We start from the raw sequence: 71,899 nt of genomic DNA on the forward strand, positions 1-71,899 counted from the left end.
CTTGTGTTGTTCCTGATTTGAATGGAAATGCTTTTAGTATCTCTCAATTTAGGTAGATGTTGGCTGTTGGTTTGCTGTAAATCACCTTTATTATGTTGAGGTATGTCACTTGTATCCCTAGTCTCTCCAAGACTTTTATCATGAAGGGATGAAGATCGTTCCTACATCTAATGATGGTTCCTGTCCATAAGTCTTTTTTATATGGTGAATTATATTTATTGATTCACATATGTCAAACCATCCTTGCATCTCTGGGATGAAACTACTTTGATCGGAGTGAATATTATTTTTTCATTAGAATATAATTGTATCATTTCCCTGCTTCTATTTTCTTTCTCCAGTTCCTTCCACGTACTCCTCTGCCCCCTTTCAAATTCATGGACCCTTTTTCGTTAACTGTTATTGTCACATATATGTATAAATGTATAAATACGACTTGATGAGTCCATTTTATGTTGATCATATTTATATGATTTCAGGTCTGACCATTTGTTACTGCCAGCCAACTGGTATGATTGTCCCTAGAGAAGACCACTGTCTCTTGCTCTCAACATTTTTTAGTTACCTATAGTTCTTCCTTTAGGAATGAAGTCCTGTGAGATTTCCCCTTTCCACATTAACATGTCTACTGGTGTCCTCATTGTTCCATTTCTGTTTAAGAGAGCTAACTTTTTAGTCATAAATTTCTTTAATCTGTTTTTATCATGGAAAGTTTTTATTTCTCCTTCAAGTTTAATAGATATTTTATCTGGGGTTAATAGCCTAGTTTGATACTTGTAGTCTCTAGGATCTTGGAGTGTATCTTTCCAGAACCTTCTGACTTTAACGATTTCTGTTGAATCATCAGGTATTATTCTGGCAGGCCACATTTATAAACAACTTGACCTTTCTGCCGTGCAGCTTTCAATACTTTTTTCTTTATTCATGTTTTTAATGTTTTAACTATGACATGTTGTTGAGAATTTCTTCTTTGATTTGTTTGACCACAGTTATAATCATTCTTTTGAATTCTTTGTAAGTTCCTCCAGATCATTTTCCTTTGGGGGCATTACTATTAGATTGGTAGGTTTTGCTTTTTCATTTTTTTCCTTCAGCATAGGTGTTTACAGTGTTTAGGGTAGAGCTAATTCACAAATTTATAGCAGGGTTGGGATATCAATTTTCTGTTTTTCTAGTATTTGTGGATATTGCTTTCTGTTTCTCTGCTAAAATTGGATGTCTTCAGCAGTTTGATTAAAGATCCTAGAGCCAGTTTCCCCTGGCAGCACTGACTTAAGGCCTCATAGGGCAACTGGAGTGTCTCAGTCAGGATATAGCATGGTTCTGGGAGTCTAGGTAACATGATGTCTGAAAGGTCCTTGGTGGACATCAAAGGTGGGATCTGGTGAGTCTTAGAGGAAGGGAGACAGGCTGAGAAGAGGAGGCTGGCTGTCCCTGGCTAGAGGCTGAGGGACTTGGGTGACCCAAATGGTCACCCAAAAGAGGGAGAGCATAGGAAGCATACATGGGTCCTCCTTATGAGCTGTGGCTACAAGCACCACATTGCCCCCCTACCACAATAGCAAATGTGTGGGAATCAGATGAGTCTGGAAGGAAGAGAGATGGGCAGAGAGGAGGTAGCTATCCCTGGCAAGCACCCCAAATACTTGTGCAACCTTAATGGAAGATAGTGAGGAGAGGGTATAGCCAACTTGGGTCCATATCACATTTGGTGGCTATAGTTGAAAACAGTTCATTATTTTTATCTATTTATAGAGATAGTATTTACTTCTTTTGAGACAAAAATGTCACCATATAGTTCAGACTAGACTGAGTCACAATCCTCTTGCTTCAATGGTATCTTGAGAATTCTTTATTTGTATTGTTTCTTTTTATTTTTTTCTTTTATTTTTCCTTGGCTTTTTTTCAAGACAGGGTTTCTCTGTATAGCCCTGGCTGTCCTGGAACTCACTCTGTAGATCAGGCTGGCCTCGAACTCAGAATTCCACCTGCCTCTACCTCCCAAGTGCTGGGATTAAAGGCATGCGCCACAGCTGCCCAGCTCTTTTTATTTCTTTTACTTGTTTATTTTCATGAAGGAAGGCAGACACACACCCTGTTGCTACCTCTAGTTTCCATGATTTTTAAAATTGAAAAAGTTGACACCAAAGGCAGTTAGTTAACTTAAAAACAAAACAAAACAAAACAAAAAAACCCTCACATGAATTGTTAGCAAACTCAAGAAAGTAGCTGGAATTGCTCATTTCTAGTTTGAAATTGAAACAAGAGTCTTCCTTTTTTTAAAAAAAAAGGCAATAATTTATTACATTTGTTTTCATGTGTGCTTGTGCATGCATGTACATATAGTGGGAGAGGCAGGTTGTTATCACATGCCACTGTCCACACGTGGAAGTCAGATGACATCTTACAGGAGCAAGTTCTTCCCTCTCGCTCTGTGGGGTTCTAGGGATCGAAGCTCAGGCCATCAGGATTGGTGGCAAGTGGCTTTACTAGCTGAGCCACCTCTCGGGCTCACACATTACTTCTTATCTTGATAGCATCTTCTGGGGTAAATTGGTTGCAGAAAGGTTAAGTCAACCAGGATTACACTAAGTAAGTGCCTTTGACTTGAGAGTTCCCGAAAGTTTCTGATATCAGTTCCCTTAGCATCTCAATCTGCTCACCTATGTGGCAGTGCCTCGTTCCTGAGTAGGTGGTACCATCTATGGCAGCCAGGACCTTTGAGTCTATTTGGGAGAAAACTATGTGTGAAACCTTATCTGTGACTCAAATGTCTGGAGCATATATGCCATGAGTCACTCAGCTGTGCAGCTGAGGGCACCAGAAGGGGTCACTGCCTGTGGGCTTTTCTCAGGAATGGCTCCTCAGAGTCGAAGCCACTGTGGTTTGAAAGGAAAGGCAGTGTTCCTTGAGGGGGCAGTAAGGCAGAAGCCCATCTCTGCAGGCCCATGGTAAGATACACGCAGATCCTCCCAGGGTCCTTGCTTGTAGGGGAGAGATGAAGATGTTTTCCTGACTAAAAAGCAAACAGAGCATTTGATGGGAGTTTTGTGGTAGTGAAAACAAGTGAAGAATGGGGAACCTTCTTAACCTACCACACAGTTGGCTCCTCCTTGGGATATTGCTCTCGCTATATATAGAAAGCAAGATTCTCTGCAGGTCAGCAAAAGCTTGATCGTCCACTTAAAGCAGTGGGCCAGATGTTTCAGACACTAGCAATTCAATCATGTGGTGAACACGCGTTGAGTACTTACTGTATGCCTGGAGTTTTGCTGTGGACTGAGTCACTGGTACCAAAGACTTACACCTTTCTTTAGTTTACAGTCTCAACAGACAAGGCAACACACACACAGTTCCTTAGGGACGGATCTTCTTTCCCACCCCACTCCCTCTGCCACTCACAGAAGTGGTCAGATATAGACCTACTTTCAGGCCAGGGGAGAGCAGGGGAGAGACCCCAGAGCATACACCCCAGAGAACTTTTTATTTTGAGCTGTGGAACCAAGTCTTATTAGGAAATGGCAGTCCAGAGCAGTGGTAGAGCCTCCCCCAACCCCACTCCACCCCCACACCCATATCCTCTCTGTAGCAGCTGCCTCTAGTCCATCCCCATCCATGACCTTGCTTCCTTCAGTCTATCCTTGAGGCTACATCCCCACAGGTTCTTGCTCATTCCCTAGGGTCACTTGAAGGCTTCTGAGTGGCAGTTCAGGGCCTGAGAACAGGCTGTCACAGCTCCCATCACAGGGCCCAGCTCCCAGGTCTCAATCTGGCTTCGGAATCGCTGCAGGAAGCAGTCAGGATGCCATCGGACCTGTTGGACTCTCAAGTACCTCTTCAGAGCCCTCTGTTCCTCCAGAGTGGGGGAGTCCCTGGCCACCAAGGCTGCAGCCATGGCCTCTGGGTCCCCTCCACCAGGGCGGTGGCCAGGGCACATTGCCAAAGCACCAGAGGCTGCCCCTCGCAGGTACTCTGCCCTGGGCCCTGGCCCTGGGAGGCTCGGGCCCTTTGTCCCACTGAGCCTCTTGAGAACTCTCACACAGTTCCTTCTCCTTGGCCTGGGGCTAGCTCGCTGCTGCTCCTCCTCTAGCAGCTGCCAGCTGTGACTGGAGCTCTTAGCCCTTGGGGGTCGGCAGAATCCCTGTGCCTCCATCTGCTGCTGCTGCTGCTTCTGGGCATGCTCTGGAGCCAGGTGCTCTGACCAGGTGAGAAAGATTGGGCTCCTGTGTGTCCCAGGAGGCATCATCTTCAAACCTCCTGATGACCTCCTGCCACTCACCCTCCAGCTAGCTTTGAAACTTCTGCCACCACTCCTGCTCCTTGGAAACCTCCTCATCCTCTTCCTTTTCAGCAGAATCCCAGGGGGGCTTCCCAGCCCAGAATCTCCAGAGAACTTTTGATATAGTGTCAGACAGACAGGGAAGACTACTGGAAGACCATTTTAGACCTTTTTAGCCTGCCTGAAAACTGGCCATGTTTGGCGGACTCCCTTTTATGTACATGCTCACTTCTCGATGTTTTGTCGAACTAAGAAAAATGTGCTTAAATCAATGTTTAGCTTCTCTGGGAAGGCGCAGCCCTTTGAAGAGTCATGTCCAAGGCTTTGTCAAGGCTTTGTTATCACCTGTGGCACCTACTATGTTACTCTGCACAGGGTGAGTATTTGAAAAATGTGCTGTGAATAAATCTATCACTCTTACTGCGCTTTCTCTTCCAGCTGCATAGGGCCTTTCCCATGCCATTTATTTCTTTAGATGCCGTGCAGGGAGTCAGATGAAATGACTGCCCTTGCCCTCGTGGATAGGGATGATTGCCCTAGGATGCTGAGATGATGAGAGGGTATCATGAATGTTGCATGGTCCTGCCTCCACTCTACACACATGGCAGCAAGTCACTCGGCCTTTTGCTGACTTCCTAGTTGCCACCCTGCAGTGAAAGAGTGCTGTCGACGCTCTTTAAACCAAAACACCTGTACAGGGGTGCCTCTTGCATAAAAGGGGAGTAAAAGAGCCCAGGTTTCGCAAACACAGCCTCTCCTGCTGCTCAGGCAAGCCTTGGAAAGGCAGCAGATCATAAGAAACACTGACCTCTTACAAGATTCAACTTTGACTCTCATAGTTCAAGGACATCCATCACCTTCGAAGGCTCTGTGACCTATACATTGCAGCTGCTGGGAGTATAGTTGCATTAGACTGCTTCACCCTTCCTACCAAGTAGGAATTGCTACCCCAGCGGTTTGTAGCCCTATGTGGTTTGTATCACCAAAATCTCCTCGCTTACAGACTCTCCTAGCTCTGAAAGACTAATGCGGCCATCATCGCCCTCTGCCATTCACTCAGACAGCATTCCATCATCTTGATACCTCAGGTTAGGTACATTAGGTGGATGTTCTGTAAGCTGGAGCTTTTGCTTCCTTGTTCATTTTTCTTTTCTCAGTGAGTTTTCCATCCTCAACAAAATGAAAATCTTCTTAATACAAGTGTCCTAGATAGAAACATACCTATGTATCTTGGTTGACAGTTTGGGTTTGATAACACCATGCTCAGCACTTCCAGGACGGGGACATATTCCCAAGTGAGGAAACAAGAGTTTCGGAGAAAATCCCTATCAACTCCAAGGGCATTAGATCAAGAAACCTATTTGCCGAACAGACTGATAGGCAAGTGTTTACTCAGTTTGAAAGCACATTTATTTTTAAGACACATTCATAAACTTATTGAATTTCAGCTTATTTTTTGTCTATTCTCCCTTGGTTTTCAGATAGGAATTTATGAGACAAATATGACTAGCTATATCTCACAGCTATTTGTGGCTGATGCTGACTTTTTTAATATAAATTTTTCATTATCACTTCTTGGCCTTTTGGATATAATCAAGTGATCTTTTGTGTTAGAATCTATTTATTGTACATAGTGATAAATTTCATAAAGACTTTTTCATACTTTGACTATATTCTCCTCTCCCCCTTTCCTTTCCCCTTTCCTTCTTATTATTCTTATTAATTTCCTTTAAGCAATCTCATTTCTGTTCTAGGGTTCTATATACATGGTGTTTGTATGTATCTATCTAAAAATCCAGAATATACAAATTGGTGAAAACATTCAATGTTTGTCTATGTCTGATTCACTTAATATAATTATATTCACTTAATGTAATTGTTTCTAGTTGTATCTATCTTCCTTCAGATGACATTATTTCATTCTTTCTGGCTTTCCCCAGTCTGTTTATCTGAGCCTCCCTGAGCCTCATATTGTAGGTTTCCTACTCACTTAACACTCAGTTGGATGGAAGGTAAAAGAATGTTCTGAAGGTTAAGGATTCAAAGCCACAGTTTTGATGGGCCATCCAAATCTCTGATAAATCACTTCTAAAATGATATTGTTGCACAGGAATCACAAGGGAAATGGGGCTTAGGGGCCTTAAAGGGGACTTTCACAAGCAGATCGAAGGACTTGTGTATCAGCTTCATCTCATGAAGTGAGAGGTGTCGCCATGGGATGCCAGACTCCTATCTAAACAAACTACTTAACCTTCCTCCAACCCAACTGCTAATCTTGAATGAGACTGTGAGAAGTATCTAACTCCAAAGTGTCAACCGAGGCCAGCCACTCAGTCCCCAGCTCTGCTCCTTTTTTTATTTTGAAGTGTTTCTTAAATACTGTGCTTCTTTTCTCAGCTATATTCTAGTCTCTCCACTGTGACCAATGTGATCTTTTTTAAAAAAGAAAATAGAACATATCACTCCTTTTCTCTAGTCCCTGGCTAATTCTTGGTTATCTCCAAGAGAAAGATTCCAACTCCCAAAGCTAAATGTAATAGCTCTTAGAGGATGGCCACAAGTTGGAGGGCCAGCCTGAGCTACATAGTGTTTTAAATCATGTTTTAAAGTAAAAGAAAATATTGCAACCCGTTACTCTGATCTAAAATAACTTTTCATGAATGACAAGTGCTTTACTTTTTAGGGTCTCCCACACCATTCTGCTTAATTTTTAGACTGCAGTCATAGCAAACTAATAGTTCTTTCCCACAGCAGCTTCTTTTACCTCTAGCCTTTGTGCTGGTTTTTTGCTGTACCTAGAACACTCAGTCCTTCCAAGTTGCCCTTCCTTTCCTTTAGCTATTGAATTGTGCAGAATTCTGTGCCCTTATTATCCTCCCAGGAGGTCCTCCCCCAATCTGAACTGATTTTCCTCTGTACTTCCTTCCCTTCGTGCTTCTGTCTTCTTAGCACTCATCAACCTGATTGAAACTGCCCTTTTCCTGGTTTCTTTCTCCCACTCAGTTCTGCAGAACTGTGCCTTACTCATGATTATGTTCTCAGAAGAGTCTGTTGAATGAATGATGCCTGTTTAAGTGTTTTTAAAAGTGCAGCCTGCTATACTAGTATTAAGCATTACATAATATTATCCTGTTCAACTTGGTTGTTTAATATTTCTTATGTTAACTATTATCACAGTTATAGTCATTTTACTCCTTCCTTAAAAGCTGTTACTAAATAAGGTCTTCAAGTTATTGAACATTTAAAGTGGACTAGACTGAGGTAAGATTTGATGTGGTGATGTCATTTATAAACTAGGCTCTCCTATAAGTATTATCCCAATTTTTTCAGATGGAAAAAAAACTAAGCTCACAAATGTAGGTTCAACCTCATTGAGAATCTTACTGAGTGTCTAGCTATATTTGTTGTTGTTGTCCTTGTTGCTTTTGAAAAAAGGCCTAACCCTGCAAGTTAGGCTACCCTGGAACTTACCCCAGGCTGGTTTTAAACTGGCAGTGGTCCTTGTGCCCAATCTCTCAGATTCGGCTTACAGACACATTCCACCATGCCTAACTTCATAGTCAGATTTTGGATCTACATTATTCAAAATCCTAGCCCTGACAAAGTTTCCAAATAAGGAAATTATCAACAGAGGAAAATGATAATTCACAGGACCAGAAAAATATGTCAATCGTGAATTTGCTGATGTATTAATGAGCTGCAGAACTTCTGGAATTCAATAATTTGAAACAATTCCAACATATTAAAAATCAATACAGAATCCCAAATATATATTTCTGCAAAGAAGATACATAAATGTCCAAAAAGTGTATGAACCCAGATGTCCCTCAACGGAGGAATGGATACAGAAAATGTGGTATATATATACACAATGGAGTACTATTCAGCCATTAGAAACAATGAATTCATGAAATTCTTAGGCAAATGGATGGAGCTAGAGAACATCATACTAAGTGAGGTAACCCAGTCTCAAAAGATGAATCATGGTATGTACTCACTGATAAGTGGATATTAGCCTAGAAGCTCTGAATACCCAAGACATAATCCACATATCAAATAAGGCCCAAGAAGAAGGAAGGAGTGGCCCCTGGTCCTGCAAAGGCTCAGTGCAACAGTGTAGGGGATTACCAGGACAGGGAAGTGGGAAGGGGTGGATGGAGGGACAGGGGGAGGGAAAAGGGCTTATGGGACTTTTGGAGAGGGGGATTCAGGAAAAGGAAAATCAATTGAAATGTAAATAAAGAATATATCGAATGAAGAAAAAGATCAGGCTGTAGGCAAGTCTGTAGGCATTTTCTTAGTTAGCGATTGAGGTGGGAGGGCCCAGCCCACTGTGAGTAGGATCACCTCTAGGTTCTATAACAGACTGAGCAAGCTAGGAGGAGCAGGCCAGTAAGCAGCACCCTTCCATAGCCTCTGCATCTGTCCTGATTCTAGATTCCTGCCTGACTTTCTTCAATGGTGAACTATAATGTGGAAGTATAAGTCCAATAAACTCTTTCATCCCCCCCCCCAAAATGCTAATTTAAACTACAATGAGATAACTCCTCACATGCTCCTGGGCAGCTTCTACTTTTAAAATATGTTGACAAGGAAGTAGAGAAGTTAGGACCCTTGTGTATTGCTACTGTGGATATTAAATGGCTCAGTCGTTGTGGAAAATGGCTAACTCTAACCATGTCCTAGTCTTGCCAATGTCAGGAAAGTCACTCCTGAATAATCTTTTTTTGTTTATTTTATTTTATTTTTTAAATGGTGAAATAAGTTTAATGTACAATTATTTTTTAATTTTAATTTTTATTTATTTACATTCTAGCCATTGCCCTACTTCCAGTCCCCCTTCCCACAGTTCTTCTCCCCATTCCCCCTTCCCTTTGCCTCTAAGAGCGTGCTCTCCCCCACCAGACCTCCCCCTTCCCTGAGGCCTTAAATCTCTTGAGGATTAGTTGCATCTTCTCCCACTGAGGCCAGCCAGGCAGACCTCTGCTATCTGTGTGTGTGTGGGGGGGGGGGGGGTCTCGGACTGCTGTGTGTATTCTCCTGATTGGTGGCTCATCTGGGAGTTCCCTGGGGTCTGGGTTAGTTGAGACTGCTGGTTTTCCTATGAGGTGGCCCTCCCCTTCAGCATCTTCAGTCCTTCCCCTAATTCAACCATAGGGGTGTAAGTATCTGTGTATGTCTCAGTCAGCAGCTGGTAGGGTCTTTCAGAGGACAGCCATGCTAGGCTCCTGTCTTCAGTCTCTTCTCCATTTTTGTCCCTGCAGTTCTTTTAGACAGGAATGATTCTGGGTCAGAGTTTTGACTGTGGGATGGCAACTCCATCTCTCCACTTGATATCTGGTCTTTCTCCTGGAGATGGACTCTACAAGTTCCCTCTCCCCACTGTTGGGCAGTTTCATTTAAGGTCCCTCCTTTGAGTCCTGGGAGTCTCTCACCTCCCAGATCTCTGGTACATTCTAGAAGTTCCCCACCTCCCACATCCCCCCCCCCCCGGGTTGCATATTTCCATTCATTCTGCTTGCCCTCAGGGCTTCTTTCCTGTCCCCCCAATACATGACTCTGTTACTTTTATTAAATTATTTCATTTATTTACATTCAAAATGTTGCCCCCACATTTCACAGTCATCCTTCCTAGAATTCTTCAATCTATCTCCCTTCCTCTTTGCCTCTGAGAGGGTGCTACCCTTCACCCCCACACACCCGAACCCACCTCCTAGCATCCCCCTTCCCTGGGGCATCAAGTCCTTACAGGATTAGACACATCCTCTCCCACTGAGGCCAGACAAGGCAATTCTCTGCTATATATGTGCCTATGCCAGGGGCAATCTTTTAATCCATCTTTTATTTCTTCTCTCCTACAATGCTCCCAGCCAGAGCCTCTAGAGCTTCCACATTGTTCACTGTTCCACTCTGTCCTAAGTCAGGATCCAGAATAGTTTATTCTTCTCCTGGAGAGAAGATGCTTATTGTGAAGATGGCACATACACATTTTCCTCATAACCATTGGCTGTGGATCCCTTCTGTTCCCAGGAATGATACCAGGGCTGTGCCTTTCCCATCACTAGGAGCTAATCATGACAGTGACATTGGACATCATTATTAATAGGTGAATAACATACATCTTTCAGCTGGGCGGTGGTGGCACACGCCTGTAATCCCAGCACTCTGGGAGGCAGAGGCAGGCGGATTTCTGAGTCCGAGGCCAGCCTGGTCTCCAGAGTGAGTTCCAGGACAGCCAGGGCTACACAGAGAAATGCTGTCAAAAAAAAAAAAAAAAAAACAAAAAAAAAACAAAAAAAAAAAAAACAAAAAAAAAACAAATCCAAAAATCAAAAAACAAAACAAAACAAAAAAACCCATACATCTTTCTCTTTAGAAGGGGAAAGTGATTTGGGCCAAGTCACACAGTGAAGTCAAAACAGCTACACTAAGTGCAGGGTCCCCAATGGAGGAGTTACAGAAAGGACTGAAGGAGCTGAAGGGGTTTGTAACCCCATAGGAAGAACAATATCAACCAACCAGATTCCCCCACCCCCACCCCTGTGCTTCCAGGGACTAAGCCATCAACCAAGAAGTACAGATGGCTCCAGCTGCATATGTAGCAGAGGATCGCCTTATCAGGCATCAGCGGGAGGAGAAGCCCTTGGTCCTGTGAAGGTTTGATAGATGCCCCAGTGTAGGGGAACTGAGGGTGGGGAATGGGTGGATGGGTAGGTGGGTGGGTGGAAGAACACCCTCATAGAAGCTGGGGGAGCAGGAGGGGATAGGGGGTTTCCCGGAGGGAGGAAGCTGGGTAAGGGGATAACACTGGAAGTGTAAATAAATTTAAATGAATAAATAAATAAATAAATAAAAACTAAAAAAAAAATATAGCAGCATGCTCCCAGCACATCCCTTGCTGTGGTTTTCCTATGTGTGCCAGCTCCACAACCTTGCTCCTCTTTTGGGCTTTCGACAACGGATTCACTGGCTGTGGAAGCAGGTCTGAATTATCTTGGTGATAAAGAAAACCATCCTTAGCTTAGTAATTTGTGACCTTCCTTTGTTTCCTGCTTGGCAGGACACCTCACCATTGAACATCTCTAGCCCTTTAGTTTGCTCTCCACTCAAATGTAGCAAAGAACTCCTGATATCCCTGGGGTCTTTTGGGGATACCAAGTATAAAGTAGGGAAAGTAAGATTTGCTCCATCCTTTCCACAGGTGCACACTAGACCACGTGGAGCATCACATTTCCCTGGGAAGTTTTAAAACTACAAATGCTTGGGCTAGGAGGGCAGTGCGATGGTAGAGCACCTGCTGAACCTGTGTGAAGCCCTGGGTTCAACCCTCAGCACCACACAAAGGCACCCTGGGGCTCGACCAGCTCAACTTTGAATGTTATTCCTTTCTCAGGGAACCCAGCCCTAATGTCAAGTCCCCTTTGAGTTGAGAAGCTGTTCGCATCCTCTGCCACCTAGCTCATGGGCACCTTCTGTTGTCTGTGTCCCATGGACACACTGGTCCCCCAGCCTTGACCCTTCTTACATACTGCCTAGTGTCTTCACCTAACTGTTGCAGAGCTTCACTTCTCATTTCTTCAGGGAGCTGCTGGCGAGTAGGGAGTGTGTAAATCACATCCTTGTATTATTGCCCCCCCCAAATGCCAACTTCATTAGCACCCAGCACATATTCGGTGCACATTGGTTGAATTGATGGAAGTCTTATAGATGGGAAAGCTGACATAATTTCTTATCTGGATAGATGTTTTTTATCCTTTGGAAGCAAAATGATCACATGAAAAAACTCACATAGAGACAGAAGCCCTGGCTTCCGATTGTAACTGTGTCCAGAACTCCCATTGTGACCTGGAGTAAGTCACTACTGTTCTCTGACACATAGTTTTCTCATCTGTAAAATCAGGGCTGATAAATACGCTTCAGGATACTACTAGGCTTGGGCTATTCTGCATAGCATGAGCATTCCTCATGTCAAGGTGTGACGGTTTTTAAAGAGTATAAATGGACCCTGGGTTCTGAAGTGAGAAACTTGGCCAAAGTCTGTAAGTTGGCCAAGCTCCTGTGCATTGTGTGAGTGGAGGAGAATGCTGCTTACTTCTCACCCATTTGCTTGACTCTGAACTCTTCCATCCCAGGACTGTCAAATAGTCATTATCTACATACCTGTTCTCTTCTTTATATGACAGACAAACCGGGGCAGAGGTACATTGCAGCTGGATTTCTGCTTGGCCCTCTGAATGTTTCCAGTTTGTACTAAGATTTTCATTATTATGAGTAATAAAACCTGTTCAAGTAATGCATTGTGAACAGGACTGATGTTGCTTTTTTTTTTTCTTCATGGGCTTCTAGTTTACTCAGAAAGTCAATACACAGACATGGGAGACAAGATGTACTACTATCCAAAAAGAAAACACCTGACAGCTAAGGGTTGCTTAACAACCCTTACCTGGAATACAGTCTGCTTCCACAGGCAATACTCAATGGAAATATCTGACAATGGATGAAAATTGCCGGGACTCTCAAACTTTTATTTTAAAGAGAAATCTTTAATGAATTTGTATCTCAAATGTGGTGGGTATGCAGCTGTCTTGGTTGAGAGGAGGAGCTAGGAGGGCCAGTTCTCCTTAGACTCCTCGCTGGGACCAATGGAGGTTCTCCAGAGCCCAACTGAAAATCTTTTCTTGTAACTGGTAAAAATGAGAAGTGTTTCCATGTTTTCTCTCTCCCCAATTCACTTTGGCTATGTGCAATCTTAATCAAAATAAAAACAATAGGATCTTTCAGTGGGGGGAATATGTGTATCTGAAAAGAAAAGGTTGCCAACTCCCTCCACCTACCCTCACTCCAGGAATCCCCCAGTTATTACTAGCGAAGCATGGAAGAGGTGATTTTCAGTAGGAGATTTCCACCTTGATTCACAAACATATAGGAAACTAGTGTTTGTTTAACTTACATGAAGAAGGAAAGAAAAACACTGTGGTGGTCTCCCTGGCATTCAGTAGAATGCTCTTTGGGTGTAGTCCACTGCAGTGGTTCACAGTATAAAGCTCTTCCGTGGAATCCGGTCTGGTCAGCAGCCAGCTAGGTGCAACTGCGTTTTGCACCAGAGCCCCCTCTATTACCATAATAATCAGAACAATTCCTAACCAAATTCATGGTCAACATCCTGTACAGGCAGGTGTCCAGAAGGAGCTTGGAAAGCACATCCTTCCCCCTTCCCCGTGCATGCAGGACTGTGACTCTCTGCCCAGCCTGACCTGACAGCCTTGTTTTCCCATCACCAATAGGTTACAGAGGGATAAATTCAAGGAGCTTCCTAGACAGAGTGGTTTAAGAAGCAAGGCACAGCCTCACCACTGCATTTGGAAGACAATTTGGGATAATGTTTTGGAGATGTCAAAAGGATAATGCAATGCTTTTAAATTAAGAGGTTTCTTGTTACTAGTGTCATGGCCCTTTCAAATGAATCTTTTCATGCCCTACAGATTGTCCTTCCTTATAGGTGTCAGAAGTGGTAGGCATGTAACTAGTTCTGGGAATTCCCTTTGACAGCAGAGTAAACTAAGGAGTGAAATGAGTGTCCCAGCCCCAGAGAGCAAGCCACCAGAAACTGCAGCATCTTCTCTACTGACTTTTCTCCACCTCCTCCATCTCCTGGTCAGTCTCCTGATGGCCTCCCTCGCTTCAGAATCCTGATTGAGGACAGCCTTTGAGCCCTGTGCTCCTCCACAGCTGCTGCTGAATTCAGTCTTCAGTCCCAAGCATACCCCACCTCCCCAAACCTGCCATGGAATATGGAATAGTTATTTGAGATTCAGCTGTTAATGCCTGAAATCTGGTTTTAGGATCAAGAACGCACAAGATTAGGGCTGGAGGAAACTTTAGGAACCCCCAAGGATTTGTTCAGTGTCTGTCTGATAGTAAACTGCTGCTGCAAAGCCAAAACTAGACCAAGTTTTCCTGCCTTCCCGATTGGGTCCTGAGTCTACTTTCTTTTCTTTTTTTCTTCTTTTTCTTCTGCTTCCATACACTTTTTTAAAATTTATATATTTTTTTTAATTTTTTATTCGATATATTTTTTATTTACATTTCAAACGATTTCCCCTTTTCTAGACCCCCACTCTCTGAAAGTCCCATCAGCCCCCTTCCCTCCCCCTGTTTTCCCACCCAACCCTTCCCACTTCCCTGATCTGGTTTTGCCCTATACTGCTGCACTGAGTCTTTCCAGAACAAGGGGCCACTCCTCTGTTCTTCTTGTACCTCATTTGATGTGTGGATTATGTCTTGGGTATTCCAGTTTTCCAGGCTAATATCCACTTATCAGTAAGTGCATACCATGATTGATCTTTTGAGACTGGGTTGCTTGACTTAGGATGATGTTCTCCAGCTCCATCCATTTGCCTAAGAATTTCATGAATTCATTGTTTCTAATGACTGAATAGTAGTACTCCATTGTGTATACACACACACACACACACACACACACACACACACACACACACACACGGCATTTTTTGCATCCACTCTTCAACTTTCTTTTCTTGCTCTCTTTCTAACCTATGAACTGCCTCCCTTCTCCACTCTGTCCCTCGGGGTCCTGTCTGACCAGAGTGGGACTGCTCTGAAGTGTGCAGCACATTGTCTCTACTTATTCTCCAGGATCTCCTTTGTTGGCTTAAGGCTGGATTAAGGACCTCAACGCTGGGAAAGAGTCTATCATCCCAGCTCTGAAACAAGACTTAATCCCAGCTAAAACCATCCCAGACATTTGTTTAGAAATGAAAACAGCAGGGTTAGATGCTATTGCCCAAGACCCCCCCAGCTAAATGGCCACAGCAGGTGACAACTTGGTGGCTTTCTGCTTGGAATCTTAATTTGAGCACTCCCTGTGGGCGCGTGAGGGAGGAGGAAGACAATTGAGAGAAAGCCTGGCTGAACTCAGCCTTCCTTCTGGGAGCCTTGGACCCGTCCTGAAGTACGGTATTCTGGAACCCTGCCTGTTCCTTTTGTTCATGGCTCTTGTCTGAAATGCAAAGGCCAGCTGTGAACAAACCCCTGTGTAGTTTGTGACCACTCTGACATTTTTAGGGGTGCCTGGTTGAGAACTTCCCGCCCTGCCCCTGGCCCAAGCCAGGCACTACAACTTGTGCGCAACCTAGTGCAAGGGTGCAAACCCTAAGGCGAGGCGCAGCTGCCAAACACCAGCTCTTGTGGACCTGGAGGCTGTTTGGCAGCTGGGCCGTGACTTAATTCTCTGACTTTTTTTTTTCTTTCTGGATTCGCGTTGTCTTGGGCCATATCTTCCCTCTGCTTCCCTCATGCCCCCGAGTTTACAGCGAACTCAGCAAACTCAGCTCTCAAGGTGGTGCCCATCTGGTCTCTGGGTCCTGGAGCCAGTGAATCTCAAGCGGGGTGCACCGCTGCCCGCTCCAGCACTGGTCTCTGAGTTGGGGGGGGGGGGGGAGGAGGAAAGCTGGAGGGCGCCTCCCTGGGTTCCCAGCGAGCAATCCGATATAGGTTCTTTCCTTGCTGCCCAGCACGGACCGCTTAATTTATTTTATCCGCTGGACCCTTTTCTCAGGATTCGCTGCTTCAGTAAAAAACAAAGAACTCTCCCGAAACTGCCCTAAGTCTCTTTGGGGGGAATCCCCCAGGAAACCCAGGACCTTCAGTACGGGCACTTCTAGGGAACACATGAGGGCTTCTTGGGTGTCCCTCGGTGCCTATGCAGACAGCAGTCATCGCCCCCTACAGGGGAGCCTGGCACTCCAGCAACTTCTGTGACTGGAGGGACCAGCTTCTCGGGCTGGGCTGGGGACTCCAGCAAGCGGCTGGCAGAGCGGACTTGTTTGCAGACTACTTTGGAGGTGGGATGGTAAAGAGTTTAGAGATGGAAAAGCGGGGAAGAAGAAGTTGTGTACCTCTCTCCCCAGTCCAGAAAGGATCCAAAGTTGCGAGCGAGAAAGAAAGAGTAAATGCAAACAACCTCAAAAAAAAAAAAAAAGAAGCCAAGAAAAGCCAAGCCAAAAGAAGCAAGCGCAAAGCTGTTACAAAACTGTCTGGTTTTGTAACAATTTCCTTGCGGCCGGCCAATGAGCAGCGTGGTAGGAGTCACGTGGTTGCGTTTTATATAACGCTTCGCTGAGACAAGACAGTTTATTAGGCAGCGCGGGGCAGCCGGCATGGAGCTCGGGAGGCGAGGCAGACTCGCGCGCACGGCGATCCCGCCTTCTCCTCTGCGCAGCCGGCTCCCAGCCGCAGCTCTTTGCTGCTAGTTCCCTGTTCCTAGACGCCTCTCCTCACTCCAACCTCCGCAGTTCCCTCTCTCAATGGATTCCCTTCAGAGCGCACAGATGGTGAGCTTGTCCGCCGAGCTCGGCAGCAACAACTTGGAGCTGGCGGAGCCGGAGGAGCCGGCGGCATCTGCGGCATCAGCGGCCGCAGGAGAATCAGCCGCCCACCCAGAGATGGTGACACCCGAGGGCTCCCAAGCTCCCGGGGCTCCAGAGCCCCAGCAAAGCCAGCCTCAGCCTCCGGCGGCCTCGACGCCGCTGGAGTGCAAAGTCCTGCTCACGCAGGCAGATGCCTTGGCATCCAGGGGGCACCTTCGGGAAGCCCTCGAGGTGTACCGACAGCTCTCCGAGCGGCAGCAGCTCGTGGCAGAGCAGTTGGAGCAGCTAGTGCGCTGCCTGGCCGAGAGTGTCCCGCAAGAGGAGCTGACGGCGCCAGCTCCCGGAGACCCGAGCGCCACTTCGAGCTGCTGCGCCGCAGCTCTGAAAGAGGCTGGAGAGGCCGCGGCCGTGGCCCCCGAGGTATGGGATGGCTTTAAGTGCAGGAAGTGTCACGGGTTTCTCTCTGACCCAGTGTCCCTATGGTGCGGCCACACCTTTTGTAAACTGTGCCTGGAGCGCGGGCGGGCCGCCGATCGGCGCTGCGCTCTGTGCGGGGTCAAGCTCTCCGCTCTCATGGTGGCCAGTGGGAGGGCGCGCGGGCTCCGGCGCGCGGGACCGCAGGCGCCACTGCAACTGCGAGTCAACGTGGTACTCAGCGGCCTCCTGGGCAAGTTGTTCCCGGGCCCCGCGCGGGCATCGCAACTCCGGCACGAGGGCAACCGGCTGTACCGCGAGCGCAAGGTGGAGGCAGCTCTGCTCAAGTACAATGAGGCTGTTCGTCTAGGTGAGTCCCCTCTGGGCAGCCACCGGGGCCATGCGGGCTAGCTCGCCACGCGAGGGGGGCGGGGGAGCCATCCCCGCTGGGAAGCGGGGGCGGGGGATGGACGGGATGGACTTGGTTTCGCGCGCGCTGGGTGGGGGGTGGGGTGGCGAGGGAAGAGCCCATGGCCCACGAGGAGGGAGGGGCATCGCTAGGAGTTTGTCTTCCCTACTTCAGCTTTGTTTTTAAGCCATACCTCAGTCTTCTGATTGGTTCTATCGCTTTTTTTTCTCGTGCTCTTTCCCTCCCTCCTGCTTGCTTTTCTGTTCCTATACCTCCTGGTTCCAGTTTTTATCTAGTTCATCCAGTTCCTCTCTTTTTGCGCATTTCTTTTTCTCAGTTTTGCCACTGTTTCAGTCTTGCTCGGTGGCACTGTCTCTCTTTCTCTGTCTTTCCTGTACACTTTAGAGCTCGCTCTTACACCTGCCGGTACCTTCCTTGTCAGCAGAGAAACTTGGCACTATTTTCCAAACTCCCGCGCGGTCCTCCTGGCTTTTACCAGCCGGAGGTGGCTTGCCGGCGCCTGAGTCCGCAGCTCCCGCCTCTGGGAGTTGTCCCTTCCGGGGCCGAGGCTCCCTGTGGGGTGGGTCCCGCCTGGAATTAGGTCAGGAGAGCACTGGTTGCATAAGGCCCTCGAGCCGAGCCGCCCCGGCCGGCGGCCCCTCCCCCGCGCGGGCGGGCGGGCAGGCGGGCGGGCGGGCGGGCAGGCGGGGATTGTGTAACGCTGAGGTAACTGAAGTGGGCCACGCTAGCCTCAGAAACCATCCCGCGAGCGTGTGCGGGGGGCGGAGGGGGGCCTCGCTCCCCGCTGCCCTGTGACTCATTGTCACCGTTTCCTATCACACGATTCCTTGGCTGAAATAGATGCACTTGCCCCGCCCCCTCCACCAGGCGCAGTTAGACAGCCGGTGCCCCGACATCGAACCCTTTGACCCCTCTAACCCAACGGATGGCTAGACCAGGCTACTGCTCAGGATCCCCCCTCCCCCCAAGGAAACAAGGGGCTGATCACAAAGGGGGTATGCCTCTGTCTAACCTACTCCAAGAGTTGCCGAGAGGGTGTGCTTTGTAGCTTCAAGGGCAACCCGGGCAGTCCCACATCTCTGCTGAACTGGAGTACCAGAGTTTTCCCAGGGACCTGTTTGCTCCTCCTGCCTCCTCCCACTCCAACCCAGGAAGTGGCCTTGGAACCACAGGCTGGTGCCAGCCAGCACCTCTGCAGGCAGGCAGAGCAGGATGTCCAGGGTGTGGAGGGACTTGGCTAAGCAGAAGGGGTTAGGGGAACCTAGAGCCTCCTAGGCCATCTCTGATGGGTGGAGGGGGGCTAGGATGGCATCTTCCCACATTTCAGTCCCACCCAAGCCAGCAACAAGTAATGCAGTAGGGAGCAAAACCAGTGGCTATAAGAACTGAGGAACACAGATATCCTCACAACACATACCCTGCCAGCACCTAAACGAAGCAGTCCAATGGGCCGGCCGGTGGGTGTGTGTTTCAGAAAAGTGTCAGAGAATACTGTAAACTCTATGCTAAAATCAAGAGCAAGTACTGGGCACCCAGGTCAACCCAGAGCTTACATAGAGGCAGACATCAAAGCCTGTTTCTAGCAGCAGAAGCTGTAGCCTAAAGCTTGTGGAAGAGTGCAGCTCTATGAATGAAAAAGGTAGGGGCCACTTATGTATGGAATTCTAAGGGAGGCTGAATGCTTTCATCCATTTCCCAAGAGTTAGCCAGGAAAGCATGCTTCCCACCATCCTCTCTATCACTGCTATCACTTCCCCAGGAAGGATCTTTGTTAATAATCTCCTTGGAGCCGTAAGGGTAAAAAAAAAAAAGTCAATACCACCTTCAGCATTCTAAGGGGAAATGGGCCCCTTCCACAGACTATATTTATCCTGGAACTGGCTAATGTTCTATTATTCTAAAAGCTGTACCCACACTCAGTAAAAGGAACTTTCCTCCACCCAAGCCTCAAAACTTGCACATCAAACAGCAATGACACTAACCAGCTGTGTGACCTATCACTTCACCTTATTGTCCTTAGTTTTCCTATCTGACAAATGGGTGGGTTGAAGACCTACTCAGGCCTGGATTCTAGTGATTCAGTGATGGTGACAATAAGACTCCTAAAAGTTGTGTCAAGAAGATACTGTCTCATTTGGCCATCACTAGGAGGATGGACCTTGTAAGTGCATACCTGTTTCTCCAGGAAAGGTTCCTATGTACTGGCCATTAGGGAGAGAGGGAGGTATTGCTATTCTGGAGGTGTTGCTATGCTACAGGTAATCCTGACTAGAAGACTAACATGGACTTGCCTTGGTTGGGGTCAAGGTAGGGGGTCCCAACTGGCTGACTCTCTCTTCTGGGGCCTCATTCTTTTTGGATGTTGGCTCATTCAGAAGTCAGGTTGCTGGCCACTAGCAATGTGCATCTGCAGAACAGTGCCAGGGTTTCCTCTAGGTGAAAATTTCTAATGTATTGTGGACACTACACCTCTTAGGAACTGCTTGAAAAAGGAAGGCAACATTACTGCTTTGCGTGGACAAGCTGTGGTGTTGGTCAGAACAATATTAGGACTGGAAATGACAGTTAACTCTTTGGGTCCAGTAGAAAGAGCTTAGATAACTTTTCTCGCCTCAAGATCCATCCTCATACAAAACTGATCATGTGCTTGTGCTGGGGGCCATTAATGAGGGCTTTTTTTTTTCTCATTTTGGCAGCTCCAAATGACCATTTGCTTTATAGCAATCGGTCCCAAATTTATTTCACCTTGGAGTCTCATGAGGATGCACTGCATGATGCAGAAATAGCATGTAAACTGCGGCCAATGGGTTTTAAGGTGAGTGTGGGACAAGAGGGATGGAAAGGGTGTTATGCTGCAGAGAGATTGACAAGAAGGGCTGTCTCTCCCCGGGGCAGGAAATGCTAGAGCTTCAGCAGAATAGGGGAGAAAACTTTCTAATGAGCTGGACAGTGCAGGGCATCCCTTGATAAAGGGAGGTCTAAGGCTGCAAGGGATCTCAATAAATCTACGTTCAGTTGGTAACCTTCAGGATAGCCTTGTTTTTATAGTTTTTCAAATATGGAATCAGTGGTACAACCTGACTTCATGTCTCAGCGCTGCTACTTTTCTTAACTGTACAGCCTTAAGAAGATTACTTAATTTCTCTGTGTCTAATGCTCTCACCTATAGCATGCTTATATCCAAAGCACCTTCTAAATAGGACTGGTGTGGAGATTATATAAGGTCACATAAGGGAGATGCTTGGAACAATGCATGTAGCATTATATAAGCATTTTCTACCACCACCACCACCACCACCACCACCATCACTCATAATTTTCTAGGGATAATTAGGGAAAGGAATATAGGAAAGATATTCCTGCTCTGGTCCTTCAGGATAACTACTGATAGCCACACTTTTTGAGTGCTCAAACAGCTTTTGGGTTTTTAAAAAGAGATCTTTATATTTGCACAATGGCTGTGCCATTTTGAATCATTAATACAGTAATTTGACATGCCAGCATATCCCCCCCCCAAAAAAAATCTTGGTCACATGGGAGAGGTGGGAATAAAGACAGAGTAGGCATCAAGACACGGGATACCTGAATACAAAGTATCACTTTCTTTGTCTCTGCCTGGCCTCAGAACCAATCTCCTCCACACATTTGTACTCTGTTTAGTAGATTAGAATTGGGTCTGGGCATCAATCTTTGCAAAGTGTGACTACAGTGAAGTGGCTACAATCTCTGAACCTCAAGCACCCTTACTTGTTAAATAATGCTATTGCTATCTGCCATTATAGTTTCTTAGATACATACGTATAAGGATCAAGAGTGAGAATGACAGCTAGAATATTCTTCAAGTGTCTCCAAGATGCTGGGGCCCTGTGACTTGTCTGAATGTCATGAGGTCAGGTGACCTCTAAATCCAGAACGTTTTGATGTTAGAAAGACCATGGATTAGGCAATACCTCCAAAAATCTCCAGGCAACCTCACTGTCTGTCTAATTAAACATACTCTGCAGCAATTTACATGCAAAATCACACTGAATAGCATAGATACTATAAAACAGTTTACGACAGTTTAGTTCCGATGTTGGTGCTTAGTGATTTAATGTTAAACCTATGAAAATATTGGATAATCAGAAGTTTTACATATCTAGGAACTTCCCATAAGGCCTTGTGAAGTTAAGTGTGGTGGCATGACCCTGCATTGGGATCCAGGAGGATCATGGTTGAGCTCAGCCTGGACTATCACAGTGAGCCTTCTGGGGGAAACCCCCATGCGGACTGGTAAACTTTGTCTATACTATTAGAGCAAATCTCATTGGTCTTTAATGAGAGAGTGTTCATGAAGGTGATCAACCAGTGTGTTCTCTTTCCCAAGAAATGTATTTACACCTTAATACAAGTCACCAACACCTTAAGTTGCCACAGAGATGGGAGTGAGTCAGGTAGCTGTCTTGGGATAAGAGGGGCTTGCAGCCATTTCCACTGGAAAACTGTATCTAGATACCAGGATGGGAAGAACACCGAGAATTATGTTCTAGATGCAGTGAGAAAACGGATTTCCACTGTGAAGGAGGAATTGGTGCAAGTGTCATTTCCCTATAGCTAGAGGGAAAGGGAGCATTCAGAGAACTCTGCTGTCTTGGGGGCTGAAAGCTTCTAATGCATATATCTCCACACTCTGAGTTTCTATATAAGGGAGCAAGTCCAGTAGGCAGCACAATTCCATCCATCCATCTAGGGCTTACCTACCACACCTAGCTGGTAGTATAGGTGTTAGTGGGGTAAGCTGGCCCAGTGATAAAGTGAAGTGCATTGATTACTGGGAACCCAGAGGCCTCTCCAGCTTTCCAGTACTTATGGGAACCTAGAGGTCTCCCCAGTTTTCCAAGACTTAGCCCCCTGTAGCTGCTCTGGAGTGTAGTACTAGCCTTTCTCCAGAAGGCCACTATTGGCAGGAGCAACAAGAGAGTGTGGCCGCCAAGATTAGGCTCTAGAAAGAAGGGAGGGTGTGGAAAGAGATCCCTAAGAGGTTTGTGGCTGTAGCTCCTAGCCAGGTCTTGACACCATGAAGACACAAGTGAAACCTAGGCCTTATTCGCATTAAGCACAAAGAGAGGGCTGCTCTTTGTGCTAGTTTTTCTTCCTTGCCCCTCACAGAATGCTGCTTAGGCCCTTCTAAGGAGTTTATTAGCCCATCAGCACTTGGGTTTGAATCCTGGGGCCAAAAAACTTCCCAATACCTGTAAAATGTGCAGCAAGAGAGGAAAAGACAGCTAAGTTTCTCTAAGCACAGGCATTGGCTCAATCACTCCTCAGCCTCCTGGAAGGTGGTCTGCCTGGGGAAACGTCCTCTAGAAGTTCTGGGACCACGATTCTAGTTCTAGATTGCTTCTAGTGACTTTTTTTGAAATCATGGAGGGTCCCTGATCCTTCTCTCTGGTCTCTGTTGAAATGATTGGCTTACTCAAGCCGTGACTGCCTTTACAGAGCAGGGCAAAAGAGAGGCAAGTCATCTCTGGATGAAGATTGAAAGCTGAGCTAGTATAGTTTGGGCTTAAATAGATGCTCTGACGTGTTTGTGATCCTCGTGCAGTTGTGGGGTAGAGAAGAGGCAGTGAGCACAGTTGCTAAGAGTGTAGTCTTGGTATATTGTCAGTCCCAGGTTTCAACTCTAACTTCCTAGCTGTTGTACTTTGGTCAAGTTCTCTCTCTGGATCTCCCTTTATTTGTCTTCTAAATGGGATTTAAAACAGTTTCCCGTTAGGATTGGGATGAAAATAAAAATCTTTTGACAAGACTGCCCGATAGTGACTACTCAGTAAGTACTCAGCGATCGCTGGTAAGCTGGTAATCGTAGCTCAGTTAAGAAGGTGAATAAGATGTGGCTGACTGCTACTGTTTTTTTCCAGGCACACTTCAGAAAAGCACAAGCTTTAGCCACTCTAGGCAAGGTGAAAGAAGCACTCAGAGAATTTCTCTACTGTATATCCCTTGACGGAAAGAACAAGAGAGCCAGATCTGAAGCTCAAAGGGTGAGTTGAATGACTTAGGGTTAGCTGCCTAGTAGAACACCCCCCATCACTCTGTCTTCTTTAGGGAGAAGGATGAAGATACTACCCTCCTCAGTATTTGTGGTCCTGAGTGGGTGCTTCTCTGGGTTTAAGGGGCATGAGAGAGATGCCAACTGATTGCCCAGAAGCCCCATCGTTCTGGTATGTAGTATCAATTGGCAGGTCCTGCTCTTTTTTGGTTTTGGTTTTGGTTTTGTTTGTAGGAGTCAGAAATGAATGCTTTAACTTGGAATCACTGGGGGATATAAAACAAAACTAAACCAAGTAAGCTAACCTGAGGATGAAGGCTCACTGAAGAGTCTCTTTGTGGATGAGGGCCAGACGGTGGGGGCTGCTTACAGCTGTCACTTTTCTTTGGCTGAATCACACGTTTCACTAGCCACACACAGAGGTCAACTCCTGGAAAGGGTCACTGATGGTCTTCATGTTGCTTGCCACATACAGAACTCAAACTTTCGCCTCTTCTGCTAGAAGATTAAAACTACTATCTCACAAATGCAAGTCGGAGACTATTATGAAAGAATCTAATTAGCCCTTCCAACTCTTTGGTTCCAGGAGATTGTGATTGTAAAACAAATATCATGAGAAATACCAAGAACTTGATTGAAGGGTCAAGCATCCTCATTAGATGGGCTTTGACTTTTATTGCTTTTTGTACCTTTATTCTTTGGGTGTACGAATATTTGGCCTGGAAGTTGGATGCTGATGCTCAGAGATTGGTTTTGGTTTCCTTTCACCATACACTATTTCAACACCAGACCACAACCGCTTCTATCCATACCCCACCACACTGTGTAATGGTTTGGCAGGGGAGGGCTGGAAGGAAGTGGCCAAGCGATCGGACTGGTCTCTGAAGACTCTAGAAAGAAATATTTGACAAAACTAATAAAGTTGGCAGAGGCCGGACTCTGGATTTTCTGATTCTGGCAAGAAATTTCCTGTCTGGAAAAACTTTTGACCTGGTTTGTGTGTGTTGGGGGGGACAGTAATGTTTTATTGAAGGTGGTATGGATCAAGCAGAATTATTAGCAATCTATGGGTCTTTCCTAAAACTTAGATGTAGTCAGTCCATAGTATAGCATTAGCTGAGTATTGCCTGTGTGCCAGCTACTTGGTTGGAAGGTTCCACTCAGTTCCCATAACTTCCTGTGATTTCTCTGGATGACAGATCTGAGGCTCAGTGACTTTCTTGAGGCCACCTACTTCTTTGCTTTTATTTTGCCCTCAGGTGGCCCAAGAGGTTCTGGTATCATCAGTTGAAATAACCTCTCTCCAGTTTGCTTTTATAGATAGGCTGTTGTTTCTACACCTGCCTGATGAAAGGCAAGGCATTGTGTGAAACCCTGGAGACCCAAGGAAGCCTAAATGCCTTTTGGAACTTACAAGCTTTTTTGGTTTAGATGAATGTCAGGCAATACAAGTGAATGTGTACTTACAAGAAGTGTTACAGAATTCTGAAATTAATGTAAGAATTTGGAGGCACATTTCTGCTGAATGTGCTGGGGCTATAGAAGCCATTCTAAGCATACTGAGAGGCTTCGACTGTGTGTATTCACTGGATTATTCTAGTTTTAGGGCTAAACATTTGAAAAATGTTCTACATGCACTGGGTATTAATAAGCCTCCTCATAAGCCACAGCCCTATGATTTAATTTTAAACTCCAGATTCTCTTTCTTAACCCAGTTGGGCCTTTCTATGGCTGAAGTTATGGCAGAATCGACTTTCTTATTTATTTATTTTTTTAATATATTGTAGAAATATTTTTGATACTTTAATGGTCTTCACTCTTAATTTGAAACACTGTGTCCTATTCCCTGGCCCTCCTCTGTTACATTTCCTTTGTCCCTTTCTTTTCCCTATTTTTTTTTGAGTATCTTCTTCATTTGCATTGCCAATGGTAAAATCTTTCCCATCTTCCCCCCTCACAAAAGCCCCCTCCTCAAAGATTCCCTACCCCTCCTCCCACCCCCTGCCTCCATGTATATGCCCCTCTACCCGACACACTCCCACCCACCCCCGTGATTGTCACTGAAAGTTGACCCTAACTTTTGTTTGCCAAAGACACTGAGAAGGCAGTCAAGCTAAGAAAGGAACTGCTCCATTATTCCTGCCGCATTTCCTTTGATTTTCACTCCTGGCCTCCTTTGCTTCATGCTACCTTCTGTCTTTTCAACCTTGTACTTGGGTGCTTTATGGCCCCCTCCAGGGAGACTGTCTCATAAATGGATATAGCCTTTTGGGTCCTTGAGTAGGATTTCTGATAATCAAGTTCGATTCCTGAGGAGTGGTGTGCGCTAAAAGATTATATGTATGACCCTGGGCACTAGGCATGTCTTCTAACCTTTGTCAATTCTGAAAAGTAGGGTCTTTAGCACTGCAAAGAAATATAAACATCTCACTGAGGATGTGAGGCACCTGAGTGTTAGGTTTCTTCTTGATCCCTTGAATGCAAAAATGCCATCATCATTTCCATGAATATGTTGTATATTTACTAGGCACTTACTGCTGTCTGGAGAGAAAGACTTATTCTGTGACACACTTCCACTGCAAAGTAAGATGGTATAGTTTAAGGTTTCGCATTCTCTTCTGTAGAGAACATGAAAGGGCAGATGAGATTAGAGAGATGCATGGATGGATGGATGGATGGATGGATGGATGGATGGATGGATGGATGGATGGATGGATAGAAGGATGGATGGATGGATGGATGGATGGATGGATGGAAGGAAGGAAGGAAGGAAGGATGGATAGAAGGAAGGAAGGATGGATGGATAGATGGATGGATGGATAGGTGCATACATACTTACATAGAATCCCTAACCCCTCCCTTGGGGAGAATGGAATGAGAATGTGAACAGTTAATGATGCAACTTGCACCCAAATGCTTATCTTTGAATCCTAGACTCTTTTGTTCTTCCCTCTTCTCCCTTGCCAGTGTATCCAATTGCCGGGGAACCTGTCTGCCCCTAGGTACTTGGACTTAAACCTGGACATTTTCTGCAGAGATGACCAGGATGAGAAAGATGCTGGAAGGGGAGAGGAAGTTTGAGCTCTGCTTTCTTAACACTTTATTGCTGAGGTCCCCAACTCTGACAGAATTAAAGGTCCAGGGGTGACAAAGTGGACGAGGGGAGCAAAATGGATAGACAGAAAAGCAGCATCAAATAGTGTAGATTGTTTGACTTCTCAGCCCATTGAGTTGTTATGGAGTTGACTCTCCAGTCTTACACACTGAGGAGTCCTAGTTTGCTTTTCCTTGGCTGTGATAAACACCATTACCAAAAGCAATGTGGGAAACAGAGTTTCTTTCCCTTACACATCCCAGGTCACAGTCTATCACTGATTGAAGTCAGGGCAGGAATTCAAAGCAGGAACCTGGGAGACAGGAACTCAAGTAAAGGAAATCTGCTTACTGGCTTGTGTCTCAGCATCACATTCAGTCACCTTTCTTGTACACACTGGCACCACCTGCCCAGGGTTGGCACCACCCATACCCTGCTGGTACTTCTTACATTAATCATTAATCAAGAAAATACCCAAACATATTTGCCTACAGGCCAATCTGATACAGGCATTTTCTTATGCACCATCTTCCCAGGATGGCCTAATTTGACAAAAAAACAAAAAACTAAAAAGCACCAACTAACCAATACATGAGGTATCGACTCTGACTTCACCTCTGTGTTCAGTTCAGTTAAGATAGATTTTAAAAAGCCAGGCGGTGGTGGTGCACGCCTGTAATCCCAGCACTCTGGGAGGCAGAGACAGGCGAATTTTTGAGTTCAAGGCCAGCCTGGTCTACTGAGTGAGTTCCAGGACAGCCAGGGCTATACAGAGAAACCCTGTCTCAAAAAAAAATCCAAAAAAGATAGATTTTAAAGCCCTATTGCAGATATTTCTGCAAAATAGTGGCACCAAAGAGGTGGCTCTGAACCTTGGCTAAGTAACAAATGCCTTCTCAAAACCCAGATTCCTGCCTCATACTTCAGACCTGGGGAGATTGAAGCTAGACCCAGGGACCTGACATTTTTTCCTAAGCTCCTGGGCGATTCTTTTTTTTTTTTTTTAAGATGCATTTTACTTTTTAAATATGTGTATATGTTTGAGTGTGTATGTTGGGTGTTTGTACGTGAGAACTGGTGCCTCTGGACATCAGAGGTGTAAGATATGTTGAAACTGGAATGATAGGTGGTTGTGAGATACCCTACATGTGTTCTGGGAATCAGACTCGGCTCCTCTGTGAGAACAGTCTGTGCTCTTAATGACTAAGCACTCTTTCTTTCCCCCTGTTCCTAAATGAGTCTGTGGGTTTATGCAACGACCTCTCCTTAGTTTGTCCAGGGACATGGCTCCAAGGCTTCCTCGTTTGAGTTTTGCCTTGCAAGCTGTGCTCCCTGCATCTTAGTCTAGCACCTGTAGAAACTTGAGTAGTGAAGTCTTCTGTTTTATGTCACAGCTTCTCTTTAGTTTCTTTTCACCATCAGTCCCGGGGGAGTCTCAGGAACATTCTCCCGATATCCTGAAGCTGTTGGCACCTCACCCTAGATTAAAGGAACACGTAGAGTCAATGGCTACTGAAGGCACCAGCCATAATCTACCAAAGTTGTCACAGGTAAAACTCAGCTCACCCAGCTCGGCTCTTTTGTGGGCACACGAGAAGTGAGCCCTACCTCTCCTACTTTGGTTCTTGAGGGAAAAAGAAAGATGAAGTTGATAATGGCTGTGTCCTTTGCTTAAAACTACAACTGGGAATTTCAGGCATGGTCCAAAAAAATATGAACTCATTATATTTGTAATCTTGGTCAGATCCAGAAAATAGAAAATTTTGATAGATGCATAGAGAGATTGGCCCACTTCCCCTAAAACCCTATAATTGGGGTGTGCTTATTGGCTTTGTCTTGGTCCGATCCAGAAAATAGCTTTGATAGAACTATAAAGAGATTGGCCTACTTCTTCTGAAACCCTATAACTGGGCCTTTAGCTTTGGGGCAGATGCTGATGGCCTTTGAGTACCAGTGAGATCCTTGTGCAAGGTTGACTCCATTTGGGAAGCAAATGGAGAGAACTTCTTGCTCTTGCACTACACCTTACACATAAGTAGAGCTATGAGAGCTGAGCTGAGAAGGAAGACAATAATTGCTGGTTTTCTCTGAAAACAAAGGAACAGAAACAAAAGAACAGAGGACTTCAGATGCTGGCCTTTCTAGCACACAGGGTAAGTGGGCAGAAGTTGGGCTTCAGAAGACCAGACTTGAAGCAAGGTTTAACACTGAATACCTGGGCACCTTTGGGGAGCAGTTTCTTCTCCATTTGTGCCTGAAGTTCCTCACTTGTATATAAGCCCTGGATGCTCACATCTTCCCAATTTCTATGCCTGCTCTAGAGAAGGAATAACGTGCAAGGTACCCGACTTTTCTTGGTGATGGCAGAACTTGGACTATCTCCTGAAACCAGCGAGCCCCCAGTGGTCATTAGTATAGGACTAAGACAGCTAACACGAGGCCAGAGCACCTGGAGTGGGGACTTCTACTTGCAACTCAGTCGGAAATGAAGGAAATAGAACCTCCGTCTTTCAACTGTGGGCAGGCCAGGCAACAGCGAGTGCATTTCCACCAAAACTTTGCTTTGCAAGGCCTTGTCCTGTGCGGACAGTACTCTGGGCTCACAGAAAGTCAGACTGTATTACGGGGGGGGGGGGCTTCTTTTAGTTCTTGAAACCACCTGAACACCCAGAGATGCAGGCTGAGAAAACCCGCATCCTTTCCTCCGCTCTTCGTTGTTTCCTCTCACCTGTGTCCACTACGACTCTCCTCAGGGCTTAGAGGGGAAACAACAAAGGTGAACCTTTGGATGTCAAGTACAGATGGAGATTATCGAGAAGGTTCTCCAGAGCAATGGGAATAAACACATTTTCAGAATTCTTTCAAGGTGCATTTTCAAATATTCTTTTCCTAGACGAAATTCTGTAAAAGGCTAGAGACAAAACTATTAGGCCAAATTATTTTTTTGTCTTCTCTTCAGACTTTTCACACAAAATTGAGTAAGCGGACTAAATTGTCTTTTTATGAAAACAACATATAGCTCTGGAGCGTGAGTTGCTTTGGCAGGCCTGTGCAGAGCTGGTCTAAAGTCCTTTGAAAAATGTCTATGAATGACAGTGTGGGTGAGGGGAAGTTAGCCAGTAACAGGATATCCCCTCACTGAGTGCTTTGCTTTCCTTACAGACCACTGGGGAATGCTTTGGCTAGGAGGGAAGAGAGAAGCTTCCCTTCTAGCCCCTTCACCCCTGCCCAGGGAACTTTTCCTCCCATGTGCTTGTTGACCTTGTGTAACGAAGTCCCCCTAACTCTACTCAAGCTAGGCATGCCTTTGACATAGATTATATGTCACCAATAAGCCTCAGACTGTCCCTCTGTTGAGTTGTGTAGCCACTGTGACTGTGTGTTCAGGAGTGAGGATCAGGGCTATGTTTTATTTTCTCTTTGTCCCCTCAGACAATTGAAGGACCAGTATTGGTCTCAAGTAGCTTCTGATTTCTGGATTTTGCTTCACCTAGGAGAATCCGGAGCTTCCACATTGCTCTAATCAGGAGGGAGCAGCGGAGGCGGCGGGGGAAGAGGGCAGCAGCCAAGAAAACTCAGCTCAAGGAAAGGTGAGTAGTAAAGAAGACAGAGAGAAAGATCAGGAAGAAGAGGACCAGGATGCTGCCACCATCAGGACGGGCAAATGCCAGGAAAAGAAGAGGAATCGTTGCCAACTTGAAACCCAAGAAGACACAGAATTGCCTAATAAAGTCTCCAAACAAGGTACTAATTCTACCCAGGGAGAAAATATCATACTGCAGATGACTGCGTTTGCTGACATAGGTAGTTATCCTCTCTCTGGGGGCTCCACTAGCTCAGAGGGTATGGCCTAGCTCTGGCACTTACCAACTGTGAGATCCCAGGAGTTGTTTTGAAGGTTCTTTGAGAGTGTACATGGTAACTATCATACTGTATGATATTGGGTGATGTAGATGATCCGCAGTCAGGACATCTGGTCAAGCACCCGATCAAGTGCTGACATCCCATGCTTTCCACCACGTCACTTTCCTCCAGGACACCCGCTTTCTGCCCTCATCCCTGTTGTGGGAATGTAGGATGGCAGGGGTGTGTGTGCTCAGCTTTCACTCAGTTGTGCCCTGAGAAGCAGCAGCTACAGCTTCATGCCTTCCTGAGAGAGGTTGGCAGCGCCAAGATTCATCTCAGCTTTGAAGACCTGGCTCAATCTGTGGAGTTGCCACTGGTGGTGGACCTGCTGCTGCTGCTGCTGCTGCTGCTGCTGCTGCTGAGGTGCCTACTGAATTTGAATGTACTCAGCCAGGAGCTTGTAGTCTTGGACTTCTCTGTCTATGGGGCCTGCTAAAATGCCACTGGGAGCACACTTCAGGGAACACCATTGACAATTGCTCAGGCAGTCACTAAATTAAACTCTGGGGGAGTTTGAGATTGAAAACCAGAAAGACATTTTTCCCCCAGAAGTACTGTCTGTGAAAAACCGAGTTGCTCCATCTCTGACTTCCTGTTTCCTAAATCACAGATCTTCCTGCTGAGCAGGGGGCCAAACCAGATCTCAGTATTCCATTTGGATCTTTTGATGCATCTGACCTTGAATGCTCACTGTGTATGAGGTATGTGGATGTGGGCCAGCACTTAACTGCCTAGTAGTTTCTCTTCGTTAGTACCTGGACCTTTCTCCTGGTGACTTAACTACTGAATTGGTTAGTATGTAAAATCATGGCATTGATGAAATGCAAATCACATTGTCACATGAGAGAGCTTACAAACTGTGTTCTTTACATCCTTAAATCTCAATTGAAAAAGACATGGAAAGTGGCAAGGCAACACACTTTTCAAAGGTCAAAAATGGATAGGCCACGTGTTGAACTATTTGATCTTTATTAGATTTGATTGTTATATATGACTGTACTGAAACAAGACATATATTTTCCAGCTGCCCGTAATCCTGTTGATTTATACCAGCATGTCTTATGTTATTGTTTGAGCCTTAGAGTTCTTTGAACTTGTGACCCTGGACCTAAACTAAGTTAAGAACTCAGTGCTCAAGGGTTAATATTGATTCCACAAGCATTTTCTTTGGAAGCCACATAGAAGCTTAAGTTGACTTGTGTTTATGGTATCTAGTGAACAGTATAAGTAACACACACTTGGGTAAGTATTTTCCTTCCACCTAGTATGTGATCTCTATTTTCTCAGGTCTCTAAAGAACAGTTTATCCATATATTCCATTTCAAAAACAAAATTTTATTTCATTTCATAGCTGTGATTTAGTGGTTACGAGAAGAGGCTCTGAAGTCAATGTTTGAACCCTAGGTCTCTTGACCTACAGGCCCTGGTTCTAGAACAAGTGACTATTTGTTTTTTAGTAAAGTAAAAGATGGTAGAATCAACTCCATCAGTTGTGATGGTTAATTAAGAAAAAAAAAACTATTTAACGTTTAGAGTAGTGCCAGAAAACAAAATTAACTATTTTTTTCTTCCTACTCACTGGCTTTTAATGTTAGATCCATGGACCTCAGCGGAAGCTCTATGTATACATTCAAATAGATGCACGAATTCACTGAAGCAATATCTAAAGTGTGCATATGTATGTATGGGTGGATGTGTTTCTAAGATAAAAGCATACTGCTTGTATTGGATTCTCAAATGTGCTGATTTTTTCCAAAAGCATTAAAGAAGGAACTTAGATACCTTAGTGCCCTTTGAGAGCACTTGCTCTTCTGTTATCTGTCATGTGTATTTATATTCTGAATGGCTTTTTTTGTCATGTGAATAAGAACAAGGTAACTATTACGTGAAACATAGACTTAAAAAATATATGCATATACATACATATATACACATACATACTTGGGTCTAGGGGAATAGTTCCGTGGCAGAGCACTTAGCTACTATTCGCAAGATTCTGGATTCATTAGCCATTATTATCACAACAACAACAATAGTAAAATAATAATATACAAGAAAATCTGTAGTAGCAAAATTTGTTCACAAGCATATGCAAGTCTCACACAGCTCAGAAGATAGAGCGTAGATGCAGTCAAATTAAGCTTCACACATCCCGTCAAGAGTCTGTTTAAGTGGTGTGGACAGGAATGGCATGAACAACAGAAGCAGATCCTTTTTACTCTGTCCCTTCCACCCAGTCCCTTCGCCACAGAGTGGCAAGAGCCTCATGCTAAAGCCGAGGTATGAGATAGCAAAACCCTGCTTTCAAGTAGAGAATGGGCCCTGCAGCCACCGCACCAGTGCTGTGTCCCTAAAGCCTGTGATAGGCGCTGTGAAGTCGATTTAATTTAGCTTACTCAGAAAGAGCAGGTCTTTGTTCTGCTTAACCCTCCTTAACACTCCTGCCAAAATCCAGGCGACACAAAATCAAACATCCTGTTTGTATTTTCTCTGTGGAATAAAAATCCTGAGGTTGAAATTCCTTTGTTCCTCTTCCTTTTCTTTTCCTCTTTCATCTTCTTTGTCCCTAATCACAAGGGACTTTGTAGAAGAGTTAGGAATTTGCTCCAAGAAATAAACACACAGAGGATAAGCACCCTTTCTAGTTTGCACCCTCTGAGCTTAAAAACCATGTTGGCCCCTTGTTCCACCTCTGGCCAGAGTAGATGTTATGGAGGCAGCTAAATTATAGCTAGACTCTCACTGCCTTGTGGTGTAAGAAACCTGCCCAGCCTAAAGGACTTTTTGATCTAAAGGTCTTTACATTTCAGCCCTTGAGAAGAAACATGTGTGATTTTGTTTGCCTATATTCTTCTTGTCTTGAAAGTTTCTTTTCCCACTTGTAGCTATTGCTGTTTTCTTTGTGGTAGTCCTTAGGTTTTGTTTTGGCCTTCCTGTTGTGTCTTTAGAAGAGAGGTTTTGTATTTGGTTACTTTTCTTGATGCTTTGACTGAATATTTGACCAGAAGCAATTTAAAGGAGGACATGTTTGTTCTGGCTTACCATCGGAGGGGATCATTGTCTCAGGGTGAGCAAGACATAGCAGCAGGTGGGAGGGAATGTGGCTGTAAGCTCCAGGGTCCTGCTGCTCACACTCATCTCACAACATCTAAGAAACAGAGAGTGGTGAATGCTGGGGCTCACCTCACAATCTCCATTTTTTAGTCCATATAAGATCCCAGCCCACTGCATGGTGTGGCCCACAGTTAAGATGGGTCTTTGCACTTCAAACTAATCTAGATTATGTCTCTTGGTCATACTCAGAGGCTAACCTAATCTAGATATTCTCTCCCAAGTGTCTGGTGGGGGGGGGTTGTCTCTTAGGTGTCAAATTGACAACTGCTATTAATCATCACAGAATCTAAGATTACAGGTAATTTCAAGCTGTGTGGCCAGGAATCTAGACATTTGTACCACATTTACAAATTTCTAGACTGAAATATAAGCCCATGGTGTTATCCTGGAAGAGAGAAGTTAGACAGACCATGAATTGATATATTTGAATTCTAGAGAGCAAATCGATTAGTTTGTAAGTTTCAGAGGGAAAGGGTAGGAAGTGTGAGCCTGGTGTAGCAGCTCACACTGTAATCCTAGCACTAAGGATGTCAATGTAGGAAGATTAGGTCGTCCTTGGCTACACAGAGAGTACAAGGTCATCATGGGCTACATGTGGCCCTTTTTTGTTAAATGGGGGAGTAATTGGATAATACACCAATGAAAAGTTTTTTCAGTCTCCAAGTTTCCATTGCTAAATTGGAAGAACTCTGTTGAAGGAAGTCTTACCTTAATCTCAACACCTAAGAACCCTGCCCTGAAGTCATTGGAGGCAGGAAATCCTCCTTTAGCTTTACCTGGTATACATTACCCCAGTCATTGGGGCTGTAAAGCAATTCCTTTGGGATAATAAAGATCTTTTCAAATATGAAGTGAGAATCTTTGCTACCTGAGCTAATTATCCAATGGCCCTGGTGACACTGGTGACAAGTAAAAGGATCAACTTTATATATAATCTAGTTATAGCTCCCTAAGTTGCTGGGTATTAAAGTTTACTTTTCTTTCTTTCTCTCCCCCCCCCCCTTCTTTCTCCCTCTTTGCTATAATCTGATTGCAAAACAACACAATGCAAGGATGTCACTGGTGGGGAAAGATAGCTCTTTCGAGATAAAGCAAGCATTTTATCTGGACTGACATCTAACTGAAGGCATTTATTCTTACTATTGTCTACCCCATCGCTCTGATAATGTGAAATGCTTTCTTATGAGACAAGCTGGCCCTGCTCCGATTTAAAAATGTCTCCCTGAAGTGTCTTCAAAATCCCTATCTTAAATGGGAAAGGGACAGGCATTCTAGTATATACCTCTATCACCATAGCTAAGAGTCTTTGTGTTTATCTTTCTAGAGAGTCAGGGGAAAGGGAGAGTAGAAAGGGAAGGAGAGAAGTGTATGTGCAAGTATGTACATCTACACGTGGATCACTGGCTGGCTGGAATGTATTTGAATATATGGATGTATATAGTCCTGGCTGTTTTGTAAAATAAACGAGGAAGATTAACTGGAAAGTCAGTCTTGAGTATATATTCCAAGCTTTCTGCCTACTAGCTAGCAGTGTAATCTTGGGCATCTTATCTCATCTTTTTGAGTTTTAATTTCCTCAGCAGTAAAATAGAGTTAATCACAATTACCATTTATTAATAAATAAAGTTAATTTTAATGAAAAATAGCATTACCTACAGCCAGAAATACAGTAAGATAAATGTATGTGTATTCTTAAAGGTACAATAATAGGCTTCACAATTATGAAGTTCTCAAGAAAAGATAGTTTTGAATATTAGTAGTAGATAACAGACTAATTGTTGTCCTTATATGTATAACCAAATAATATGTTAAAGCATTCAGATATGCTGAATAGTATATGTCTGTAACACTAAGGCTCAGAAGTTTGAAGCAGGTGAATTAGGAGTTACAGGCCAGCCTGAGCTATAGAATAAAAATTTGACCCTGAAAAACACTCAGGGCAAGGAATCCAGGGAAGGTAGTACCTTCTTCTAATTCTAGTACTTGAGAAACTGAGGCAAGAAGATTGCCAGGGGTATGAGGCTAGCATGGCTTGCTATATAGCAAGACCTTATCTTTAAAAAAGCAAAATTGGAGCCAGGCAATGGTGGCACACGCCTATAATCCCAGCACTCTGGGAGGCAGAGGCAGGCAGATTTCTGAGTTTGAGGCCAGCCTGGTCTACAGAGTGAGTTCCAGGACAGCCAGGGCTATACAGAGAAACCCTGTCTCGAAAAAACCAAATCAAAAAAACAAAACAAAAAAAATTGGGCATGTGGTTCAGTGATAGAATACTTTTACACATGCATAAGGCTTTGGGTTTGATTTGTGTGTGTGTGTGTGTGTGTGTGTGTGCGTGTGCACACACACACACTCAGAGGGAGGGAGGGAATGAGAGGGAGGAGAGAGAGAGAAAGCAAAATAGATGCACAGAATTCAAGTAGTAAAGAAATAATTGTCCTGGATTGGCTTTTTTGATCATTTGATCACCTCAGTGGTTCCTGAATCAGCCTTGATCATACTTTAGAAATGCATTTTGATGGTCAAATATATATGTTCTGTAGAAAATATTGTAAAGTACCATGTAAGCACTTGGTTTCAGAAGTGAGCCATCAGCCGGACCCCAGCAGTTGTCCATATGCCTTTTTTGCGATCAGGACCTTAACCACTACTCCTGTTGTGGTTTCAGTGAAATGTCCCCCGTGGTCTCAGTTGGTGGCACTGTTTGGGGAGGCAGAAGAGGTATGTGGTCTTGGAAGAGGAAGTGTATCTCTGGGTGCAGGCTTTGAGGTTTTAGAGCCTTCTGTGATCCCCCCAGATCACTTTATATATATATATTCTTTGTTTACAATCCAAAAGCTTTCCCCTTTCCCAGTTCCCACCTCTCCATATGTCCCATAAGTCCTCTTCTCTCCATCCATTCTCCTCTTTCCCCCTCCCTTTTCTCTGTCCTGGTACTCCCCTACAATGCTGGATCAAGCCTTTCCAGGATTAGGGCCCTCTTCTTCCTTCTTCATGGGAATCATTTGATATGCTAATTGTATCTTCAGTATTCAGAGTTTTCACCTGAAGAACTTCAGATGGCTGAGAAGCACCTTAAGAAGTACTCAACATCATTAGTCATTAGGGAAATGCAAATCAAAACAACCCTGAGATTTCACCTCACACCAGTCAGAATGACTAAGGTCAAAAACTCAGGAGACAGCAGGTGTTGGCGAGGATGTGGAGAAAGAGGAACACTCCTCCACTGCTGGTGGGGCTGTAAGATGGTACAACCACTTTGGAAATCGGTCTAGAGGTTCCTCAGAAAACTGGACATGAGGCTTCTGGAGGACCCTGCTATACCACTCCTGGGCATATACCCAGAGGATTTCCCAGCATGTAATAAGGACACATGCTCCACTATGTTCACTTTCTCTGTTGCTTGCTTGAGGTTTGAGAACTGAGCTCTCAGCTTCAAGCTCCAGCCACTTTGTCACCTATTATCCTTGCAGGACCTTAACCCTCTGGAACCATAAAGCCTCAAACTCTCTTCTATAAAAGTTACCTTGGTCATGATGTTCTCTCACAGCAACATAAAAGTAACTAATACAACCTCAAAACTTCTCTCTCGAGTTCAATTTTGTTCCTCATAGTTTTACCATATACGTATGTATGCAGCTGTAAATGGTATCAGCTGGTTTGGCCTAAGTCCTAAAATGTAGGCAGATTCTGGTTGTTGGTTTTGTTTTGTTTTGTTGTTTTTATTCACATGAACGTATAAGCAAAGTTTGTTCATGTTCATTAGCACATAACATCTCCTTGTGTGGGTGTACCAGTCTATTCTATGGTAGAGGGATGCTTGAGTTAGCTCTAGTTTGGAAGTACCATTGATGGCCGCTGTTTCTGCATGTGCCAGTGTTTGCCTGTTTTTCTACTAGGCTCTTTGTTTCTCTTACTGCTTTAGATATTTTTTTATTACAGGCTCCAGGTATGTTTTAGATACAAGCCTTTTCTTACCTGCATATTGCAAACATTCCCTCCTACTACATAGCTTGCCTGTTTGCCCTTTCAGTGATGCTTTTAGATAAACTTAAACATTTTTCATCTTAGCCCACTCAAAACAATCTTTTCATTTATAGTGTTTCTTTTGAGTTTTATCTTTATCTCTGTGTCATAAATATGCTCTCTTATTTTATGTTCTGAAAGCTCTATTGCTCTAGATTTTATTTTAGATTTATTTTCCAGATCACCTGGAATTGATTCTTGTGTATGATGCCAAGGATGGTCCACTTTTATTTTCTCATACAGAGGGTCATTATAGCATTTGTGCTATAATGCTATTTGTGTATTAAAAATACTCCCATAGCCCTGTTTTAAAATGCTCCATTTGTCATAAGTCAAGAATCCGTGTCTGGGTCTATTCCTGAGCTTTCTATTCTCTTCCATGGATCTATTTGTCCTTGTGTTAGTACACCCTGTTTTAATCACCGTGGCTTTATAATAAGTTCTGATGCTTGGCAGAGCAAGTCCTCCCACATCCTTGTTCTTCATATGCGTCTTGGCACTCAGCCCTTTGCATTTCCTTATTGCATTCAGAAATCAGCTTGCCAAGTTTTCCCCCAAACAAATCAACAAATAAAATAGTGCATTGTGATGTATTGAGATTCACCAGATGTTTATGGTCTTTTGAAAAAAATGAGGTTTTTTTTTGAGAATTTCATATCTGGGTACTGTATTTACATAATTTTCACCTTTTCCCCTCCAACTCTTGCCGTTTCCCTCTTCCTTCCTACATCACTGACCTCTTCTTCTTTTGACCTCTTTTTAAATTAAATATATATGATACCATATAATATGAAACTGACAGCTTCTTCCTCTCAATTCAACAGTCTTGGGAACTCAAAATAAGCTGGTCAAGATTTGTCTCCCCTTTTTTTTCTGTGCTAACCATCTTGTTAAATGTGAGCCCCACTTCTTAAGTCATCATTAGCTGACCCCTAACTCCTGGTCCTGTTTCTGGTGAGCCTCTCTTTATACAAAGTATATATGTGCATCTCTGACTGTGCAGAACATCTTTCATTAAGTGTCCCCAGATTGCTTTAAGAACATCTTTTCCCAAAACAAATAAATAAGATCTAATGGAAGTATGGTACATACTTTCATATGTAGATAGATGTATGCACACATTTTATTTATCTATTGATAGTGACTACATTAACAGTATTATTACTGCTGGGGAAGTATTCCATCCACACAAAAGGCAGACACCAACTGTTACTTAAATAAGAAAAGATTCAAAGTTAGCAAACACGTTGTTTTTCCCCATAGTAACATCATGTATAGAGTCTGTGTGCATGCATGTGTAAATCTCTCAATGTGTGTTTTGTGTGAATACAATATACTCAGGTAAACAGGTTGGCTAAACAATTTTTTTATAATGGAATCTATTCAGACACTCCGAGCACTAACCTGCATTTTCTTAGACCAGACAGGGAAAAGGTAGAATTAATGTTACAAAATGATTTAGTTATGCTGTGAAAAAATGAACCAGTGCTTCTTTCTATATGTAGCTCAGGAATGAAAAGAAAATGCTTTTCTGAGGTGTGACAACACTCGTGATGAAAAACAAAAGGAGTGCCCCACCAACAGGCTTTGACAAACAGTACTGTGAAACCTTAACCACCAGTGTCCCTGCCTTTTTTATTAATCTTATTACATTTTTCTCCTATTCATTTCCTAAATTTCAGATTATTCTATGAGCCAGTCACAACACCTTGTGGGCACACCTTTTGCTTGAAATGTCTTGAGAGATGCCTGGATCATAATGCAAAGTGTCCACTGTGCAAAGATGTTCTTTTACAGGTAAACCTTCTTTCTTCTTTGGTTGCGTTAGCTTATTTTGTATTAACACTGTGCTCAGCTGGATCCTAAGCCACTGTACTGTGCTAGACCAAAATACACCACCCCCACCACCTGTTTATTTCTGCTGTCTCCTAGACATCCTTCCTCCATGAAGTCCTTCAGGAAAATGAGGCAACATCTAGCTTTTCAATAACTGTCAGTAATGAAGTTCATTTGTGTTAGAAGCAAAAATCATGCAAATAGATGATAAACACAAGGCTTGGTTCTGATCCCATTGTGGTACCTCGTAAACAATAATCTTGAGTGAATTTTTGTTTCCACTATCCTTGAACTAGATAGCTCTGACTTCTGCATATGATGATGTTTATTTGTGCTTCAAAGAGGTCAGGTGCTAAAGGCCCCTGCCACTACACCCTCCAAGAACCCTCCCAGATCTTCAAGGTGGTCTCTTTTTTAGCTGCTCAGGAGCCACTGTTTTTACTAGCAAATACTTGGCTGCTTGTAAAGCTCTGAGGACTTCAGATTATTTAAAGTGAACCCCACCAGCTTACATCTTCAAGTGGGCCTTACGGAGGTTCCTGTGGTGAAAGACAGGAATCTTGTCTTGCTTTTCTTCCTTCAGAGACTTATCAGTCTCAGCTTACAACCAGTATTAATATTGCTTTGCATTTAAAATACTTGAAGAGTGTTAGCAGATGCCAGGTTAGCTCTAGAGAATAGTAATGCATGCTGTCCCATGATTTGGGAAGCTGAGATAGGGGCTTTGTGATTTCAGTGTCTACCTAAGACACATAAAAAGGCCTTGTCTCAGGAATACGAGGTTCCTATTGGGTCCTTAGAAGTATATATGAAGACTTTCTTAACTCTTGACAATAACAAGGTGGAATGAGCCATCATCCAGGGTAGCCTTGAGGATGTGTATTGGGATTGGGAAAGGGCTGAACTCACAGCTTTCCTTTGATTAAAGAGGTAGGATTTGCAACCTGATTGTAGATAAGAATTCCGTGGTCCTATTTAAATGAAACGTCTATGGTGTGTTAACATGTCAAAGTTCAGATCAACAGAAGGAAAAAGGGACCATATGCTCAGCCTTCTAGACTCTTAGAGTCTAGAGAAAAGCATTGTTACCATTTTAGGGTGTCTGCTTCCTGGAGTTTTGTTTTAGCACCACCAGAGGGGTTACTTTCCTCCTTAAATTGCCTCTTGAGTTACTGCTTTCTTTTAAAGCCTGGGACTAGGCACTGTCCTTCCCCCTCCCCTTGCCAGGCAATGGCAATAGCTGATAAGGCATCCTGTAGGGAGATACTGTGGAGTCTCAGACTCAGAGGCTAGAAGATATTCTAATCTATCTCTGTATTCACTTCATTCAGGGCCATACTTATGCCATTTAACAACGAGATAAATATTCCAATCGTGTCCATTACAGAGTAGAGACTCCTGGGGAAGGAAATTGTCTAAAGCCAGCAATTTGGCACTCAGGAGCTCCCTCTACTGGGCTCTCACATGTATTATTTATTATTATTTGAGGAGTACATATGAGTACTGTATTTACTTCCTTTCCCCCTCCCACTCTCCATCCAATGCTGCCCCTTTCCACACTCCCTTCTTACTCTTTAACTGTTGTTTCATCTATGGTGTGTATATACATATATAAATAAAACTTCCTGAGTCCCTTTAGTGTTGCTCATATGCATATGTTCTTAATATGGATTGGATATTGGATAACCAATTAATATGGACTTGATATTGGATAACCAATTGGGGGGCTTCTCCCTGGAGAAGGCTGATTCTTCCTCTCTCAGCAATCACTAGTTGCCTGTAGCTATTCATCTAGGAGAAGGGCCTCAGGAGCTTGCCTCCACCCACCTTGACAAGTTTTCTAGTGTTGTCACCTGTTAAGGTCTTGTTGAGGAAACTGAATTGAGATTTCATGGCTCCAAGGTTCCTGTCATTTAAGAAGAAAGCCACCTGGAAGCATAGACCTTGGTCCCTGGCTCTTCCAATCTTTCTATCCCCTTGTCTGGAATGTTCTGAGCCTTAGTAGTACAGGTTGTATGGTAATTGTATCAATTGGCGTGAGCACCACACAGTGAATTGTTCTCTGCATTTTGACAAGACCTGTACTTGGCTGTTAGCATTTGTGTGGTATTTGTTTTAACTAAAATTAAGACATAAAGACTTGGTAATATCTAAGAGCCAAGCATTGGATTGGGATGGAGGGGACAGGACATGAAAGGACATATGAACATTTGGTTCCCTGAATCCTTTGACCAGAGTCTTTCAGCACTTCCCAGAGAGAGAGAGAGCTTGCAAACATAACAATAAAGAAAGCAAAAAGGAGATATGTTCCACTCCCTCTTCAGTTCAAACATGAATGTGATCTCAAATCCAAAGCTCCAGCTCATCTGTGAGATTTTCAAAAGTTTAATGTGATTATTTCCTTTGTTAAAATATTTTTTTCTCATTATGAAGGATCAACTGTGTATTTTTTAAGAAAATCAAAACTCTTAACATCCAAAAGATACACATATGGTGGCCATATTTGCTTGCAAATTGTGGGTCCTAATCACAACACTTGGTGATTTGGCAACTATCTGGGCTACATCCCAAGTTTTCTGTTTTTCTTTGAGCCATATAAGAGTTCATTACCTTGTTCCTCTTCTAGTGCTTGCCATCAAGAAAATATAGCAAAAATGTAATAATGGAAGAACTCATAGCTAAGTTCTTACCAGAAGAACTCAAGGAACGGAAGAGGCTTTTTGAAGAGGAAATGGAAGAGCTTTCTAAGTAAGTATACACTTGTCTCTCTTTTCCATTTCATGAAAACTGTCACGTTTCTTACCAGCTCCTTACTCAAGTGATATCATGTAAATAGCCTGAAATACCCATGGTGAGAGAATTTACACCATGAATTCAACAAGTGCTGTAGACTGCCCTCTCCCATCCCCCCACCCTTAGAAGCAGTTGTTAAACTTTTACCAGCATGCTTCCAAAGAAGTTCATGAGGCAAAACCACAGAGTCACCTGATGCATCTCAGCACTAGTGAGCGCATGGTATGAGGCGTGGAACTAAGGAGCAGGTTAATTAGGGGACCACATGGAGCAACTAGAAGATTCCTTTGAGTCCTTAAGCAGGTGATGGGGTGGTTAAAGAGTGCTGTGACGCACAAAAACACCTGGGGTTAAAAGTCACCTGCATCACTAAGAACACTCTGTAGTCCTAGATAAAAAAAAAATGCCCTTTTACCTCTCTGGGACTCAGTTTCCTTGCCAGTGACTTGAACAAGATAGCTCTTACATTGTAGCCTTGTTCTGAAGACCCAAAGAGTTTGTGCACAGCAAGCACTCAATGTGAGGCAATAGTGCCTGTGTGTGCATGTTTCCTCTGCCACACACAGTGCATGAGAGGTAAAGGGTCGTGATTAAGACATAATTGCATCTTCAAGGGCTCTGCCTCTTGTGCACTTAGCAGGAAAAGCAGGAAATAATAGCTAAGGCTCACCTCACTGACTGCTGCCCTCCTCCTGGCCCTCCAAAAGGGTCCTCGCAGCATTCTTCAGGTGAACTGTTTGCTGAGGGGGAAAAACTTTGTGGTTATATGCCCCCTGGAAAGAGACCATTTTGAACTATGCATCCAGTTGGTTTGGATGTGTCTCTCGGCTCATATACTATTTTTCTCAGAGACTAGAAATCTTTCTTTCTCATTGACTTTTATAGTGAAACCACCCTGTACATTTTTGGCTTTTCCCCCTGATTCTTCACTTAACCTTTAACCTTTCTCAATCCTTTTCTCAGCTATCACTTAAGTTTGTACTGATTGCTACTGGAGCATAGTAAGGGGCTTTTTGTCTAAAGGCATCTCAGACCTATCTCCTTTTAAGATGGAGGCAGATGGCCATACACATCTTGGCCCATTTAGGCATAGTGTCCCTGTACTGGACTTATTAGATGATCCAGAGGGCCAGGCTCTATAAAGAGCTGGCCTAGTTGGGGTTTCCCAGTGGTCATATGCATGAATTTTCAAGGGTATTTAGTAGATTCCTATATTCTAGTTCCAGAGTGAATGCATCAGTAACTCTGGAGGCCCAGTCATCTAGGTTATTCTAATGTCCAGGAGCATTTGAGCATCACTGGAATACATTATTCTTGGCAGTCTATTGCTGCCTACTCCTCCTGGCTGAGTCTGTTCTGAATGATTTCTGAAGGCTTTGCAAATTAGAGGTGCATATGAGGACTTTTCAGGGGGTTTCCTACTGCTCCTCTGAACTCTGGTGTATGTATACCATCAGTACCCTTCTTCATGCCTCAAGCAAAGTGCCTCACTTGAATCTGTCCATTCAGCCAGAGAAAGGAGGCAGGGGTGGGGGGAACAGGAAGGGAAGAAAGGAAGAGGCAGCAGAGCTGTCATGCACAGTAAGTTTATAGAGAACTAATCAACAAACTTACACTGTGTGATGACCGTTGAGGCTTTCAGCCTTGGCATAGTCTGCACTCGATCATGAGACTTGGCCTACAGCCTCAGGAACATTTCAGTGTTTTTCTCTTGCCCATTAAAGCTTCCATGACTCCTTGTCTTTCTCCAAGGGAACCATATCATGACATTTGGCCAGTCTTTCCGTGTTCTGCCCCCTTGGATTGAGATCCATCTTATCTTCTCTTCCTGACAGCTTAAATAAGAATGTGCCTATTTTTGTGTGTACCATGGCCTATCCCACTGTTCCTTGTCCCTTGCACATCTTTGAGCCTTGTTACCGCCTGATGATTCGGAGATGTATTGAGACAGGCACCAGACAGTTTGGCATGTGCCTTGGAGATCCTGTCAAAGGGTAAGTGAAGAGGCCTAGAGACCAGTGAAGTTGGGTGGAGAGGTATTTATGCTTTACTTTGGAAGGCTCCTAGAGGTGGGGTCAACAGGTCCATGAGGCCAGCTCAAAACACTAAGCATCTGTGAGGATAACAGTCTTTCTTACAGTATGAGAGGCTCCCTATTCTAGAGAACTCTAGAAGGAGCCTTTCATCCAGCAGGTGGCATACATTTTGAAAAAGAAACTTGTCTTGTAGGCTATGGCTGTAGCTCAGCCTGCCTACCAGTCACAAAGCCCTGAGATCAATCCTCAGCACTACATAAAGCAGAAGGGTATTGCACACCTACAATCCCAACAGTAGGGAGGTAGAGGCAAGAGAATGCAAGGTTTAAGGTCATTCTTGATTACATATGATCTTCAAGGACAGTCTGTAATACATGAAAGCCTGTCTCAGAGACAAACAACACAGACAAAACATATTATCTTGTTAGAGTGTTGAGCTCTAGAGTCAAACTATCCACTTTTATTTGAGCAATGACCTTGGAACACCTTTGTTGTTGGACAAATCATTTGGCCGGTCTGTCTCCAGTTTCTTTGTTAAGTGAGCATGATGGTATGCCTATCTTACTGGTTTTGCTTACTGAGAGAACTGATGAGCTACTGGTGCACACCAGGTACTAAGTACAGTTCCTGTCTGAATGAATCCATTTTGGATATTGTAACAAAAAACTGTATAGTAAGCACTAGATTTTTTTTTTTGAGACAAGGTTTCATAGTATATTCCAAGTTGGCCTGGGGCTCACAGTATCATCCAGACTGACAGGAAACTCATAGCAATCTGATTTCAGCCTCCCCCATGTTAGGATTACAGGTGTGAGCCAACAACATGCAACTTTAATTAATAGAAATTTGTCCCTACAATTATCGAGATTGTGAAGTCTATTACCAACATGCTAGCATCTGTTTTAAGAATGGCTGGGGTCCAGGCCAAGAACAGTAGAACTCACTGACAATCTACTTTCTTGACTTGATTCTCAATAAACAGGTTTGCAGAATATGGCTGCATCTTAGAGATCAGAAATGTCCAATTCTTTCCTGATGGCCGATCAGTGGTCGACAGCATAGGCAAGAGGCGCTTCAAAGTGCTTCATCAGGGTCAACGGGATGGCTACAACACTGCTGACATTGAATACATTGAAGATCAAAAGGTGAGAGTGGCCAGTGCCAAGTAACCTGAAAGCCAAATTATCAGTGTAGCTTGGTATACAAAGAGGAATACACAGGGGGTTCGCAGAATTGCCATGAGGCCTTGGGGTTCCTCACCAAATTGCTCGTGAGTTAATGCTGTTGGACTGCTGCCCAATTGCACCCATAGTCCTCCCTTTTCCTGTCCTTCTCCCTGCTTAGCTGAATTGTAGTTGTGCTTAATGTTTCTCCAGACTAATCCCTGGGCCCATTCAACCTGTGTTAGGTCTCTGCTGGGAACACCAAGGGCTCGATTTGCATGGGGTCTACCCATAAGTATTTCAAGTATGGATTGATTTATACTTCCCAACTCATTTCTTTTGAGATTATTGTTGATTCAGATATATATTTGTGTCTTTAAAATGTACAACCTGCCCAAGAACACTCTTCCTAAATCAAAGTTGTTTGCCATCTCTGAAAGCAAAAATGGTCACATGTCCCAATTAATCCTTGCTTTTCTGAGCTATGAGTAGATGAAGACATCAACAATCCTATGTTTGATTATATTATTTATGTAGGGGATACATACATGACCATTGGATAAATGTATTTGACCTTGAAGACATACTGAGGCACATATATGGTTATACTGCCTTCCCAGTGAGTAGGAAAGAAATGGATGTAAAAATGGGAGGGGCAGAGGCATGGCTTAAACCTGTATGATGTTCTTCACTCCTGTGCCTTTAGCTGTGCCAGGTCAAGCTTTTGACTGTGTGTCTGCTGTTTGAGGCGTTGTTCTCAAAGCATTCATCTTCCTGCTCTCTCTGCCATATTGGTACTCCAGGTGTTGGGTGTTCCATATCTTACACGGGAGAAGGCCAGATGAGTGAAGGGGAGGTGGGTCAGATTCTCAGAAGAGAGTCAGGTGTACAAAACAGTTCTGAGGTAGATAGAGGAGATGGAAGTTGCTTCACTTTCATTCTGATGGTTTCAGGTTCAGGGAGATGATTGTGCTGAACTCATGGGGTTACACAACTGTGTGTACGAGCAAGCGTCGTCGTGGTTTCATTCGCTTAAAACATCTCTGAAGAATCGAATACTAAATCACTTTGGTCCAATGCCAGAGAAGGACGAAGACCCCCAGGTATATAAGAATATGTATCTAGGATAGGTTGCCCCACCTGGTGGGAATGTCCAGGGTTTGTAACTAGATGGGTGTATAGTTGTCATGCAGCCAAGAAGATGGATTCAATATGGTATTGTGTAGCTAGGGAGTAGCTATGAGTAAGGCCAAAATTGTCCCAGGTCTGAATTGAGTGAACAAAGATAAATAGTAAGAACTTGGACCTAAGACAGATATTGAGAAATAAGTGAGACAAGAGGAAGGGGGCACAGATACCACCAACAGAACCATCAATGGAAGTCCAGAGCCACCATAGGAATGTTAGGGTGACAAGATCTATGCAAAGGCCAGGGAGTAAGAGAGATGAAACTGAAGACTACTACCTCCAGCCAGCTTCATTGTCCCCACTGCTGCAGGACCTAGGAGGTAGGATCACCTATCCTATAAGAACACTGCTGCATAAACTGTCATGTCCAGCCTATCTATGCATAGTCTAGACCCTCACCGCTTCTCCTAGCTTAAGCAGGTCCTAAGAAAACTGACCCCCAAGGACATAGTTTGTTAGGTTCTACTGAATTGTCTTCTTTGACTCTGTGAGCTCAAACTGCAGATCCACAATCTACTAGGAAAGTCAGTAGAGTTTGGTTCCACCAAGCTGTGCCTTTATGCTTTCTATCAGGCAATATTTGTGGGGAATTCCAGTTTGGAAATTAGATGGCCTATGTAAATATATACTCTTAATCTCTTTGTATTCTAATCTGGCTGTCTTACAGAATCACTTCTGTAACTTCTTTGATTTGTTTCCTTTCCTTTTCTTTTCTTTTCTTTTTTTTTTTTTTTTTTTTTTTTTTTTTTTTTTTTTTTTTTTTTTGGTTTTTTAGATTTGGTTTATTTTCGAGACAGGGTTTCTCTGTATGGCCCTGGCTGTCCTGGAATTCACTCTGTAGACCAGGCTGGCCTCTGCCTCCCAGAGTGCTGGGATTACAGGTGTGCGCCACCACCACCTGGATGATTTCTTTCTTAATGTATTCTTCTTGATTCTATCACTATAGAAAACTCTAATATATATATATATATATATATTCTGACCCTTCTGCCAAAACTATGTTGCCTACCTTTCTAACTCTGACCTTGGGCAAATCCCTCTTTCAATTTTTCTCTAAAATCAGAAAAGATCATTAAGAATCTCTAAAGTCCCTCCTCCTACTACATTCTGAGGCTCCAAAATGCCTCTCTGTTTTCTAATTGGCCGAGGTGTCTTGCTTCCCTCAGACCAGAGTGGCTTTTCCCCTTCCTGATACAGAGGCATCACTCCCATGTGCTAAAGAGAGCAAGGACAGCAACTGCTTTCTGTTGCTCCAGCTCTCTGAGTGGTGCATAAACTGTGGTGACTCAAGAAGACAGCATAACTCTGAACAAGGTCATGTTCAGGCTTAATGTTCCCCTTCACCTGCTGAGGAACATTCTCTCCCAGTCAGGCAAAAGATAGAGATCAACAATGCTAAACCACATCTTCCACAGGAGAAAACACAGACGCCTCAGCGTGATTCATAAGGCCTTAATGACATAGCAAGCTCAAATCATTTCCTTCCTTATTAGTTTTGTTATCGTGTTGCCTTGGTGGTGGCAGCAGCAGCAAAAACTCATCCAGCTTGCTATATCTAACCCTGTAGGCCCAAGCTGTTCTGAGAATAAGGATGTCGTATCTTAGTGGGAGGTTTCTTAGAAACAGCCACAGTATTAACACCAGCTTAAGTATCTGTTGCTGATCCTGGAAAAATTCAGAGGATCAACCTGGTAGTGTCCAGATGAAGCTAAAGACGCAGAGAAGCCAAGAGTTGACGGACATTCAGGGAGAAGCACATGAAACAATTTGGAGTGAAATAACCTCTAGTGGAAGGAGTTAGATCAGCCACATGTGCTTCTCTGCAAGCTGAAAGCTGACTTGCTTTGAAAGATGTAGGAAGAAAACTCACTTGAGGTTTAGCAATAAATGTCTAAAATGTGTGCTCAGGAAGCTGATGACAAAGAGAATTTTGGTGAAGGATTGATAAGGCATGTGAAGTGTCTTTTTAAAAGGAAAACCTGAGGGTTGACACAAATGTGTTTTCTAATTGGAATGTTTGTTTGCTGTTCTTTGAAACTGGAAATCATAGCTCTTGGTTCCAGGGGAGAAGATAGCTATAGTTCTGTTAGTGACATGGTATATTTAGACTACAGCCTTCCACCAAAGAAAGAAAATGATGGGAGTTAAAAAGACATGCCAAGCCCAAAGAGTCATAGGAATAAAGGCCTGAATTTTAAATGGATCAGGCCAGGGGACCTAAAAAGACCCTTAGAAGTAGAAGGGACAAAGTAGTGGATACTCTATCTCTTAAAATCATACTGCCGAGGGAACATAGTGCATCTGCTAAAATGTTGATTTGCTTCATTTAACAAGTACTAAATATGATTGTGGCTCAAATGAGAAAGAAGGCCTCAGTCAGTCCTGGAGGGCTAAGGCAGTTCTATTCCAAGAGAAGATTCAGAAACCAGAGCTCTTCCATCACAACGCTCTGCCATCTTTAGAGGATTACTTTTTCTTGATTGATGAGGACTGATCATCACCATGTCTTCAATCTTGCTAGAGAAGTGGGGAGGGGCTGGAGAGATGGCACAAAGCTTAAGAGCACTGACTGCTCTTCCAGAGGACCCAGATTTAAGTCCCAACACCCACATGGTGGCTCAAAATCAGCAGTTAATGGGAATCTGGCACCCTTTTCTGACTTCTGTAGCGCACAGACATACGTGGAGGCAAGACACAATACACATAAAATAATAAAAAAATTAAAAGAAATAAAAGAAAATGGAAGAAAGAGGAAGGCAGAGACTATATGTTCTTTTCCCATAACATGATAGGAACTTAGACATATCACTTCTCTTTGTTTTTAGTCAAAATTTGATCTTATGGCCTCACCTAGCTACAAGGATGCCCGAGAAATAACAATTTTCTTCACCCCCTGCCACCATGCCACTGTATGCTTAGCTGACATGAAAGAGGAGGAAAATGCTGGAGACTCTCTGCAGTCTCTGCCTTACGCAGAAGCAATTCCATGTGGGATGTTTTACCGTATGCCTGTGGACTTCTATACATGGACTGCATGGGATTCATGAACTGTGTTTCTCTGTTGCAGGTTAATCCAAATGGTCCAGCCTGGTGCTGGTGGACACTGGCGGTTCTTCCCCTGGAAAGCAGGGCTCAGCTTCCCTTCCTAGCAATGAGGTCCTTAAAGGATAGACTGAATGGTATTCGGCGTATCCTGGCCTTTATATCAAGAAACCAAAATTAAAGGGGCTGGATTGTGGAAGAGGAATTTCCATACTCTCCACTGCCTCGGGGCAATGTTCTTGTAAACATATCTAATTGCAATAACACCTTAACAGAAGAGAGTACCTTAGAGAGATGTTACTCTTCTTTTTGACCACACAGAAATCAGGTAGACCAAATCATGTGACCTGTTTGATTTTCTGTCTTCAGATGCTTCTTGACACACTGTGCTAACACACAAACAGCAGAAGTGTGGAAGAGGCCAAAAAGAGTTGATGTGTAGCATCATTTTTTTTCCTGAAATTAAAAAGTTACTTGTCTTTCATAGCTGAATGAGTGTGTGGTTGAAATGTCAAGCAGAGATACTAATGTTGCTGTGTTCTTTCACTGACTTGAGGTCTCATTTCAAATGGTTCAGGTTTTATAAAGCATTGTGTAAAATAATGTTCATACTTCTTTGTGTTTTAATAATTTATTTTTTGCACTACTGCATCGTTTTTCTACATATACGTTTGTAACTATTTAAGTGTACGTTACTGAAAAGTCCATTGCTTTATTTATTGGTGTGGCTGACTATGTAGGGAGGATAACAGTACTAACCACGTGCAATGTTCTTTCTTTACTCAGTTTTTGTTGAACTAATCCCAATTCTTGGGCTTTTATATAGTTCAGGTCTATTCTAGTGGGCTAAGTTTAAAAGAACTTAAGAAGAATTATAAAGTAATTCATCTTCACAGATTCCACATTTTCAGTTTGAGTTAAGGAATAGAAAATATTTAATTGATTTGGCATAAATTGTGGGGTATACCAAAGTAAAGTAAAAGAATCCATTTTCCATATGTAATACAGAATAAGGTTGAAAGATGTATTCAAGATCAGAGAGATGAATTACAGGTGTCTTTATTACAATCTATTATAGGTATTTATTTCAGGCAATCTGATTAGAATAGTATTAATTTCTCCCCAGTGCAATTACAGAAGAGATTAATATTTACCTGGTTTTCAGAGGGAATGGCTTTCAGTTTGGTGTGCCTTTCCCATGTCTTCTGAGTTCTGAAGTTTAAAACCTGTACCAACATGCGCTGAAATACTTGAGAGACTATTCTTAAAGTGTGAAGAAACTGGATAGGTTAGAACCCCTTTTTAATCACTATAAAAGATCCAGAGAATGAATCCATGTTTTTATGTAAACACTGCCTTCCCTCCTGGTAATGATGGGCCAAAGATTTCAATGCAGGGGGAGAAAGACAGTGAATAGGTGCAAGCAGTGTTTCTGAGCTTACGTAGTACTAGTTCTTCTGTGTCAGAGAAAACATGAAAAACAGAGTGTGGGAATGTCATAGTGGCAGAGGAGAAAATGAGAATTAGGAAGAGAGACAGAGACAGAGAGATAGAAAGACACAGAGAAAGGGCTTCAAGGATCAGTCTAGGTTCTTCTATAACCACCAGAAACATGGAAGAGGTGAGGCTTGTGTGTGCATGTGTGTGTGAGAGAGAGGTGGTCTCTAAATGCTATAAAGGAGACTCTTGGAAGCAGAAAGCAACTTATCACCAGCACTTGCTTGATGGAGGGAGGCTGTGTTGTCAGAGCATTGTCAGTCTGATGTTTGGAATAATCTGGACTGGCAAAGAATGATGCAAGTGTGGGGAATGTAAATACAGAAGTAGATACTATCCAAGTTAAGTCTAGAGGGCTCAGAGAGCAGGAAATTAAGAAGCTTTTCCCTGCCACCTGATGCCCAGCCAGCCATATAATTATAGCAGAGTCCTAATATGGTTGCTTCCTATTCTATAGTGCAAACACAATAAAGAAGACCAAAAGCATATCCACTTATTACATGTGTTACTTTGGCAAGTAATTTACCTTCCGTTGAGTCCCAGTTTTCTTGTATATGAAATGGTACTTGTGCTCACATCAGCAGCATATATTCTAAAATTGGAATGAAACAGAGAAGATTTGCATGACCCTGTCACAAGGATAGTAGGCAAATTTGGGTAGTGTTCTATATATTTTACTAAAAGATGAAATGGTATTGATATTAATAGCATATAGACTTATTAGGAACATTAAATGAGACATGTCAGAAATTACTTAGCACAATGCCTTGATGATGGGAGATATTTGATAAACTTTAACTATCAGCCATGTTGCAGAATATAATCAATCATGTACAGTTGGGTGAAGCACTGCCTTTGCTTGTAATACTCATTTGCACCCCACTGCAAATACAAACCACTGATTCTTGGACCAGAACTTGATAGTTTGCAAGTGACTCCTTATTGGGGTTGAGGCCAGCAGAGGAGAGCTGAGGCTACATCTCAGTTGCTAGTGGTTACCTGTCATGCACAGGGTGCCGGATTCTCTCTCCAGTACTATAGAAATAAAAGAAATGTAAGGAAAATTAAAAGACTGGAGAGAAAATGAGGATTAGTTGTAAGGACTAATTTCTAGGCCAAGAAAATTATTCCCATTTTAATTAAGACTAAAAAATAGTGTTATATTGGGGGGCATCTAGCATTCTTGATAGAATGGAAGCCTTAAGTTCTGGCTCCATCAGAATAACCAAACCATCTCTCCCTGTACTTCATATATTGAGAATCTCAACTAGAACAATTCGATCTCAGAACAATTAGATTTCACCATCTATGGAGTTTGCATATAGCCAATAGTATTTCTTTCTGCTGCCCCAAATAACAGGCTCTACAATGATGTACTGAAAACCTACCATGTGCCAGGTACTAAACTGAATGAGTGATCTCACCTGGGCACGTGAAATAACATTTTTGCCAGCATCGTTAGATATATAGATAAGAATGCAGAGGCTCAGCAATTTTAAAGAATATGCCAATGTATCATGTTCAATGTCTGGCCAAGCTTGATTCTGTACCCACAATGTAGCAGATCTTTGAACAGTTTGTGTTATATATGTTTTACTCAATAGACATGGCAATCAAATCATAAACACCTCCCAAAAGCTCAAAATGAGAAGTTCCAGGTGGAGTAAAATGAAGCCATCCAACACATCTCTTATTAATCCAAGAGGAAAGTGGATTTTTGGCTTCTTAATAGCATTCCTTTGATAAGAGAATACCCAAGAACACATGGAAATCTTTGCTGGGCTAAATAGCACTTTCCTCTGAGCCTGGATCCAGGTTGGGTTGTTCTCCAGCCAATGACAGGATACTAGGCTTTGACTTCCTTTGGGATGTATATAAGTGGGCGAATCTGTTGAACTTGAACATTTTTAGCACGTAGATGGGTTCTGTTTCTAAGCTCACTCATGAGACATACACAGAAAATCTACCCTCTTTTAGACTGTGCCACTTTCTTGGGTTAGTCTTTCTATCTTGAATTTATTACTGACCCAGACCTTGTAGATTATTTTTTTCTGTGTGTGTGTGTGTGTGTGTGTGTGTGTGTGTCCGTATGTATGTGTGTATGTATGCATGTAAGTGTGTGTGTATGTATGTATATATCTGTGTGTGTGTATACACACACAAAGAGACCCTAGGTAGCAAGCAGACCTTACGCCTCTCTGTTTTGTACCGTACTACTGCTGCTAGCTAAAAACCAGCAAAATGTAGAAAGTGAAAAATGAAGAAACTACTTTTCAGTGGATAATTTGAAGAAGAAAAAAAAAGGTGTTTGCTCCTCATTTAGGGGAGCAGAGAACTGTTCCAATAGCTTGCCTTTTCTTAAGGCCAAGTGCTTCAAGTTCCACGCTGCCTCAGTAGCAGGGTTGAGTTGTGATGGCACATGTGGTGCTTCCATCTCTGCCTGTGGAGCTGGCCTGGGTTCAGATAATCCCCTGTGAGTAGCCACAGAAGCCTCAGAACTCCCACAGCTGGGTCACTGCACCCCTGTCAACAACTTGCGCCCTGTTGATAGACTGTGACCCACTGGAACCTGCATTCCCTGTGCCAACTCCATTTCCAGCATGTGAATTTTAGCCATAGATTCATCCCTGAGTTCCCAGCTTGTTGACTGTGCGTCCATTTCAACTCTGTCAAGGTAGAAATGGGCAGGCTGCAAGCCCATTCTCAGGTCTAAGGAATGAGATTTAGATTCTGGACAGAAGACAGCTCTGAAAAGCATACACAGCGTAAACTAGGCTTTCTGGCATTTCTAATGTTCAGAGGGCAGGAATGGAAAGGAGCCATGCACAATGTACACATTCAATTCCTTTTAGAATGATAGGTTCCAATCAGTCTACTGCGTAACTACGTAATAGTCTGGATTGTGCACATCCAGCGGTGAAATGAAGAACTTTTCACTTACAAGTGGGCGTTTCCAAACATGTTAAAATAACCTCCAGAGAGAAGTGCCTGGAACTGCTGTTCCTGGTGTCACTTTAAAGCTTTTTGCTTCATGACTCTGTAGCATTTAAAACCCGTTTGCAGCCACAAATGTGATTAACAGAAGTTTACAAAGCAACACTGTACCTTATGCATTATCTTAAAAAGTCTGTGGACATTCATCTATTGTTCATGCAGTGATGACAACCAGTGAGAAAAAAAGATAGCAAATAGTTCAGCATGGCACCATTGGCTGTGGTTAGACAAGCCGTGCTTCGTAATGCCAGGATTAAAATATCAAGCAAGCCACTTAAACAGTGGCAAGTGTGTATATGGGTTTGGTTTCCATTTGTTTGTTAAGCAGCCATTTTACTTTTCCACGGTCATGAGTCGAAGGGAAATTAAGATAACGCTCCCTCCCCACCAATGCTATTCAACTACCTCTATATGCCTGATTTCTTTGAAAGGGTTCCCTTCTTCTAAATCTGCACAAAATAGTTTCAGCTCATCTACGTTGTAATCCGCAATGTGATATAGACGGTCTCTGTGAAAACATGTTTGTTCATTAAACACAAATTTCCTGTTGTCTCTGTGTCTACCAAAGTGTATTCTATCTTAGAAGAACAGTTAGTTGGCTGGGATGGACCTGGTGGTACAGGACTATTGTCCCAGCTACATGAACAGCTCAAGCACAAGGATTGCAAGCTCACTGCCAACCCAGGGAATGCAGTCCTAATCTGTTAAAAACTAAAAAGTGGGCTTAATTGTGCAGGCCTGTCATCCTAATAGCTTTGGAAGCTGGAGTAGGAAGGTTGTGAGTCTAAGACCTGTGTCAGTGTCAGAGTGAGTTCAAGGCCAACCTGGACCATGCAGTGGGATCTTGTTTCTCACACACACACAGGGTTTTGGGGAGGGGCAGATATAGCTCAGGCAGAACACTTTGCCTAGCATACAAGAGACCCTGATTTCCATTCCCACTATCAGAGAAAGATCAAAATCAACAAACTGATTTCAGTAGCGCTGGAAAGGAAGCTATGGTGGCATGTATCGTGTTCTCCCATTGGCTGTAACATATTTTGATGACAAAGAACTGGGTATGTGGGGCAGTGGTAGAGCACTTGCCTGGCATGAGCCAGGGCCTCAATCCAACCCTCTGCACTACTAAGATTAAATAATAACTCAATGCACGTGAAAACAGTTCTTTATGGAGCCAGGTCCGTACCCTAGCAGCACGCCATTACACTTAGGACAACAAGGCAGGTAGGAATGGCTCAATGTGACTGATACATTCCGAAACCCTGCCTCTAGATGAAAGCCTCCCTCCCTCTCAAAACAAGAAGAATGAAGTAGAAAACAGCTTAAAGCAAAAGGCTGAGCAGGCTGGCACACAGCTATAATGCCAGTTACTCAGGAATCCCGGAGCATGGGGAGGAGCATGAGCTTGCCTGGGTAACATGGATCCTGTTTTAAACCCATCAACTTGGAGCTGATCTTTGTTCTAACAGATCTATTGAGTAAGAGAGAAAACTCAGAGTTCTTGGCCAATTAAGCCCAGAGGGAATGGTGGTCTGTGTTGAACCACACCATTCATTCTGTGTCCAACCGGATAGTCTATGATTCACAGGAGACACTACACTTAAGCCAAAGGCACAAGCTCCCATTCCAAGCCAATTCTTCCACCCAGAATGGCTGTGTAGCTTTCTCCCTAGAGAACTGGATTGGGCCATCTTTAAAGAAAGCCAGTCTTAGCTGTAGTTGTTCCAGAAGCCTCCAGTAAATCCAAAGCTGTCAGTTTCTGCTTCCTCTCCTCTGGGACCCTTTCTGGCTCCTTTGAGTTTCCCAGGGCCAAATATGATTCCCTAGAAAGTTCTCTCAGTAACAAAATGAAGGTTGTGGAAAAGGAGAGAATCACCTTAGGCTCCCTGAAGCTGAAACATTATCTTTTTCTTCTTCTTCTTTTTCTTTTTCTTCTTCTTCTTCTTCTTCTTCTTCTTCTTCTTCTTCTTCTTCTTCTTCTTCTTCTTCTTCTTCTTCTCTCTCTCTCTCTCTCTCTCTCTCTCTCTCTCTCTCTCTCTCTCTCTCTCTCTCATCTCTCTAATGAACTAGTGGAGAAGATACCTTTGGCTTCCATAGGGACATGCACAAACATATACGCGTGCATGCACTAAGTACTTAAATAATTACGAAATGTAAGGGCCCTGTGAATGGGTAAGGGACACAGTTCACACTGGTTCATGTTCCAGTTAAGGCTTGAGAAACAGCTAGCCTCCCCCTCCGCCACCTCTAACCTCAGGTTAGACCAACCGAGTTAGAACTTCTCAGGTGGGACATCAGAGTAAGATCATTTTCTCCTCCCTGCAAAGCCCAAGCCCCCCTCCCTTTTTTGAGAGATTTATTTGTTATATATGTAAGTACACTGTAGTGTACTTCAAACACTTTTTCTTCTCTCTCTGACCTTGCTTGCTCTAGGCCAAAGATTTATTTATTTTATGTGAGTGCATTGTTGCTGCCTTCAGACACCCAGAAGAGGGCATCAGATCCCATTACAGATGGTTGTGAGCCACCATGTGGTTGCTGGGATTTGAACTCAGGACCTTCAGAAGAGCAGTCAGTGCTCTTAACCACTGAGCCATCTCTCTAGCCCACCTTTTTCCTTTTTCAATAATTTATTTTTTATTCACTTTACATCGTAAACACAAACTGTCTCCCTCCTCTCCTCCAAGCCCCACCCTAGTAAATCCCTACCCCTCCCCTACTCAGAGAAGGGAAATCCTCCCTGGGTACCACTCAACCCTGGAACCTGTAGTCCCAGCAGGAACAGTACCTTCTTCAATTTTGATTTCTTCAGGCCCAGGCGGGATTGAGGAAGGATGGGAGGGCAGGATGCTTGTTTGTGATCATGTCAAGGTGTGATATGTACCCCAGTGCCCTATGTACTTTGGTGTCTCCAAACTTCCTTCTCCCCGGGTTTTTGCTTACCAATTTTCCCATCCCAATCTATATTTACAGATTAGGCACCTTTGTTTCCTTTTCACTCGTGTATTTACCAGTAAATGTCACCGGTGCATTGAAAAGCACTTAAAAAATTACTTTCCTCCATTTGATTGACATGTGGCCTCCCCACACCCAAATTATACTTCATGGCAAATACTACCTACCTTCCTAGAAGTAAGTATCAGCAATGTCTAAAAGTCTAAAGTTAAGCAAAATTAATCTATCAAAATAGCCTGTTTGCTGTAAATTCAATGAGTCTATAAATACAATTCCTGTGGCTTCTTTTGAATATTCCAGATTTAGTATCGCTGTATTCAATTTCACAAGAAGAGGTAAAGTAAGATCACTTCCCCCTTTGGGCCACTGGCATTGACACATTGACCATGTGAGGCAAGATAGAAAAAATGATCTACATTTAATATGTATATATATATACTTATGTGACACAAAAGCAAGGAAACTATGAGGAGGAAAGAGGTTTAAAAGGAGTGAATAGGAGACTGTAAGTGTGTTGGCTGTTTTATGTTAATGTGACGCTAGCTAGAATCATCTGAAAGGAGAGAGCCGGAAGTGAGAAAATACAGCCATAAAATCGGCGTGCTGGTAAGCCTGTGGGGCATTTTCTTAATTAGAGGTTGATGTAGGGGAGCCCAGTCCACTACCTCGGTAGTGTCTGTGAGTGAAACAACCAGTGAGTTCTATAAGAGAGTAGGCTGAGCAAATCACTGGAAGCAAGCCAGTAAGCAATACTCCATGGCTTCTGCACCAGGTTTTGACCCTGCTTGAGTTCCGAACCTCATTGATTTTAATGATGAATGGTGATATGAAACTGAGAAAAATCAGCCCTTCTGTCCTGAAGTTGCTTTTGGTCGTGGTTTCATCACAACAACAATAATGTTCACTAAGACAGTAGGGAAGAAAGATAAATCGCACATTTTCACTAATGTGTGGAACCCATCTTTCATACAGAGGCAGTCAGTGGGTAGAAGATAAGGTGAGTATGATCAAGGTACGGGAGTACATAGGAGAGCACACTGATGAAGTTCACTGTTGGAGAGTTAACTACAAAAGACTATTGAAATAGAGAAAGAAAAAGAAAAAGGAGGAGACGGAAGCCTTCTGCTTTGGGATCTAGGCTGTGTTTCTTGCTGATGTAGAGTTAAGAGTTTCAACACAAGTGACCAAAGTAAGACTGCCCTGAAGATTGCTAAGATTGCAGGCAGACACAGTACTCCTCCTTCTGAGTGAGAGAGAAAACAAGAGTATCAAAATAGTCCATAAGTTATGCTGGAGCAAAATATATGTGACCCTTGAGTTTGGACCTTATCAGCATTCCTCTCTCATCCATAAATCTTAATACCTCATAATCTAACTCGGGATTTCATCTACAAAAGGATGTTTTTAGAGAAGAAATAAATAATAGTTTTTACTTAATTTTAAAACATTGCCTAATTTTTAAGCGTTTTGGGTTTTTTGTTGTTTTGTTCTGTTTTATTTTGTCACTGAGCATGCTTAGTTAAAATTGCATCCTTTGACAAAGGGAACTTCAAACACCCCAAATTAAAAAAAAAAAAAACTATATAGCTATTGTTCAAGACAATTAGACATGGCCAACAGTCTCTCCTAAGAAGCCTAGACGGGTATGTATTAACTCATCTTTATTCAATAGACCATAACTTTCTTCATACTGACTCATCCCCATTTTTCTTTTATGCATAAGTCAAGGGTTCTGGGCTTACTTCAATGAAACTTCCTTTAAAAAGGGAACCACTTCAACTACGTTTTTTTTTTATTAATTAATTCATTTATTCACTTTACATTCCAACAGAAGTGTCCCTCCTCCTCTCTTCTCACTCTCACCCTCACAACCCCTCCCCCCATTACTCCCTTACCTTCTCCTTACAGAAGGGGAAGACCCCCACAGATACTAGTGGCACATCTAAGTTCATCCTATCCCACGGAGGCCAAACAAGGCAGACCAGCTAGAGGGAAGAGATCCAAGGGTAGTTAGAGACAGCTCCTCCTCCAATTGTTAGGGAACCCACATGAAGACCTGCTACAAATGTGTAGGGGGCCTAGATCCAGCCCCTGCGTGCTCTTTGGTTGGTGGTTCAGTCTCTGTGCCCCATGGACTCAGCCTAGTTGACTATATAGGTCTTGGGGTATCCTTGACCCCTCTGGCTCCCTCAATCTCCTCAAGTGCTGGGGAACACACACACACACACACACACACACACACACACGCGCGCGCGCGCACGCACACGCCCTTCTACAAGATTCCCTAAGCTTTGCCTAGAGTTTGGCTGTGGGTTTCCATATCTGTTTCCTTCAGCTGCTGAATAAAGCCTCTCAGAAGACAGTTATGCCAGACTCCTGTCTGGAAGCATAGCAGAATATCATTAATAGTGTCAGGGCTTGGCTCTCTCCCATGGGATGAATCTCAAGTTGGGTTAGTCATTGGTTGGCCATTCCCTCAATTTTGCTTCATCTTTATCCGTGTGTATCTTGAAGGTAGGACAAATTTTGGTTTGTGGATTAGTTGGTGCCCCCTCCCTCCACTGGAAGTCTTCCCCCCACCAGAAGTCCTGCCTAACTATAGGAGGTGGCCATAACAGTCTCCATATGCACAGTTGCTATGAGTCTCAGCTAGTGTCACCCCCATAGATGCCCCCGAAGCCCATCCCAGGTCTCCAGTTCATCCCAGAGATGCCCTCCCCTGCCCCTGCAAGGTGAAGTGAACAAGGAGAACACTCCTCCACTGTTGGTGGGAGTGCAAACGTGTACAACCACTTTGGAAATCAATTTGCAGTTTCTCAGAAGATTAGGAATTGTTCTACCTCAAGACCTAGCTCTACCTCTCCTGGGCATACAGCAAAAAGATGCTCCACCATCCCACTAGGACATGCTCCACTATGCTCATAGCAGTCTTATTCATAATAGCCAGAAACTTCAAAAAGGTAGATGCCCCTCAAGTAAAGAACATTTACACAATGGAAGACTACTCAGCTATGGAAAATGAAAACATGGAATTTGCAGCCAAATGGATAAAACTAGGTAATATCATCCTGAGTGAGATAACCCAGACCAAAAAAGACACACATAGTATATGTATCCATGTATAAGTGGATATTAGCTATAAAGTACAGGATAACCAGGCTGCAAACCACAGATCCAAAGAAGCTAAGTAACATGGAGGGCCCAAGGAAGGATGCTTGAATCTCACTCAGAAGGGCAAACAAAACAGACATTGGATGTGGATGAACAGAGGGAACCGGGTGTGAGAGGGGTGGGAAGAGGAAGGGGTGGGGATCAGAGGTGTGGAGAGCCTCAGGAGGAGGAGGACTGGGAAGAACAGAAATCCTGGAGGCATCACCTTAAAATTGAGTCTCAGAGTACTCAGAATACTTAAAATTGAGTTTCAGGGGTGTTTGCAGCCCTTGCCATGCTGCCACTGTTCTCTGATGCCAGCCCGCTCTAAGGCCAGCGCTGCCCCTCACTTGCCAAGCTGCAGCCAAAGGAGAAGGTTAGTAAGCAAAGCGGTGCCCACACCATGGCTCATACAAAGCAGACAGCCTGCAAATCCACTGGTGGTAAAGTACCCAGGAAACAGCTGACTACAAAAGCCGCTCAAGTGGCCCCTGGTTCTGGAAAGACTCAGTGCAGCAGTATAGGGCAAAACCAGAACAGGGAAGTGGGAAGGGGTGGGTGGGAGAACAGGAGGAGGGAAGGGGGCTTATGTGACTTTCGGGGAGTGGGGAGCCAGAAAAGGGGAAATCATTTGAAATGTAAATAAAAAAATATATCGAATAAAAAAATAAAAATAAAAATAAAAATAAAAGCCACTCACGGGGCTAGAGAGATGGCTCAGCAGTTAAGAGCACCGACTGCTCTTCGAGAGGTCCTGAGTTCAATTCCCAGCAACCACACGGTGTCTCACAATCATCTGTAGTGGGATCTGATGCCCTCTTCCGGTGTGTCTGAAGACAGTGACAGTGTACTCGTGCATAAAATAAATAAATCTTTAAAAAAAAAAAAAAAAGCCGCTCACAAGAGTGCGCCCTCTACTGGAGGGATGAAGACACCTCATCACTACAGGCCTGGTACTGTGGCAATCAGAAATCAGACTTCTATCAGAAGCCCATTGAACTTCCCTTTTGCAAGCTCCCAGTTTGGTGTCTGGTGTGAGAAAGTGCCCAGGACTTCAAAACAGGTCTTTGCTTCCCGAGTGCAGCTGTTGGTGCTCTGCAGGAGGCAAGTGAGGCCTATCTGGTCGGACCTTTTGAAGATATGGACCTGTGTGCTATCCGTGCCAAACATGTAAGTAAAAATTATGCCCAAAGATATATCCAGCTAGCACACAGAATACTCAGAGAACGTGCTTAAGAATCCTCTACGAAGGGAAACACTTCATTCTTAAAAATTTGTTTTTTCTTCTTCCTATTATCAGTAGTTCTGAATGTTAGAGAGTTTTTCATGGGGTCAAAGGTACCTAAATATAGGATTGAGAGTGGAAACATAGGGGACAGAATCAGCTATTGTCAGCTTCTCCACTTTCATTTGTGACTTTTAATATAAATGCAAGATGGAAGGCATTCATGCAAGCAAACTGTTTCACATTGCAACAGTTCAAATTTATAACAACTACAAATAAACCTGTTAAAATTTTCTGGACAATGCCAGCATTTGGATATATTTATTGGATATTTTCTATATTTACATTTCAGGTGTTATCTCCTTTCCTGGTTCTACACGCCACCCCCACAAACCTCCATCCCATCTCCCCTCCCCCTGCTTCTATGAGTGTGCTCCCCCACCAACCCACCCACTCCCGCTTCCCTGCCCTGGCATTCCCCTGCACTGCGGCATCAAGCCTTGACAGGACCAAGGGCCTCCCCTCCCACTGATGTCCAATAAGGACATCCTCTGCTACATATGCAGATGAAGCCATGGGTCCCTCCATGTGTACTCTCTGGTTGGTGGTTTAGTCCCTGGGAGCTCTGGGGGTACTGGGTGAGTCATATTGTTATTCCTCCTGTGCTCAGTCCGATGGTTGGCTGTAAGCATCCACCTTTATATTTGTCAGGCTATGGCAGAGCCTCTCAGGAGACAGCTCCTGTCAAAAAGCACTTTTTGGCATCAGCAATAGTGTCTGGGTTTGGTAACTGTATGTGGGATGGATCCCAGGTGGGGCAGTCTCTGGATGACCTTTCCTTCAGTCTCTGCTCCACACTTTGTCCCTGTATTTTCTTTAAACAAGAGCAATTCTGGGTTAAAAATTTGGAGATGGGTGGGTGGCCCCATCCCCCAACCGGGGGCCTTGCCTAACCTCTGGATAAGGTCTCTGCGGGGTCTCCCTCCTCTTTGTTGGGCATTTCAGCTAATGTCATCACCATTGGGTCCTGGGAACCTCTTGCTTTCCTGGCATCTGGGACTTGCTGGTGGCTACCCCCAGTTCTCCATCCCCATTGCTACACACCTCTGTTTAAATTCCTGACCCTCTGTATATCATCCCCGTCTCCTCCCATACCTGATCCTGGCCCCCTTTCCCCTCTCTCCCTCCTCTCTTCCTCCCAAGTCCCTCCCACCCTTTACCTCCTGTATTTTGTTAAGGACTGAAGTATCCACACTTTGGTCTTCCTTCTTCTTGAGTTTCATGTGGTCTGTGAATTGTATCTTGGGTATTCTGAGCTTCTGGGATAATATCCACTTAGCAGTGAGTACATACCATGTGTGTTCTTTTGTGATTGGGTTACCTCACCCAGGATGATATTTTCCAGTTCCATCCATTTGCCTAAGAATTTCATGAATTCATTGTTTTTAATAGCTGAGTAGTATTCCACTGTGTATATATACCACATTTCTCTGTATCCATTCCTCTGTTGAGGGACATCTGGGCTCTTTTCAACTTCTGGCTATTATAAATAAGGCTGCTATGAACATAATGGAGCATGTGTCCTTAATACATGTTGGAGCATCTTCTGGATATATGCCCATCCTCACTAGCATCTGCTGTCCCCTGAGGTTTGTTTGTTTGTTTTTAATTTTGGTTTTGGTTTTTTGGTTTTTGGTTTTTGGTTTTTTGGATTTGGTTTTTCGAGACAGAGTTTCTATGTATAGCCCTGGCTGTCCTGGAACTCACTTGTAGACCAGGCTGGCCTCGAACTCAGAAATCCACCTGCCTCTGCCTCCCAGAGTGCTGGGATTACAGGCGTGTGCCACCACCGCCCTGCTCTGAGTTTTTGATCTTAGCAATTCTGACTGGTATGAAATGAAATCTCAGGGTTGTTTTGATTTGCATTTCTTATTGAGGGTAACTAAATGGTGTTTGTAGCATTTTTATTGTACAGTAGATTTCCTCCTTTCACTGTACTTTTCTGAGTTGTCCTGCACACAAGTAAATGTTTTTAATGGGTTTTTTGTTTTGTTTTGTTTTGTTTTGTTTTGTTTTGTTTTTTTGAGACAGGGTTTCTCGGTGTAGCTCTGGCTGTCCTGGAACTCATTCTGTAGACCAGGCTGGCCTCAAACTCAGAAATCCACCTGCCTCTGCCTCCCAAGTGCTAGGATTAAAGGCGTGAGCCACCAAGGCTCGAATGATTTTGATGTTGTCTGTCTTCTGTGCTGTTCCTGTAAGTTTACTATTAAAATACATTAAACTAAAAAAAAATGAATCTCAGAGATAGCACACTTGCCTAGCCTGAACAAAATCCTGGGTTTCATTTCTATTCTGCAAAACAAAAACAAAACAAAAAGCAAAACCTGTAAATCTAACATCTTTCCAGGAGATGACTCTATTTTCTTAATACTTCTTTTTTGACATCTTTTTGTATAGCTTTACCTAAAGTTTACAGATCTTGTAATCAATGATTCCAATCTATTTAAGTCTTTCTACACACTAAAGGCTTTATTCCTCAATAGGAGGTCTCTAAGACCCAATTGTTTGAGACAGTTCAGGTTATAATAACATTCAGAGATTTGCTGGTGATACACCATATGAAGATTACATACTAAATCTGGGTTTGTCTTTAAATGACCACCTTTCCCAGTTTGACAAGGTTGAGAACTGCACCTACTCCTTCTGGATTAGCCTACCAAGAATGCAGTCTATTTGGTGATACTGTAGAATCCTAGCAACAATAAAATATAAAATATTCATTGACCCTTTCTGGGGCCATTCTGTATAAACAACTGTAGGTCGCTTTCCTTTTAAGAAAGTTCTCAAAGCCATATATTTAAGCAGATATATTGGAGTATTCTTCCATCCCCTGCTGTTCAGTCGCTTGTCAGCCTGCTCTGTTTACTCACAGACTACTTGGTTTGGTCCCCTTCCTTCTTCAGTATAGCACTGCTTTGCCTAGGTTCTCAGCTCCTCCCACAATAATCTCTGAGTGTTACACACCCATCTACTCTCTGACTATCCCCTACATCTCTCTTGAATGGGCTATGTCTTCTAATCCTAAAGTATCTTATGATCTCACAAAGTACATTTGATTCTCCAATCTGATCATCAAAGATTTCTTCTATGTAAAACCACTCCAAATAGAAGACACTCTAAAGAAACACTTCCACAACTCAGGAAACCATGTTAGTATGTGTGTTACAAGTCTAGTTATGATACTTTTTGCCGTCCATGGGCTCCCTTCTTCAGAAGCAGCATTATATATCTTCCCTATTCTCCTATTCCCTAACTGCAGGACTAAAGGGAAGAATGTTCTATTTGGCTAAGGAAAAAAAAACGAAGATGTATGTTTATAGACACATAAGCAAAACCATCTCATTTGGCTTTTTTCAAAGAGATTGTTAGAGAGGCCACCTCTACCAATGGTCATATAATGGGGAAAATTAATATCAACTAGCAAAAAAAATTGGAAAATTTCAAAATATGAACTTCAATGACCTAGAAGGATATTGAAAAATGCATTTATGATCATTAAAGCATGACATCTATATGTAGCTTGGCCTTTCTCCATCAACAGCAAACATACACACTGTGAACATCTCAAAGGCAGTGCAGAGAGCTGGCATTCTGGCTCATTTCATCCAGAGCTTATCTTGAGGAACATGATAGTCACCTAGTCCTTGGGTCTCAAGTTGACACTTACGTGGGAGTGAACTGCCATTTGATGGATCAATTTTGAAGTCTAAAAGCTCATCTAAGAAACTGTCATACCTAGATGGATAAGAATTCTATACGTTTTACTCTGGTTAAATGCAGATACAAAGTATTCTGGGTAAAATATAGCTGGTAATGGATAAGACTGTAGGAAATTAGATAGCCTGGCTTGCCTTTTGCAGATATGGAGTAAAGTAGGAAGCCATTTCAAACCAGTAGTACCAAAGACAGGGCAGGAATCTCAGGGAACTAAACATTGACCCTTGTTCTAGGCTGACTTATATCACCATCCTCAAACTCTGTGTTGGCATCATTAACCCCCAGTATTTAAAATGTCACTGTATTTGGAGACAAATCCTTAGAAATAAAGCCATTAAGGTGGGTCTAAATCCAATCCAACTAATGTCTTCTCTGTGTCAAGACAAAGGACTATGTAAGTACTCAGAAAGAAGAGAGACAGAGACAGGAAGAGACAGAGGGAAGCAGAGACAGAGAGACCCCCCCCCCCAGGAAGAAACTCAAACATGCTGGCACCTTGATCTTGGACTTCTAACTTCCAAAACTGTAGGAAAATAAACTTTTGTTGTTAAATCCACTCAGTCTGTGGAATTCTGTTATGAGAAAGCTAGCATATTAATGTCCTTCCCTGAATATGATGCCTCTTCCAGAATTTGGGGATGTCCCCACAGATGCATGATTGTGAAAGGCAGAGCCTCTCCAGCAGCAGTAGCAGTAGCAGCAGCAGCAGCAGCAGCAGCAGATGTGTCAAGACTAAATTTCTAGTTTAACAATGAGAGTAGTGATGGGGCAAGCGTGGTCCATTTGTGGACACTGCTGTGGTGTCATGAATGGACTTGGTTTCCATTTTTTCATCTTTTTTGGCAAAAGGCCTCACAGAAATAGCTTACTGGAGTATAGAGAGCCTTGTTGAGGTGCCATGCCACCTGGCAGGAACTTGACAGCAACCAGGCTGCTCTGGTAGTAGGTTGGTCACTGATCTTGCATAAACTTGATCTTGGTTTCCTAGCCTCCATAGGGATTCTGGGAACTACCAAGAATCTTTAAATGTAGTCCTTTTCTCCCTAAATCCATCAGTGATGGGGTCCAGCCCCTACTGCTTTGCTGCAGGTCTGCATCTTGGGAGTGACCCATTAGAAATACAAGTCAGGGCATTCAGAACAGGATGGGTGATAACCCCACGGTTCCCAGGGCTGGCATTAAGTGCTGGAAAGGGTGGTAGCTGAATCATGCCAATATATCTTTTCTAAGCTTTCACTTCCTACCTTCCTTCCATTCTCTCTTTTTTCCTCCTTGGCTCTTGTTTTGGCTAGGCCAAAGGTGACATTTTGTTTGGATTTACATGGGACCATTGAAACTAAGAAAGCTGTGGTCCCTGCTTGGTGTGAGCTCTGTTGGGAATGAAAACTGTTTGAAATGGGACCCTCTTGACGCATTTAAACCCAGCTTGCATTTAGCCATAAAGACTAAAAGATACTAATGACTCCACATTAGATTTTGTGAACCGTGAATCTTCATTACTTGGAATGAAAGGCCAGCTTGGGACATAATGAAGGCTCTAGAACATACAGGAAGAATATTGAGAGTAGTTATTGGTGAGAACTATAGAAACTGATGGAGAAGAGGGAGCCACTGACATGGTCAGGGGTCCTTGAAGCTGACTTCACACAATGAATCCACTCTTTCCATTTAAGCCTGTGCTATACTGTTTGTTCACCCTTTACCTGACATCGTAAAGCACATGCCGTCCTCATCAATCAATAGTATAATGAGGGGAGGGCCTAGGGATTGAACCTAGGGCCTTCTGCAAGTGACATAAGAACGTCGCGAACTGCTGCCATTACAGGTCTGTGCCACCAAGCCTGGCAAGGAAGTTATATTATTGTTTTTTTATTTTTAATTTAAAGATTACTTTCAGAGACTTAGGGAAATAACAGTGGCTAGAAAAAATCCCCCAAGCAACTCCTCAATACTTCCACTCTGGGTTTTTTTTCCAATCTTAGAAAAGATTTATGCTGTTACTCAGTAACATGCTTGGTGGGGGGGAGGTCTTACTTTGAGTTACCTAGCAAACTTGTTGCCCAGGATTTTTGTGACCTCACCTCTTGGGCCCTGACTTTAGCTCTTAGCTGATTTGTTTGTATGCATGGACTTATGCATGTATGTTTGTATTTTGGTTTGATTTGTTTGCTTGTTTTTAGGCATGTCCTTACCTTGTAGCACAGGCAGACGTTGGACTAGAGATCATACTGCCCCTCATATCAAGAGGTCTGGGATTACAGGCTGCCCCATGCCCAGCAGCTATTCAGATCTGCCAGCTCCCAACTGTCCTCTGCATGTATAGTCAAATGTTTTGTTGACTTTGTTATGGGCTATAGAATATAGGCATGACAGTGGACATAGCCTTTCAGTAGTAACATACACAACCAAGGGAGAGTTTACAGGTTTTTATTTTTCCTTTTGGAGAATTCCATTAGAAAATGAGGCTGGATATGCAAAAAATACAACAACAACAACAACAAAAAAAAAAAAACCTAAGGAAACAAATTGACTTGGAAGTCCAGGCTTTCCAGCACTCCTTAGAGTGAAAAACACATTTAAAATACACTGAATTCCTTGTTTAATTGTTTGGTTTAAGTTTTTTTATTTAACTTTTCATTAGGGGAAAAAAAGGTCAGAAGAGTAAGGGTTTCTATAGCAGCCCTGAAGCTGCCCCTCTTGGAGCCTATGAAATCATTTAGTAGAGATGTGGGTAACTGGGTCAGAGAAGAGCTTAGTGGGAGCTGGCTGACCAGTGTTACATAAGGTAAGTGGAGGTCACAGCCCAGTCCTCCGAGAAGAAGCAGGTAGGACTATCAAAAGCCCAAGGCTGCATCATATTGCTCTACTGTCAGGAGGACGTTCACCTCAGTATTCCCAGGATGAGAGGCCACTGTGATGCCCCAAGGAGCCAAAAGATAAAACCTGAGAAAACAGAAAGTGATATTTGAGTTAGGGAAGCAAGACCAGGTGGCCCCCTGCTGATCTGCTACCTTGGTGAGAGGAAATAGGCCTCTTTGTAGGGGACTGTGGGAATCTCTCTTTTTCTTTTAAAGTCAACTATGCCTTGAGAGTAAGTGCCACAAATAAAACAAACCCTCAGGTAAACCAAGAAAGGTGTGTTAGCTGGAACAAAAATCCCATGCTAGTGTTACAGTCTAGATGTAGAATGTCCCCATGGGCTCATGTGTCTGAATACCTGGTCTCTAGCTGGTGGTCCTGTTTAGGGAGGCTGTGGGACCACTGAGGCGGGGAGCATGGAGGGTAGAGGTGGATCATCAAAGGCAGGTTTTTGAGAGTTATGGCCCAGTCCACTGTTCAACATTCTTTGTTTCTATCTATCTCTACTAAGGTGTGAACAAGCTAAGTAAAAAAAAACAAAACAACAACCAAAAACTCCTGTTGTGCTAAGCATAATGGTGCATGCCTTTAATCTTAGCCCTCAAGAGGTAGAACCAGGTGGGTCTCTGTGAGTTCGAGGCCAGCCTGGTCTACAGAGTGAGTTACAGGTCAGCCAGGGCTACATAGTGAGACTAGAACAGAAACAACCCTCCTGCCATGGAGCCGCCCAGCTGCTTTCTGGCCTCAGTGGACTGATATCCCCTGACTCTATGGTCCAAAAGAAATAATTCTTCTCTTAAGCTGTTTGTGTTAGATAGTCTGCCTCAGTGATGATAAAAGCAATTAATACAGATTGGGGAGCTAATGGTTTACCCAGATTAAGAGACTAAACTTCTGTTAACCACCCCTGCAGATCCTTATTCTTCCTATTCTGTAACCCACTGCAGTAACAAGAAATTCTCATTATGCCTAAAGTACAAAATTTGTGGCTTTACTTCAACAATACTTCTGCAAAACAAATGTAAATAAAATAAGCAACCCAGTTACACCCACTGTGGGAATTTAAGAGCATGATATAAAGCAACCATTTTATTTTGTGCCTGAGAAGAACAGACCTTGACTTGGAAAACTGTTTCTAGGGTGGCTCATACATCAGAGGGGAGACAGAGAGGTATTCTATATTCCCTGGCAGGAATGTCTGTCTTTTGCTTAACATCAGCCCTATCATGGGGACTAGAGTCCCTAGCCTCATAAATGATGTCAGTGCTGGGAGGGAGGTCTAGGATGATGCTCAATTCTTGGATGCTGGAAATGACACATTTGTCAGACTCCTTGGTGTCTTAGAACCAATCTCTTCCCTCCTCCTTCTCCAAACAGCACACTTAAAATACTTTACTTGCTACCTTTGACCGCATTTGCAGGAGGGAGGGAGGTGTGAAGGATAGAAGGATGTAAAAATCTGGGGGACTTGAGAGGAGAGGCAAGTCAGTGGGGAACAACAACTAATCCTCAGTGCTCATTCACTGGCTCTAATACTTAAGTCCAGGGTGATTGTGACTTGCTGGGTGACCTTCAGTGCTCCATGAGTCACAGCTTCAGCTGAGTCACAGGCAGTTTTCTGGAGAGGCTGTTTTCTGCTCATGCAACTCCTGCATATATTGTTCTTCATTAATTGTCAAAAGAACTAGATTTCTATTATTATTACTATTATTATTAATGCCTTGAATTCAGAGTCACAGATGTGCCGCTTATCATCTAGAAATTGCTTCTAAGGCTTAATTTCCTCATCTACAAATGAGATTAAATGGTACTTTACAGCATATCACAAGAGCATTGTGGCATTTGGATGGAATGAGTCATATAAAGAACTTCTGCAGGTTGGAAGATGTTGCTGTGGGCAAAAAGCCCTGGCTTGTGTAAGTTTGAGGATCAGAGTTTTCAGACCTCCATTATCTGTGCAAATGCCAGGCTGATGTATCCCATTTGTAAATCATGTGCTTGGTAGGCAGGGACTGGGCATCCCTGGAACAAGATTACATGCAACACCAGCCTTTGTCACACACACACACACACACACACACACACACACACGTTTACACATACTCACATATAGTGTGTGCCCATACACATGAACATGAATACATACTCCACATACACACAAATGCAAAGAAAAGAATATCTGATTTGCTGTCATATAGTAAAGACTCAAAGATTATGAATCATTACTCCAGCAATTGTAATGATGAAATCTCACCATCTGGATATCATTCCTGTATAGAAATCAGTGGAATATCATTCTCCATTATAACTTACTAACTTAGATTTTTCTTTATGTCTTAAAAATCCATTTACCGGGAAGTTGGACAATAAGGATCTTTATTCCAGAGCTTCATCACTCTGTAAGAAGAGGCACATCTTGAGCTAATTTCTAAATCCTCAAAGATAAAGGCCCAGGACTCAGCACCTTTACAAGCACATGCATGGCACAGGCTCTACAGGATACAGTAGATGGGCTTCTCAAGAACCCCAGGCATCAGTGCATAGTACCTAGATGATGGATACACAAACTTTTCAGCATACTTGCCTTCTACTAGGGGCTAGAACTATCTTGAGGGTCCTATATTACTGTTGATGGAATGGTTTGCATGGCCATCATAAAAAGATGACAAAGTTGCTTGTCACTGCCAGTAGAACCTGACCTTTGGCCACTGAGTGTCTTCTCGGTGCCAGGCGTACGAGATCCTGTGGCTCTCAAAATGAAGATTACTTTGCTATGCTCCCCACTCCCTGGAAATAGCGCACTCGTCAAGGTTTCTCTGTTGTTTTATGTTTCATTCCTCTCTTTTCCCTCCCAAGAAAGCACAGTCTGTAGTGAGCTTCTATGCCATGTTCCAAAGTTTCCCACAATAGATCCAGAGATCTGCTTTTAGGACAGAGTGTGCTTTGAATATCTCGAGGTTGATAAGGACTACCTGGCCATATAGTCATTCCTTTCCAGATCATGGTTATAGGAAATGGGAAGGCTTCAGAACACAGTCCCCTCTAACCCCCCTCAAAGCCAAAGGTAAGGTCAATGAAAACGTTATCATTGTTCCAGGCAGAGTGATCACAGACCCATCATGTGGACGCAGTGTAGAGCCTGGTAAACACGATCTAGGGGAGGCTGTAGGTTCAGTGGGCCTCATAGAGCTCCCTGGTGACATACTCAGGTCATGCCATCTTTTCCAGGAGATTTTTGCCGAACTACTGCTGTGCTGCACGCCAACAACAACAGATTGCAGATGTGAGGCAAAGAGTGCTGTTCCAAGTTGAGAAGTCGGTGTGTTCTATCACCTAAGTTATTAAATTTGTGAAATCCAATAAGCTCATTTGTTTCCTCACCTTAAAAGTGGACTTTTCTGCAATAAGGGGTTAACAGAATTGCTTGGGGTTGATATTTAAACTTGGAAGGGCTCTTAGAAACTTCTCAGTTACAATGTTCATTTCACACATAGGAATAAGCTAAGGTTCAAAGAGATTTTGTTACCTAAACAAGGTCATTATGTCTATTTAATGCCCAGACCAGAACTAGAATCTGACAATCCTGGCACTGATATCACTGAATCTTCAAGTACAACAGGCTACTTTCCACTGTAATGACATTTGTTTTCTTTTAAATAATGACAGCCAATACTTAGTGATCTCTTTCTTTCTACCAAGTG

At 43.5% G+C, this 71,899-nt stretch overlaps 1 protein-coding gene, 1 non-coding gene and 1 pseudogene across 2 annotated transcripts; 2 read left to right on the top strand and 1 right to left on the bottom strand.

Moving 5' to 3' along the window:
• Positions 1-3,682: 3,682 nt before the first annotated feature.
• LOC127674651 (NF-kappa-B inhibitor-like protein 1) lies at positions 3,683-13,401 on the bottom strand (annotated as a pseudogene).
• A 3,049-nt stretch (positions 13,402-16,450) lies between these two features.
• Positions 16,451-50,344, top strand: Lonrf3 (LON peptidase N-terminal domain and ring finger 3). Its single transcript, XM_052171434.1, has 11 exons — positions 16,451-17,452; positions 20,209-20,327; positions 23,413-23,535; positions 30,132-30,381; positions 31,154-31,244; positions 39,366-39,480; positions 42,146-42,267; positions 44,148-44,306; positions 45,331-45,493; positions 46,465-46,614; positions 49,767-50,344. The coding sequence occupies exons 1-11, from the start codon at positions 16,606-16,608 to the stop codon at positions 49,920-49,922; spliced, it is 2,295 nt and encodes a 764-aa protein (XP_052027394.1). The 5' UTR covers positions 16,451-16,605; the 3' UTR covers positions 49,923-50,344.
• Positions 50,345-51,806: 1,462 nt separating this feature from the next.
• Positions 51,807-51,913, top strand: LOC127675860 (U6 spliceosomal RNA). The gene has a single exon (XR_007975548.1). It is a non-coding gene; the product is annotated as a U6 spliceosomal RNA (small nuclear RNA).
• The last annotated feature ends 19,986 nt before the right edge of the window (positions 51,914-71,899 follow it).

The sequence above is a fragment of the Apodemus sylvaticus genome, chromosome X, assembly GCF_947179515.1.
Source record: "Apodemus sylvaticus chromosome X, mApoSyl1.1, whole genome shotgun sequence".
NCBI classification, from domain to species: Eukaryota; Metazoa; Chordata; class Mammalia; order Rodentia; family Muridae; genus Apodemus; species Apodemus sylvaticus.

Excerpts from the sequence above, each read along its gene's own strand:
- Lonrf3 (XM_052171434.1), top strand. The coding sequence starts at position 16,606 with ATGGATTCCCTTCAGAGCGCACAGATGGTGAGCTTGTCCGCCGAGCTC. Across the intron at positions 17,453-20,208 it reads CAATGAGGCTGTTCGTCTAG|CTCCAAATGACCATTTGCTT; the intron begins GTGAGTCCCCTC and ends TCATTTTGGCAG. Across the intron at positions 31,245-39,365 it reads GAATGCTCACTGTGTATGAG|ATTATTCTATGAGCCAGTCA; the intron begins GTATGTGGATGT and ends CCTAAATTTCAG.